The 68,869-nt window shown below is 47.1% G+C and overlaps 4 protein-coding genes across 13 annotated transcripts in view; all 4 read left to right on the top strand.

Annotated features, from left to right (window-relative positions):
* KCNIP2 (potassium voltage-gated channel interacting protein 2) overlaps positions 1-7,311 on the top strand; it is an 18,817-nt gene extending 11,506 nt beyond the window's left edge. For 3 of the 9 annotated variants that reach the window (XM_027960674.2, XM_004020130.5, XM_004020133.4), the window contains exons 2-8: positions 4,126-4,250; positions 4,618-4,687; positions 4,833-4,903; positions 5,024-5,131; positions 5,322-5,426; positions 5,561-5,623; positions 5,919-7,311. In XM_027960674.2, coding sequence (XP_027816475.1) covers positions 4,126-4,250; positions 4,618-4,687; positions 4,833-4,903; positions 5,024-5,131; positions 5,322-5,426; positions 5,561-5,623; positions 5,919-5,966 — 590 coding nt within the window. In that variant the 3' untranslated portion in view covers positions 5,967-7,311. Of the gene's footprint in view, positions 1-2,439; positions 2,536-3,346; positions 3,446-4,125; positions 4,251-4,617; positions 4,688-4,832; positions 4,904-5,023; positions 5,132-5,321; positions 5,427-5,560 lie in introns of all 9 variants that reach the window. The other 6 variants (XM_027960673.2, XM_012102825.3, XM_042239105.1 and 3 more) reach the window with 4 other exon arrangements.
* A 4,302-nt stretch (positions 7,312-11,613) lies between these two features.
* Positions 11,614-37,326, top strand: OGA (O-GlcNAcase). Of its 2 annotated transcripts, XM_027960401.2 has the most exons (16): positions 11,614-12,249; positions 15,600-15,651; positions 16,083-16,180; positions 17,741-17,871; positions 20,533-20,704; positions 21,866-21,964; positions 22,830-23,114; positions 24,427-24,585; positions 25,010-25,623; positions 26,014-26,188; positions 29,546-29,631; positions 30,602-30,706; positions 31,533-31,618; positions 31,904-32,096; positions 33,708-33,867; positions 35,251-37,326. In XM_027960401.2, the coding sequence occupies exons 1-16, from the start codon at positions 12,051-12,053 to the stop codon at positions 35,385-35,387; spliced, it is 2,751 nt and encodes a 916-aa protein (XP_027816202.1). In that variant the 5' UTR covers positions 11,614-12,050; the 3' UTR covers positions 35,388-37,326. The 2 variants fall into 2 exon arrangements, with proteins under 2 accessions (XP_027816202.1, XP_042095036.1); XM_042239102.1 differs by lacking the exons at positions 26,014-26,188; positions 29,546-29,631.
* Positions 37,327-38,477: 1,151 nt separating this feature from the next.
* Positions 38,478-40,682, top strand: NPM3 (nucleophosmin/nucleoplasmin 3). The gene is made up of 6 exons (XM_004020126.5): positions 38,478-38,611; positions 38,920-39,005; positions 39,243-39,362; positions 39,480-39,573; positions 40,140-40,261; positions 40,340-40,682. Exons 1-5 carry the CDS (start codon positions 38,494-38,496, stop codon positions 40,250-40,252), a joined length of 531 nt encoding a protein of 176 aa, XP_004020175.1. The 5' UTR covers positions 38,478-38,493; the 3' UTR covers positions 40,253-40,261; positions 40,340-40,682.
* A 5,413-nt stretch (positions 40,683-46,095) lies between these two features.
* FGF8 (fibroblast growth factor 8) lies at positions 46,096-52,202 on the top strand. Its single transcript, XM_060404591.1, has 3 exons — positions 46,096-47,184; positions 50,387-50,493; positions 51,319-52,202. The coding sequence occupies exons 1-3, from the start codon at positions 46,815-46,817 to the stop codon at positions 51,607-51,609; spliced, it is 768 nt and encodes a 255-aa protein (XP_060260574.1). The 5' UTR covers positions 46,096-46,814; the 3' UTR covers positions 51,610-52,202.
* The last annotated feature ends 16,667 nt before the right edge of the window (positions 52,203-68,869 follow it).

The following is a 68,869-nucleotide window of genomic DNA, read 5'->3' as shown; positions in this document are numbered from 1 at the left end:
GTCTGAGCGACAGTGTGTGTAGCTTTATGACATGGCAAAGATACCTGAGGGGCACAGAGTGTGTGGTTGAGCCTCTCGGGGTATCTGATTGTGTGTGTGGCTGTTCCCAGAGTTCCTGAGGATATGCCAGCTCTATACCCAAGGCAAAGGACAGGATGGGTTCTAGAGGAACAGGAGTTGGGGATACTGTGACTGAAACATTCATAGATCAACTCTGGTAGGAGGGTGAGGGTGGATCAGATCAGGGACCCTGCTTCTCAAGACCCCCTGCCTCTCCTAGGTCCTCTCAGAATCTGAGGGCAGAATGGGCTGCAGAGCCTAGACATTGTTGGTGGGAAGTCAGTTCTCCATCTGACCCCAAAGTCAAGTGGGAAGAGTGATACTGAAGGTAGAGAGGGGAACATGTTCTGCTTTCTCCAGGGATTTTTAGCCTCTCATTTTTCATACCAAGAACTGTGCAGCTTCATAGCATGGCTGTTCCCCAGTTCTATTATGGACAGGAAAACAGGCAAGAACCATGATAAGAGGACTGCAGGGTAGACACGTGGGAGAACTGAAAAGATGTAAAGGGAGTTGAGGTCAAGAAGAAGGCTCATGAAGTGCCTGCTTTAGGGTTCAGTAAGAGCAGAAAAGTCTTAGTCTACCCTCCATCCACTGCTGCATTTATTGGAGTAGGGTGAGGTGCAGGGACTGGTGTTGGATGCATTGGGATTCATTCAGTCCTGAAAAGATGAAGTCACTCGGAATCTAACTTGCTGTCCCCTTTAGACTGTTAGTGCAAGAAAGGGGTGGACATCCAAGGAAACGCAGACATTCTGTTTGCTGAAGGCACCCCCATTCTCTCCCCAATTCAGAAGAGCCTAGAGGAGACTGAGTCCTTGAAGCAGGCAAGGGACCAGATGGGGGCATGTGTGAAGAGGGGGAGGCTGGGAGAGGCACGGGAGCCATCCCCCAGTCCAGAGGCTACTATACCACCGGAGGCCCCCAGCACAATAGGCTTTGGGAAACCAAAGTCTGGGCTAATGGAGCCCTGGGCCAGGGGCCAAACCGCCATCGATCACCCACCCAGCTCACTGCCTCCCTCCCTCCACTCCATAGCTCTGGGGGAGAGAGGACAAATGGGAGAGAGAGGAGGTGCCAACTTCAAGCAATTCCCTCCTGGGAGCAGAGCATCTTCCTGAAGGCGGAGCCTGGCTTGGGATGTGGGGCCTGTAAGGGAGCTGGGGTGTCAACCTACCACTAAAGGAAGTTGGGCCCCTCCAGCAATGGACTGAAGCCAACATCAGTCAGTGTGCCAGGTCCAGTGAGCTCTGGCCCTGGAGTCTGGAGGTGGGTGCAGCCAGGAGACAGACAACAGGGACTTGCAGGGTCTCCCTGGGATAAAATTAGAGCCCCAGGATATGTATGGAAGTAAGGGGAAGTGAGGAGAACTGTGATTTGTGGATTCCAGATAGCCCTACATGACAATAAAATACTCATCTCCAAGGTCTGTCATTGTCTCAAAGTTTGCTATCATTTCACCTTCAAAGAGTAAGTCATACTGGACAGGACTGGGAGGGGACACAATTTTAGGGTGGATGAATTAGCTGAGAACTCTATTCTGCTGGCATGAAGATTCTAGGTGCCTTGAAATGAGGGACTATAGGAAAGAAAGGTGGGTGTGCCCAGGGCAAATGTAGGTTCTGAGGGTAAGGTGCTTAGATATCTGGTGCCATGGGCACCTAGGTCACAATATGATATGAGCATGATGACCATACTGTGACATGATGCCCCAAGGTCATTGTGTGTTCTTTGTGTGGTTTGATCGATCATGCTCTGTATAAGATGGCCTATATGGCCTACATGTCTGTCTGGCTTTTCCTGGGTCAGTCACATTTATGTATGTTTGTATTAAAGAGTAAGTACTAGGTCAAAGTAGGTGTGTCTGCGTCTGTGTGTGTGTGTGTGTGTGTGTGTGTGTGCATGTGTTGGGAGGCCACTGGGTTTGAGTGAGGTACTGGGTATCAAGCTGTCCCTGTGTGGCATCCATCACTCTGTAATTTATTGTTCTATGTATACACACCTGTCACTGTATATGTGTGTGTGAGAGAGAGGTGTCCTTGGGTTGGACGTCATCCTCAGAGGTCCAGCTATGTAGCCCTGGAGCCAAGGACACTGGGTCAACAAAGACTGAGGCCAATATGCCACTTCTTTCCGCCCCCGCCATCTTGCTGTCCCCAGCTGTGTCCCTTTATACAAGGTCCCTGAGCCATCTTGGTGGACCTTCCGTGCTTGTGAAACCCACTGGACTCCCCTAACCGGCCCCAGCTACTCTCTCCAACCCCCATCTTCCCCCAACACCCGCCCCCAGCCGGGGTTGATTTGTGATGATGGGGAGGGTACAGGGAATGGAGGGACAGCGGGGTTAATGTTCCCTCCTGGGGTCTTCTCTCTTCCCAGGCCACCCTCCAGGGCCCACTAAAAAAGCGCTGAAGCAGCGGTTCCTCAAGCTGCTGCCATGCTGCGGGCCCCAAGCCCTGCCCTCAGTCAGTGAAAGCAAGTGCCTCTCCTGTGCTTCCGGGGGTGGGGCCCGTGTGTGTCTGGGAGTAAGGAGTGAGAGAGCGCGTGTGGGCGTGACCAACTTGGCAGAGGTGGGCTGGGCGCTGGCTGACCAAAGTGTGAGGGGGCGTGATTACCCAGGGAGTGTGTGGGCGTGGTCAGCGTGGAGGCGGGGCCTGAGTGGGCCGGCTGGGTCTGCGAAATGGGCGGGATCTGGATTTGGGGGCGTGGTCAGTGTGACTGGCTGAGGTGTCTCTGATTCTGCGTGAGTGTGGCCACGGTGGCAAAGGTGGGACCAGGTGGCTGTGAGGGCCTGTGCATGGGGTTGTTGTCTGGCCGCCCTCCCTGTCCTTGGGCATGTTTTGGACTTTGAGAGGTAGGTCACCAGTGCCTTGACTAGACGGATACAAGTGTAAGGGCCGAGTCCACCTTCCTTCAGATACCAAGATACAGGAGTTTTCTAGGACCAGCCTGGTCCCCAGTTGAGTGACCTCGCTTTGTCTGTAGGCCTCAGTTTCCTCGTTTGGGCCTTGTCCACCTCACAGGATTATACATACTGCATTATGCAAGCTATAAAGACCCGGTTTGTAGTCATTACTTGAGAATGTCATTGTGTTTGATTCTGCTGGGTCTCACATGGGGGTAGATTCCGAAAAAGGATAGGTGTGATATGCGTAAGGTCCAATTTGTGTGTGTCTCTGATCATTCGTTATGCATGCCTTTGCGTGCGCGAGGAGATATGGAGTGTGCATTGTAACAAGCAGGTCTGTGAGATTTGCTGTGAGTGTGAGGGACGAGGTGTGTGCAGTTGGCCGGGTCTTCCGCTTTCTCGGTGACAGTTCGCTCCCTTCAGCATTAGCCGCCCCAGCCTCCCTCCGCCCCCACAGACCCCGCCTGCTGGACCCAGGTGACTTATTCTCCTGGTGGGGGCGGGTGCGGGGAACTTTGGGAGCCTGGGTTGGGGGCATCTGCCTGGGGACTGGATGTTGGGAACTGGGGAGGGGCTGAGATGGGGCTGGGGTGGTGGCCTTCTCTAAGGCGCATAGGGGTGTGGCAGGAGTTGGGCTATGGATGGGGCTTGGCTGGAGCTGGGCGGGGCATGGCTCAGGCATGGCTGGGATAGGCGGGGCTTGGCTGGAGGGCTGGGTCTGGGCGGGACAGGGTAAGACTGGGCGGATCTGAGTTTGGTAAGGGAAGGCCCAGAGTTCCCACCCTCAGAAGCCGCTTCTCCAACCCAGTTTTCCTGTTCCTGTCCTGGGATGAAGATGGGACTGGAGGCCTTCCCCTCCAACCAGGGATCAAGGGTCCAGGGGCCAGCGCTGACTCAGACCGCTGGCTCTGGGGCTAGGCCTGGCCTTGGACTAAGCCCGCTGATTAACTTCGAAGCTGACTTGGTGTCTTCTTTCCTTGCCTTGAAGTCCTTGGCTCGGGATCAGGGGAACTGGCAGGCTGGTCTCCTGCGTCGGAGATGAGGGGGTTGGATAGTTAAGTGATTTTGAAGAGGGGTCATGGGGGACAGGCCTGAGGCGCGGCTGTCCCCCCACCCCCCCCCCACCCCACCCCCGCCCAACCGCCCCCACCCCGCAGACAGCGTGGAGGATGAGTTTGAATTGTCCACCGTGTGTCACCGGCCCGAGGGTCTGGAGCAGTTGCAGGAGCAAACCAAATTCACGCGCAAGGAGCTGCAGGTCCTGTACCGGGGTTTCAAAAACGTGAGTGCAAAGCTCAGCCTAACTGGGGAAGGGCGGGGTCTGTGCAGGACTTTTCTTGCTTCCGGGAGTGAGAGCGATGGGCAGGGGAAGGGACAGCTCCTAAATAGGGGTGCCTGCCAGTTTAAGAAGGGAGCCTGTAGACTGGCCTGTCTGCTCTGTGCTTTTTATCTGTGCGCTTGGGAGAAGTCTTCCCTCCAGTAGAAGTGCTACATGGTGAGCCCCTAGAGACGCAAAGACATCTCCCCTCTCTGGGAGTCTCTGACCACCGAGAGGGTGGGGTGGGAATGTGAGTGAGCAGACGGGTGGTGAGTAGAAGAGGGTTTCCTTTCTTCCTTAAGTCTGCTTTCCCTCCCCATCCTACCCACAGGAATGTCCCAGTGGAATTGTCAATGAGGAAAACTTCAAGCAGATTTACTCCCAATTCTTTCCTCAAGGAGGTAAGGAGACAAGTCCTTGGGGAGAGGTTCTGGAGGGGTTGGAAATGCCAAGTGAATGGGGTTGGCAGAGCCCCATAGAGGTAGGGTGGTAGGAAGTCTGCTCCTGTCTGGAAGCCAAGCTTGCTCACCCACACTTATCCTACAGACTCGAGCACATACGCCACTTTTCTCTTCAATGCCTTTGACACCAACCATGATGGCTCAGTCAGTTTTGAGGTGAGCTGGAGGAGGTGGGCCAGGGAAGCATGTTTCCTGGGACTTCAGGGCCAGGCCAAACCCAGAGAGAGAGTTGAGTGAAGGTACCTGAAGACTCATTTTCCCCTGCCTCCTTCCTAGGACTTTGTGGCTGGTTTGTCGGTGATTCTTCGGGGAACCACAGATGATAGGCTGAACTGGGCCTTCAACCTGTATGACCTCAACAAGGATGGCTGTATTACCAAGGAGGTGGGGGGGCAACTGAAGAGCTGGGAGTGGGGGTTATTTGTTTATGGGGACGGACACAGGGCCCCTAGTGGGGGAATGTGACCCACATATGCATCATCAGCAAGGGCTGAGGTCTGCCCCAGGCCCCAGGCCTTCTAGTTAGGAGGCTGGAGGCTCTGAGGAGGGATCCTCTTCTCTCTTGGTCTAACAGGAAATGCTTGATATCATGAAGTCCATCTATGACATGATGGGCAAGTACACGTATCCTGCACTCCGGGAGGAGGCCCCAAGGGAGCACGTGGAGAGCTTTTTCCAGGTGCCTGGGACTGGGCAGGCTGGGTTTTGGAGTGAAAGGAAGGAGGCAAGTTCCCAGCAAGGAACTTACCTGAGTTCCGCCTGCCTCTCTCCTGTCATCCCTCCTGTTTTCTCTACCTGACTACCTTTTTGCAGAAGATGGACAGGAACAAGGATGGCGTGGTGACTATTGAGGAATTCATTGAGTCTTGTCAAAAGGTACAGGCCCCTGCCCTCTACATTTCCCTGATCTGGACTGAGGGCCTGATACAATGATGTAGGAGAAAGCTCCTTTGGGCAAAGTACCATCTCCCTAACTACCACCAATTCTGAATCCTTTTCCTTCATAACTTGGGGAGGCCTGTCTCTTCCCCACCTCTCTGATTGTCTCCTTCTTCACTGCCTGTCTCTGTCTCTGAACGTCCCTATTTCTGAATCAGTGTTCTTCTCCCTTTCTCTGATAAGCTCTTTTTCTTTCTTTCTCTCCAATCTGCCTCTCCCACCATGGCTACAGGACGAGAACATCATGAGGTCCATGCAACTCTTTGACAATGTCATCTAGCTCCCCAGGAGCAGGGGTCAGTTGCCCTGGGGAGGATCATACTCTAGCCCTAGTCCAGGTGGACCTCACCCTCCTCTTCCCAGGTCTGTCCTCATCCTAGCTCTACCCTGGGGGCTGTAGGAACCCAAGAGCCTGGGGATTTGGTGGTCCATACTGCTGGAGCTGAGAGGGGTAGGGAGTGGGCAGAGTGTATCTGTGGGGGTGTTCTCAACTCCCAACAGCTCCCCCTTCCTGCCTGAAACTCAGTGCTGAGGTTGCCCTGTTATGGGAATTGAGTGGTCCTTCCCCTCCCACCCCACAACTGAGAAACCACAACACTAGGCAAAATGTCTCCTGCTATGGTGCTTCCCCTATCTCTGATCTCATAAACATTTCCCCTAAGATTCCCTTATAAAATAGCTGTTCTGTCCTTGCCACTGACTGGCCTTTTAGGCCAGGGCCTTTGACAGTGCTGTAGGAGGGGGTCAAGAATGTGGAGGGAGTAACCTTGGGCCTAAGCCAGTGGGTAGGCCCTAGGAGGCAATTGCAGTAGAGAGCAGAAAGGCCTGGGGATTGTCAGTGACAGCATACCAGGCTATCGCTTTGAGCTCTACAGTTCTGCCACCCCAAGCCATCAGAATATGTGTTTCCAGGCTCTTCAGAAAACCTTGGAAATATCCCCAGGAAATGTCCATATACTCCTCAGTATCCCAGGAGAACTTGGGATCCAGGTTTTGGCAGATCCCTGGAATTTCTTCCTCTCCTTCCTTCCTGTTTGGGTAGTGGCGGTGGCAGCAGGGGTAAGATGGGTGGGAGCTGTCCTGACTGATACCTGCCAAAGTTTCAGCCTTACCTTCTCTGATGACTACAACTTAAGTTTTCATTTGCCATTTCCTCTAGACCTGGAGGCATGGAGTAAGTCAGGGACCACCCTGTGGATGCCTTAGGACAAAAAGGAAGGAAGGAGGCAGACACAGCATTTGAACCCAGTGTGGGGGCATTTTTGAGAATTTTTGATATACCCAGGCTCTATTCCTGCCTCCCCACATAGCCTCCTCATAGCCTACTCAGTTTCCTCTTGCTCTAGTCAATCTACCCAGAGATGCCCCTGAGCACACCTTGAAGGCAGGGACCATAGGATCCAGGTCCCACCTCACTGTCAGCAGCCCTGCCACACTGCTACCATTTAATATATCTGCTTGTCCCATTTAGCTCACTTTCCCAGTCGGCTGTGAATTGAGGCGGAGGGCCCCCAAGGAGCCCCCTTCCCCATAAGAACACTGTTGACTACTTTGCATTTTTCGTTCCTCTGTAATTTTTGTAAAATAATAAATCACCAGATCCAATAAAACACAATGGCTATGCACAGGTTGCTGTCTCTGCCTTTTTGTCCCTCCTACCCCACACATACACTCACAACCCCTAACTCAGCCTTTTAGATCCCAAAGACAATGCCTCCTTTCCTAGAGTATGGCCAACCCTTGGCGGGAGATCAAGTCACATGTTCTGGAAGAGTTGGAAACCTCCTGGACCTTAGAGAGGCTCCTGAATCTCCCTCATCCTTGGAGGAGACAAGGAAGAAAAAGATGATTGATGTCCCAAAGACTATGCCAAGCCAGCTGTCTTTTGGCTAAACATTCTTTCAAGTCAAATCAAGAATTTCTAATTTACATATTAATACATCTTAGTCAATTTCAAAATGCTTTTAAGAGGGGAATTCCCTTTAGGTTCTAATGAAGTTCCTTTGTGTAAACATTCCAGCTAGTATAGATGTACATTTGTGTCTGTCCTCTAGCCAAGAATGATGGGGGAGCAGATGAAGTGGACCAAGGACAGGTCACAATGGAGCAGTTGACACAAAGGGTAATAGAAGCTTCTTGTGTTGGGTAGGAACCTTTATTTGTTCTGCTCCTGGAGAGGGGCTGCCAATGCTAAGTTCCTCCCATCCTTTCTCTAGGGCAGTGTAATGTGGTAACTAAGCTTTACAGTCCATATAAGGGGGATCAGGCCTTCTCTTCCAACATTGTACATGCACACATTGACAAGATCAAGGGAGGGGTATGGTGTCTAAGAAACAAAACCTTACTTCCAGAGTCCTTCATTTTGTCATCTGTTTTTGCTGCTCACATCATCACATAGCTGTCTGCTGCTTAGGTCCTTGGGTTTCTTTGGGTCACAACCCCTCTGTAGGATCTAATTAAATTTGTGGACCTACTTTCTAGAGGAAAAAAATAGCACAGTTTTCCATATATTTTTGTGTCCCTGAAGCCCATCCATGGGCCCTAATTAAGAACCTGTGATCTAGTCCACCTCTCAGTCTTCCATTGTATAGAAGAGGAAACAGGCCCAAAGAGCAGAGAGGACTTGCTCAACATCAACTGATGAGTTTATAAGAGGGTTGATACTAGACTCAGTCCCCCAAATCTCTGTCCAGGGTGGCCTTGGAGCACAGTAAAAATTTGTGTGTGAAAAGATGGATGCTATGCATGTCATGTATAATCCAGACAATGTAACACTGTGACAGGCTGTCATGTTGCCCTATACTTTTCCCTCCAGGCACTTATCAGTTTGTAACTGTATATTCAAGTGTATTTATTTGAGTGATTATTTGTCTTTTTTTGTTACATTGTAAGCTCCTAAGGACTCCTTGAGTGCCTGGACTAGGTTTTTTCCCCCTTACCATCCTATCCTGCGGCCTGGCAAGTAATAGGTATTTCATAATTTTATGAATAACTGTATGGTTTGGATAAATGGGCATGGTAAGTATATGTATATAATTGGCTTAAATATGGAGATGGTCTCTATATTTTAGGGTGCATTCAAGCTTAAGGGAAGTTGACGTCTGAAGCTGAGAATTTCTAGGAACTGAGAAGTACCCCAGAGCTAGGGCAGACAAATGGGAACCAGGGGAAAAAAAAAAAAGACAAGACAGGAGGTTGGGATCTGATCATTATTTTCTGGCCACTGATTAGATTCTGAATGTTGTTAGCTGCTCCATCTCAAAACATTCTTCTTGTTTTTCTTTTGCCTTTCTGGCCATCCCTTCTCAGTCCTCCCTTGATAACTCATCCTTCTCATTTGGAATATTAAACATTGGTCCCCACAGCTCAGACCGGAGCCTCTTTTCCATAACACATCCAATCCCATGGCTTTAAACATTATCTATTAGGAAGAATCCTAAGTTTTTATCCCCAGAATTCTCCTCTGAGCTCCAAGACCCACATATTCAATTGCCTATTTGACATATTCATGTGGATCTATAATGGTCATACTTAACATGTTCAAAATGGAATTTTGACTCACACCTTCCTAGTCTTCCCCATCTCAATAAACGACATCATCTACCTAGTTGCTCAGGTCAAAATTTAGGAGTCTTCTTTTCTTCTTCCACACTCTCCTGCTGCTGCTGCTGCTGCTAAGTCACTTCAGTCGTGTCCGATTCTGTGTGACCCCATAGACAGCAGCCCACCAGGCTCCCCCGCCCCTGGGATTCTCCAGGCAAGAACACTGGAGTGGGTTGCCATTTCCTTCTCCAATGCAGGAAAGTGAAAAGTCAAAGTGAAGTCGCTCAGTCATGTCCAACTCTTCACGACCCCATGGACTGCAGCCCACCAGGCTCCTCCGTCCATGGGATTTGCCAGGCAAGAGTCCTGGAGTGGGGTGCCGTCGCCTTCTCCAACTCTCCTTCTACTCTCCCTTAATTCATCAACAATCCTGGGAATTCCCTGGCGGTCTAGTGGTTAGGACCAGGCTCAATCCCTGAATCTCTAGGGGACTAAGATCTCCACAAGCCATGCAGCACAGCCAAAAAAAAAAAAAAATCACCAATTCCACCATCAAAGGTTCACCGTCTCTCTCCACTGCTATTCCTTAGTCTAAATCATTATCATTGCTTAACTGTATTACTTTTCTTCCATCTGAAGTAGACCTTCATTACTGTGATTACTTTTCATCATATCACTAGATTTCCTACCTTCATAGAACTTATCACAAACTGAGTTCCTGTGTGTATAACTGAATCTCTTTCTCCAACCAGAATGTAAGCCCTCTGAGAGCAGGACCCTAACTTGTTCATTCCTCAGCTGTTTATCACAGGCCTGCTAGGCTATGATTCCTACTGTAGGCGCTGGGGGGTAGAGGTGTGTTATGGAGAGAAAGAGTGTGGCAAGAATTTCCCTTTAAGCTTGAGAAGTACAGATAGGAAGGTGGGTCTTGCCTGGGTCATGGAGTCAAGAAGTGTTGACTATGGAGAGTAGATGAAAGTATGGCTGATGACTTGCTACCAGTTGCCACAGTGTAAAGTGTGAAGCAGAGGAAAGTGTCATGAGACTGGGGGCTGGGGTGACCTGGAATGCCAGCTCCAAAATCCCCAAAGGACCACAATATCCAGTGAAGCTGCTATGGCCCCCCACTGTCATCACAGGAAGTCCCCTAAGAAAATACTTGCTCCTAATCCCCATCTTAACACTCCAGGACTAAAAAGAGGGACTATAAAAGTCTGTGAAGCTACAAGTTGGTCTACCGTCGGAGGAGTCTAATATGAGACTGAAGTATAAGATGGACAATGTTGTGTTAATAATCAGAATGAGAAGGAGATGTTTATTTCACATTTAAATCACCTATTAACCACAGATTTCTCAACCACCAAGTGCATTATGACAGGACCAAAGGGAGCCCTGAGAACAAATAGCAAGGAGATCCAAATAGCAAGGAGATGAAGTCCATCTAGGGCTCAGGGAAGGCTTCGCACAAGGAAATGATGTTTGTGCTGAGGCTCAAAGAGACTCACTTATGATACACACTTCACACTCCCCATTCCCAAACAGGCCAGGCCTTTTCACCCCTTCCTACATTTGTACTCCCTTCCACTTGCCTAGAGGGTTCTCTTCTCTCTCTCCAACTCAATTTGGCTGATTCCTATTTATCCTTTATGACCCAGCTCGAAAGTGAAGCCATGGCCGCCGCCTCTACCCAAAGGAAGATGAAGTCAGTCCTTCCTCTGAGCTCCCACAACACTTGGGTACACAGTGTGGGGATTGTGTGTGTATTCGTTAGTCTGAACCTCCTTGCTGTGAGCTCATAGTGGCCCAAGAGGTAAGCAGGAGGCAAGCTCAATGGGTGTCTGCTGAAAGAAGGAATGACTTAGGTTTTTAAAGAGGGCTAGCACCAAGCTGGAGGTAGGGGGAAATGTTTCAGGGCAGAGGAGTGAGCTGAGCTTCTTGGAGTGTTGTCTTCACAGAACCGAGCCTGGGTCAGGCTGATGTAATGAACCAACCCATCAGAAGAATCTCAATAGAAAGTAGGTCAGTTTCTTCCCAGCTCTTTAAGAACCAGAGGCTTGGTTTCCGCGCCTGCGCATTAAGAGAGTAAACACCTCTTTTTTTTCACCCACTCGCGCCTGCCGGTCCTATCCACATGCCTATTGCCCCAACCCGCTCCAGCCTCCTCCCATTCTCCCCTTCTCGGGGTTGGTTAATGGTCTGTTCTTGGGAGTCTGGCTCGTTCCGGAGGGTGGAGAGCATAAATGGTACATTCCACTGCCTTCGTTACCTTCCGCTTTTCGCGTCTTTTCTGTTCTGCTCCCCCCTACCGAATGAACCTCAATAGACTGGCTCAAAAGAAGGAGGGGGAGCCGGGCTGAAGGGACCGGTCTGAGCCGGTCTCCGGCGCAGGCGCAGTGCGGATAAACAGGAAGCGGGCGGTAGAGGCAGCAGCAGAGGAGACCCAGGGGCTTCGGGAGGAGGCAGCGGGAGAACTAGGATTATCGGAAGGTCAACAGAAGCTAACTGAGAAGGAGAAAAAGAGCCGTGGCCATCTGCCTCCAGAGAACGATACGTCGCGGACTCGATCTCAGCTTATGCTTCCGGCATCCCCCAGCTTAGGCTGAGGCAGCGGCTGACAAAGGGCTCGCGCCGGTGCCGCCGCCCTTCTCATCCGGGCATTCGGGTCCCTGCGGAGCGGGAGGGGGAAGGGCAGAGGGGGAAGGGAAGGAGCAGGAAGGGCGCGCGCTAGGAGCCGAGGCCCTCTCCAGGGCTCCGGGCCGGCGGCCCAACGGACGGAGGCCGAGGAGGACCTGCAGAGGTGGCGGCGGCCGGGGGCAGGAGGATGGTGCAGAAGGAGAACCAGGCGGTGCTGGAGGAGCGGGAGAGCGAGCTCAACTCCAACCCTGCCGCCTCCGCGGGCGCGTCGTTGGAGCCGCAGGCATCTCCAGCCCCGGGAGAAGACAACCCAACCGGGGCCGGGGGAGCAGCGGTCGCCGGGGCGGCAGGAGGGGCTCGGAGGTTCCTGTGTGGCGTGGTGGAAGGTGAGAGCTGTGGCGCGGGCTGGGCAGGAGTGTCCTCCCCCCGCCCCACCCCAGTAGTAATCTGTTCTTTCCTGGTTAGGCGGATGGCGGCGGAGTCTGGGCGGCGGCGGTGGCGAGCAGGGGGGAAGGGGGGGGAAGCTCTAAAAAGGGATTATTCCTGTGGGTCTGAAATTTGACCCTGCTGGAACGAGGGAAGAGGCGAGAGGGTGGGCAAGTCTTCTCTCGCGTTCTGGAACGGCGTCGAATTCCCCTCTGGCTATTAACGTGCCTGACCCCACCCGCCTTGGGCTTGGAGCCAGGCGTGCTCCAGTGGAGGCGTTGTAGGGAGTCTGGTCTTGGGCTCTGAGTTTTACATCTTTGTACTTTGGGATCTTGTTTCCTAGGGTGGTTTGGGTTCACAAACGGAAAGGCGTGTATAGTGCTGCTGCCCCTACCCTTTGGGAAAAAGACTACCCATCAGATGTGGTAGTTGTATTCCTGGAATGAAGAGAAGCACTGTGGGCCTATAGTTTTACAAATTCCTTTTTGCTTAGAGGTGGGGTGTTTTTTTTTGGGGGGGGGGTTGTTTCTTGTTTTGTTTATTCAGTCCCCAACCTCCCACCCTTTGAATTCAGTTTTTTTTTGCAGCCTGGAAAATTGCCCTTTGCTAACTGCTATGCCTTGCTTTGAGGGATGAAGCTTTGATTTTAATAGTATCTGAGATATGGAGTTTCTAGTATAGTTATTGCAGAAGAGGTTTAAAAACTCCTTTTCACCATCTCCTTTCCCATTACCATTTAGGAATGATGGACTTTCTTTGGTGGTTGGAGAAAATGAGTAGAAGATTGTATCACAGTTTATGAATGTAATGGACAAATGTTCCACAGATGTGCATTCTATGAAAGTATAAATCAATTTCATTATTGCTCTTACCTGAAGTACAGCATGTATTCGAACTTTCTAAAGTATTTTGGCTGACCCAGGGTTTCCTAGCTTGTATACTTCATTAGTTTTCTTTTATACGTAATGGTGTGTGTAGGAGTAACAGTTAAATACTGATCTTTATAAAAAACCGGAAAGACATGGAAAAGGAAAGAAGGATTGTCCTCTTGGTTGAGAACTTCCGAACATACGGAGTATTCATTTGAAAGATGGGTGGTGATTATGGTATTTTAGATAAAGTTTAATTGTAGGGGAAAACAAGACTAGTTGGCAGCTAGGGTTAGAAATGAAACGGTTCAGTGAAGTTAACTGTTGCACAATTTAGGGGAAAACAGAATGGAAAAACTACCTATGTGTTAGTCTGGAGTCGATGTTTATGAAAACATGATTGATTTGCTTGACTTATCCATCTATGTATTTATAGGACTAGAATCTGCAGGGAGATACTAAGAAAATAATCTGTTTTGTGACCTAAGATCTTGGGATGGAGGGTGGGAGAGAAGTGCTGGACGATTAGAAATTTTAGAGCTAGACTACAGTGAGTCTAAGGAAGCTTGCCTGTGGATTACACTGTCAATAATTATAGAAAAAGTTAGTTGTGGTTAAGATCAATTGATTTGTTTTTCAGAATAGTATTAAAAGGGAACTAGTCTACTTAGAATTGTGTTACCTATTGTCTTTTCTCCTTCCCATTCCCTAGAATATTTCCCTGGTGACTAAGCACCTGATTTTTTTTTTTTTTTTTTTGGGTGTTTTGTCTTTCTTTCCCTCACAAACCTTTGTTGATTTTATTTATTTACATACTTATGAGGTTAATTTGTGCTTTTATTTACAAGTATTTAACTATAGAGGCCCACAAAATTTATTGATTTTAAAAGTACATTTTACATCACAAACCAACATACACATATGTATACATATATAAAAGTGAAACAAAAGTTTTGCCAAAAAGGTCTACCCTGAGTGTTAGTTTTGTTTTGGGGTTTTTTAATTTATTTATTTATTTATTTATTTATTTAAAGCAAGGATGAACTGCACTGGCCATCACCAAAGTTCCCAGTTCTTCTTAAGGTTCACTTTAATGATGTGAATCATGTTGCAAGTTCTGTGGAGGAATCTGTGTTGATTTTAACTGGTGTAACAGCCCTGCCTCCTCTTTGTGGTGCCAGTTAACTAAAACCATGAACCTTACTCTCAAAGAGCAAAGTTAGGGTTTCTGAAGATTAAGATGTTAGACCCTTGGAAAAAATTTTTTTTAATGTTGAGACAGCTCTAAAGGAAAATGTAATGCCTACTCCTTTAAGAGGTAATGATAATGCAAACTGTTGAAGGAAAGCTATAAAGACTTGTAAAATTCACTTAACACTTTAAATCACTTGTAAGAGAGTAACCATGGAATTGTCCAAATTCCAAGTGCTACAGTTTCATGCATTAGTACCTAATGAATTTTTCATTTTTATTTTTTGATCTGTCTCATTGTCTTTGTGCAGAGTAACTATTCTGTTTAGAGTGGAGGTTATTACAGTTCAGAAATTTTGGTTTTGAATTTGGTTTTGAGTTTGTTAAATTGCGTGTGTAAGGAGCATTTTGTGTTCAAAACAGAATTTGAGCCATCTTCATAATACTCTTGAGAGGTTGTCCTTATCTCTGGCAGATGATTAGATTGAGACTGGTGGAAAGTAAAGGTTAGGCAAGCTGTAATACCAGTTTGGTACTTATATCACTAACATCATCCATCTGCAGGTTTGTTTCTTGCATTACTAGTGCTGTGGCCCCACATGGGATACTGGAGTGAGGCGCATTCTTGAATTTTCAGTTGTTCAGACATTTGCTCTGGAATTGAGATTGCTTGAGTTTCCTGTTTGGGCCAGCTCTGATGTTGAATTTGCTGTGAATGTAGTTTAAGGCACTTTCTGGGTCTCTTTTACAATGTAATTTTGGGAAACAAACAAAATCATCAAATTGGGTCAGTCAGATTCTTTACTAATTCTGTTCCTGATTTTTTCCCTACCTTTTCTACCTCTAAAAGTGGTTTAACTCCCCTCCTAGATAGTACTTGTTATTAATAGCAGCTTGGGGTTACTAGGCTTCCCCTCTCCTCACTGTAAGATTGAGATAATCTTTTTAAAAAGTTAGGTTTAAATATATTTGGTCTTTTATGACAGTGAAAAGAGATGACATTTACCTCTTTTTAGATAAGTTTATCACATAAGTAATTAGTGTTCTTGGTAGAAAAACCAAAAGATTTGCCTAAGCAAAAAGGGAATTAAAGTCACTTTATAATATCACTCCAAAACATGTTAATGTTTTACTAAACATCCTTCAGATTTTTGTATTGTTTACAAACTGACGTCATTTGTATTGTAACCTGCTTTTCTCAGTACACAGTTTATCACATTCTTACAATTTTATTCTTACTTTGAATCTAGGATTTTATGGAAGACCATGGGTTATGGAACAGAGAAAAGAACTCTTTAGAAGGTAACTTTTTATTATGTAAAGGAGAGTCTTCATTAATATTTCCTTTTGTTTGAGGAAACACTAGCACTGAATAGGCTGAGTATAGTTTGATGATTTCTCAGTTGCAGAAGTTAGTTTAACTTTGGTCTTCTTCCTCTTCACCTAGGCCAGTCTCAGTGGTTCTCAGACTTTCCCGGGAAAGCTGAATAGGTTTTGGGCTTCACTTGCTTCACTCAGAGCTATTGTATTTTTATTTAAGACTGTTGGATATGTTAACATTCCTTATTTAATTTCTTTCACAACTCCACTGGACTTGAAAAGGGTTAAAAGCTACTGCCCCAGAATAGTAACTTTTTAAGAGATGGAGCTGCTCCAAGAAAAGGGAAAAATTTGAGGTGTATTGGTTATGCATATTGCCTGTTTATATACATGTAATTTTCTTTTCTCTTAAGGCTCCAGAAATGGGAATTAAATACATATCTGTATGCTCCAAAAGATGACTACAAACATAGGATGTTTTGGCGAGAGATGTATTCAGTGGAGGAAGCCGGTAATCTTTTTCTTTTTAATCTGTAGAGTATGTGAAGAAAACAGGTATATTTTAAATGTAGTTGTACAAGAATTAAGTATTCCACTTTCACTTTGTAGGTAGTTTTCTTTTATATAGTAACTCTGTTATGCAGATTGAAAGAAAAGCAGTAAATTGTGTAGCCATAGTGTGATTCATGGGTTTGCCCATCTGACTCCACCTGTTTTGTGGTCATAATTGTACTTTTTAACTTCTGCCAGTAAACAGTAGGCCATTGGACAAAGAGGTGCTGAAGCAGGGCTAGGTCTTGGGCAAGGCAAGTGAGGTGCCTGCCTTGAGTACAAGTTTTAAAGTACTTCAAAAAATCAGTAATAAAGATAAAAAGTATTATCTATTTTTAAACCAGAACTAATGCAAAAAAATCCATGAACAAAATACCAAAATGTAAAATAAAGACAAGGCTATTATTACTGATTGTTTTGCTTCAGGTTCAATCAAGTATGGCTTGGTCTTAACCACTTGATTACTAGTACTGGTCCTGTCTGTCTTTAAAGTCAAGAACGACCTTACCCTGGTTCAGGCCTATACTGAAGTGAAAGCCATCTCAAACTGTCCTTTCTGCATGTATTCTTATGTCGAGTTAGCTACATAAAATTCATAAATATAAGTAACTAAGACAAATGGTGAAGTGCTTTTCTTTGTGTACTTGAGTGAGTGGGGGAACATTTTCATACCTGGAATTAAATGATAACTAACAAGTAATTTACTTGTTACAAGTAAGTTAGTTACAAATACACTAACAAGTAATTTACTTGATACTTGGTTACAGAGCCCAGCCAAGACAGTGAAGGCAGGTTTTCTTAAATTATGAAAAAAGCAATTAAAACTCCATCTAGTTTGTTGTTTACTACTCTATATAACTTAAGTGTTTCTTCAACTTGATTATTTTCTGGTGATGCTGGTAATGAAATTTAATGTGATCAAAATATAGTTAATGACTATCTTAAGATATTACTGAAGGTTATTTAAAGATATATCCTGTGGTATGGAGTAGTATTTCAATTTACTTAGGAAAATTGTCTGTCGCATTTTAGAAACTTAAAGCTGTGATAGATTTTTTTGTTGTAGTTACAGAGATGTCAAGATTATTAAGGCCATCACTTAACCCTGGTTCTTAAGAACACATTTTTCTTTTATTCTAAATTATAAAGTAGTTGTATGTAGAGTTATTTATTTAGGAATTCCAGTTGTACAGAGACAGCAAAAACAAAAACATAACTCTCAAACACTTGAGAAATAAAATTGGTTTGCATTCAATAAGAGGATTGATGCCTTAATTGAGTATTTTTGAGAAATGGCAGTGGAAGGAAGAGAATGCTTTTATTGAGTTCAGGGTGATATTAAATTGTATCAAGTTTGTGCCATTATGTAAGGCCTGTTGTCACATTGGACATGACAGTTTTGTAAAATTGAAGGGACTTTCTTTCTTCACTTATTGAAAATTGGAGATAAATAACCTGAAGGTGAAGGCTCTTTTAGTTTTCTGTGCTGCTTTCTAAAGTCATGGACTCTGTTCTTTAGAGCAACTTATGACTCTCATCTCTGCTGCACGGGAATATGAGATAGAGTTCATCTATGCTATCTCACCTGGATTGGATATTACTTTTTCTAACCCCAAGGAAGTGTCCACATTGAAACGCAAACTGGACCAGGTAATTTCCTTCCTTTTTCATTATTTTTCCCTGAGTCAGCACATGAAACTGAAGAGTTTCTGAGTTGCTTTTATGATACAAAAAGAAAACCAGATTCATAGTACTTCTTTGTTCCTGCACAGATTTTTACTTTCTGTGCAAACTTTTTACTTTTGATAGGAATATTTTCTAAAGGGAGTGAAAAGAGCTTTACTGGAGGTACCAATGCTTCGCAAACTTCACTTTGCATAAGAACTGTCTTAAAAGAATGCTTAGAAGTAATGCTTAAAAGAATGCTCATTAGCTCCATTCCCATAGATTTTTAATGAAGACTTGAGGTGGAGACTTACTCACATTCCAGCTGATTCTGAGTCTTCCAGAGTCACATTTCCAGAAACTGTATGCTGTTGGGTGCTTGCTTGACTGAACTGGGTGAGGTTATAGAAGTAAGATGAAGTCGGTTATATGGTTAAAAGACATAATTCAGTCTGGAAATGACTGGCTAGTTTCCCAAAATGAGAAGAAAAACTAGGTAAACATGTAAGCTGTTGTTGAACCTGATTGGAATCTACATTCTACTTAACATAAAAGCTGCACATCTGTTTTGGTAAAGTGTAATATGTTTATTAAAACAAAAGTTTATATTGGACTTCCCTAGCAGTCCAGTGGCTAAGACTTCATGCTTCCACTGCCAGGGGTGTGGGTTCTATTCCTGGTCAAGGAACTAAGATCCCTCTTGCCTTGTGGTGCACCTTTTAAAAAGAAAAAAAAAAAAAAACCTGTATATTATTGGTGGTATTGGAATGGCTGGTAAAGAATTTAAAGTTATTAGGTTGTTGCAGAAGTAATTGTGGTTTTGCAGTGTTGACATTTGCCATTTGATGTTGGAATACATTCTTAAATGTGGATATACATCATTTTAATGTTCATTTCTCACTTTGTTTTTTTGCTAATGACTTACTACTTGCTGTATATTTTATATGTATTTGAAACTATGAAAATGATGTTAGACAAAAAAGCAAATTCAAGCAGTTTTCTTACTTGAGTTAAAAAATGGGTCATAAGACAGTGGAGACACAACATCAACAATGCATTTGGCCCAGGAAGTCCTCATGAATGCACAGTGCAATGGGGGTTCAAGAAGTTTCGCAAGGGGGATGAGAGCCTTGAATATGAGCACAGTGGCTGGCCATCAGAAGTTGCCAACGACCAACTGAGAGCCATTATTGAAGCTGCTCCTCTTATAACTAGACAAGAAGTTTAAGAGGACCCATTCATCGTCAGCCATTCTGTGGTTGTTCAGCATTTGAAACAAATTGGAAAAGTGAAAAGGCTCGATAAAAGGGTGCCTCATGAGCTGACTGAAAACCAAAAAAATCATTGTTTTGATGCAACAGTGAACTATTTCTCAATTGGATGGTGTCATGCAACAAAAAGTGGATTTCATACTACAACCAGTGATGCCCAGCTCAGTGGTTGGACCAAGCAGAAGCTCTAAAACATTTTATTAAAGCCACACTTGCACCAGAAAAGGTCCTGGTCACTTTGGTCTACTGCCAGTCTGATCCACTGGAGCTTCCTGAATTCCAGCAAAACCATAACTGTGGCTCACATATGCCACAGAAGTGTGCTCCTGATGAGATGGCCCTGGAAGCTGCAACACCTGCAGACAGCATTGGTCAAGTCCCAATCTCCATGACAACGCCTGACCGCACCTGCACAACCGATGCTTCAAAAGTTGAATAAATTGGGCTACAGAGTTTTGTCTTATCCTCCATATTCACCTGACCTCTAGCCAATCGATTACCACTTTTTTAAGCATTTCAACAGCAGGGAAAACGCTTCCAAAACCAGCAGGATGCAGGAAATGTTTTCCAAGAGTTTGTTAAATCCCGAAGCATAGATTTTTATGTTACAGAGATAAACTTAACTCTTGCTGGCAAAAACGTGTTGACTGTAATGGTTCCTATTTTAATTAATAAAAGATGTGTTTGAACCTAATTATAATGATTTAAAATCAGCAGTCTGAAATTGCAGTTAACATTTGTTGTACCAACCTCAAAGTTTGGGATTTCCCTGGCTCCTCAAGGGTTAGGACTTGGTGCCTTCACTGCCAGGATTGGGTTTGCTCCCTGGTTGGGAAACTAAGATCCCACAATCTGTGTGCTGTGGCCAGGAAAAAAAAAAAAACAAGTAGTTAAATTTCTGTGAATAAGCTCCTAAGAGGTTATTTCCCCGCTTGATCATATTCTGCTATTTTGGTCTTTCTGATTGATGACTTAGGTTTATGTGCAAAGAAATTTATTAGCATCAGTGCGTCTTGACTAGAGCAGATAACTTGGATTTTTAGTGTCTTGGAGTTTTATCTTTCATTTTTTTTCCGCTGTTAGGTATCTTTTGTACTGAAAGATGTAGAAGGATAAGCCACGTTATAGAAGCTTTGTTAGGCAATTTGCTTAGTGCATTCAAACCCAAATGAAAATATGGGTTCAGAAACTGTGTAGCTTTTTAACATAGAAAATAGAAAGGGAGTGGTTTGGCCTTGAACATTCTACTAAGGAAAATATTTGACTTTTAAGTATAACTATTAACTGTATACTTGAATATTTTAAAGCCTGTATTTTTTACTCTTTAAGATGAGCTGGTAAAGCATCTTTTTTTTTTTTCTTTTCCCTTTCCTAGGTTTCTCAGTTTGGATGCAGGTCATTTGCCTTGCTTTTTGATGATATTGACCATAATATGTGTGCAGCTGACAAAGAGGTATTCAGTTCTTTTGCTCATGCCCAGGTCTCCATCACAAATGAGATTTATCAATACCTAGGAGAGCCAGAAACTTTCCTCTTCTGTCCCACAGGTATTGTATATAATAGCTTTCTATTTAACTAGTCTTGAAATACATAACTTTCAAAAGATCGTGTATGAATTTTATTGTTTTTCCGTGTCCCTTTGGTATGTAAAGGTAGGAGTTCTTTTTCTAGAAGATGTTTCTCCAGATCTTAAGTTGGAGAAATTTTAGGGATTAATAAATGGCAACTGAATAGGTGAAAAATTTTATGTTTTTTTTGGTACTAAAAGTATGTGAACATTACGTTTTCTGGATTAGAGGAAGGGAATAGTATTATCAACGTGAAAACTAGAAAAAAGCAAATTTACATTGCATTTAACTAAGTCACTTCTCATTTCCCTCCTACTTGTTCCTTTTTTCTGCCCTTGCCTATCTGTATCCCTTTTCATTCCTCCCACTCCCATCTGGGCTCTTACTTCCAGTAGTCAGAATAGAAAGCTTAATAATTTTTCCCCCTTTTCCTTTTTTTCCCCTTTTCTCCCTGGTTCCTTCCACTGAAAATATTTTTTTCTTTTTTTTTTTCCTCTCAAAATTCAGCCTATAAGAAAACTTCTCCAGGCTTGACTTCTCGTTCAGAAAGAGTTTAAAGAAGTTCTAAGAAATTTTAGACTGTATTGATTTAACCATGTGTTTGTCTGTCTTGTTAAGAGTATTGTGAACTGTGAACCTTATGGCTTCTGATGCTACATGAATATTCAAGTAATGTTTAATAAGATCATACTTGGTAGTTACTTAATTCATTGTAAATTATAATCCGTTATAATTGAGTTCTAAGCCAGGGGCATGATTTTGCTTTATTTTTATTATATCAATCCAGTCTGCTTGGTCTCTGATTGAAACTGAAAAATGTAGGCAATTCAGAGTTTGTAGAAAATGCTAAAAATTCCAATTATTTATCTTCAGTAAACTTAAATTTCTAGTGACCATAGGATCATAAGGGTTGATCTGTCCTACTTTTGGAGGAGGAATATCGGCTTTTATGAATTGATTTTTTTTTTTTTTTTAATATATAAATGAGCTAGTTTGTTGACTTCTTTTGGAACATAAAATAGAGGCCTTTTATCATTTGGATGAAAATAGTTTAAAATTGATAGACATTTTTATCCCCATTGAAATACTCATGACTATTTCATTCCTATTTTACTGATTAATTTTTCCCCCTACATTCAGAATATTGTGGCACTTTCTGTTATCCAAATGTGTCTCAGTCTCCTTATTTAAGGACTGTGGGTGAAAAGCTTCTACCTGGAATTGAGGTGCTTTGGACAGGTAAGTCTTAAAGATTTCTACAGTAAAAGTTTTAATTAACTAGGATCTAGAGAAATTGGTTGTTTGTATACTTTTAAAAAGCTGAGCCTTAATGAGATTCTCTTCCTTTTACAAAGTATACATTCTGCGCTTAGTATTAAGAATACTTTTTAGGATTTTGCAGTGAGTCTGAATATCAAAATAACTTATTTTTATTTTTGTTGTAGTTGGCACTGCATCTTTGTTGGTGCCCACAGGCTTTCTCTAGTTGCACCTGCGGTACACAGGCTTCTCCTTACAGTGGCTTCTCTTGTTGCAGAGCCCAGGCTCTAGGGAACATGGGCTTAGCTGCCCTGCAGCCTGTGGAATCTTTCCAGACTAGGGATGTCTCCTGCATTGGCAGGTGGATTCTTATCTACTATATCACCAGGAAAGTCAAGAATGTTGTATTTTATGAAATGAAATCCTTAATGCTAGATTGACAGCTAGTAATTAGTAAACTAATGAGTTGTATTAGTTTTCATTCTAAGAATTAAGGGAAGAAACCCTCCCAGGATTTAGGTTAATGAGTTTGTCTAATTGAGGATATATTATATTGGAAAAAAAATTGTTTACATGGAAAATTTGTTTCTTACTAATGTATCATTTTGAGGAAACTTGCCCAAACCTTTAATATTTGTGCCTTCTAACCACTAGTTCTAGGAATCTACTCTGAGGAAATATTGAGCGAGGGGAATAAAGCTGAGTAGAAGCACATGTTGCTGTGTTGTTTTAAAAAGAAAAATTGTTTAAAAATATAACAAAATAAAAAGTTACATGCAGTATATTGCTGTTTTGCAAAACCATGTATGAGAGCCTTTTAATAAATGATGGCCTTTATTTTTAGGTCCTAAAGTTGTTTCTAAAGAAATTCCAGTAGAGTCCATTGAAGAGGTTTCAAAGATAATTAAGAGAGCTCCAGTAATCTGGGATAACATTCATGCTAACGATTACGATCAGAAGAGACTATTTCTGGGCCCATACAAAGGAAGATCCACAGAACTCATCCCACGATTAAAAGGAGTCTTGACTAATCCAAATTGTGAATTTGAAGCCAACTATGTTGCTATCCACACCCTTGCCACCTGGTACAAATCAAACATGAATGGAGTAAGGAAAGATGTAGTGATGAGTAAGTAAATGACTTAATTCTTGACCTTGGGAAGAGATTGGGGTTAACTAGAACCATTGGTGAGTATATGTTTTTTTGTCATCAAGAATTTTTTTTAAAGGTATTGTTTAGTCCTGTGAATGAGATGTAAATGATAGGAAAAGGGCTCCCTGGAGTGGCTTTGGGCAAGTTACTTAATAACTTTTTGGCCTCAGTTCTTTGTTTTTAAGATGTGACTTGGCTTTTGAAACCTGAGGAACTAGACAAAGTAGTCTTAATGTTCCTGTTACCCCTTGAGTAATTCTGATTGAATTTATGTTTTCAGGTGATTATATTTAAATGGTTATTTTAGATAGCTAGATATTCTTATCTGAGTTGCTTACTGTGTAATTTCAGTTTAGCTTACATTTATGAAACATTTCTTATTTTAGATATTGGCTTACTGATTTTTATTTATGAAAAAATCTTAATTGAATTCCAGGTAAGAGAATGTTGACTAGTTGTTTATTCATTAACATTTAGATTCCTATTTATCAGACACTAAGGGTTCAAAGAATAAAATAGTCCCTACTTTGAAAGAATTAGTCTGGTGTTGATAAAGCAGGCAAGGAACTGTGCTATAGAATGAGGAGTACTGAGAATAATTATCTACAGAGTCCTAGGGAGAAGGCAATGGCACCCCACTCCAGTACTCTTGCCTGGAAACTCCGACGGACAGAAGACCCTGGTAGGCTGCAGTCCACGGGGTCACTCAGAGTGAGACATGACTGAGCAACTTCACTTTCACTTTTCACATTCATGCATTGGAGAAGGAAATGGCAACCCACTCCAGTGTTCTTGCCTGGAGAATCCCAGGGATGGGGGAGCCTGGTGGGCTGCCGTCTGTGGGGTCACACAGAGTCGGACACGACTGAAGTGACTTAGCAGCAGCAGGGGGAACACAGAGGAGGGAGTGATTGATTACCTCCCTTAAACAGAAGTGGGTAAATGACTTCATGGAGAAAGAGATACTTAACACTGGGTGAATATATAAGTAAAGCCTATTGGGCATTAAATGATTGGGCTAGAAATGAAAACGCTATCAGTGGACATTTATCAATGATTTGTCCAGTGATTCTGAAATTAGTGTTTATTATTTCATTTGGGATTTTCCATTTGGCAATGCATTTAGATGACTATTCTAGGTGAAGTGGTTCAGTGAAGGGTCTTGGTTGTGTTTGCATTCTTATGCTTAAGGTTTGTTCTTACTCCAGTTCTTCGCCTCTCCAGTTTCACTGTAAGAATTAGTATTTTGTAATCAAAACTGTTTTTGTGCTGTTTCTCTGTTTTGCAGCTGATAGTGAAGACAGTACTGTATCAATCCAGATAAAGTTAGAAAATGAAGGCAGTGATGAAGATATTGAAACTGATGTACTTTATAGTCCACAGATGGCTCTGAAGTTAGCTTTAACGGAATGGTTGCAGGAGTTTGGCGTACCTCATCAATACAGCAGTGAGTTTGGCTTTTCTTTGTAAGAGGGTTGGATTACATTGTTTGAGACATAAGAACATTTGTGATGTTTTATTACAGGCCCACCAAGCAAAGTGAAATTTAGGAATCTAGAGAGGTTTTTTAAATTTTACTTTTGGCCTTAAATAGGTTTTATCTTCTTGGAATGCTAATTTGTTTAAAAAAATTTTTTTTAATAGTTCTTCAAAAATACAGATCTTCAAAAGAGAAGAAAATAATAGGTGTTGCCATATTTATGATCTGTGTTTTCCCCCTTCTTCCCTTCCTCACCTCCCCGGTGGTTTAGAGAAGTGGCACTTTTTTCTATTTGGAATCTCAAATTGAGGCTTATAGTTAAGACATTTCTCTGGATCTTACTTGTTCCGTTTCTCATTCTGATTGTCTTTCTGGCAATTTGTTTTTATAGGTAGGCAGGTCGCACACAGTGGAGCTAAAGCAAGTGTAGTTGATGGGGCTCCTCTAGTTGCAGCACCCTCTTTAAATGCCACAACTGTAGTTACAACTGTTTACCAGGAGCCCATTATGAGCCAGGGAGCAGCCTTGAGTGGTGAGCCTACAGCCCTGACCAAGGAAGAAGAAAAGAAACAGCCAGATGAGGAACCCATGGACATGGTAGTGGAAAAACAGGAAGAAACAGACCACAAGAATGACAGTCAAATACTAACTGAAATTGTTGAAGCTAAAATGGCAGAAGAATTGAAACCAATGGACACTGATAAAGAAAGCATAGCTGAATCGAAATCCCCAGAGATGTCTATGCAGGAAGATTGCATCAGTGATATTGCCCCTATGCAGACTGATGAACAGACAAACAAGGAGCAGTTTGTGCCTGGTCCAAATGAAAAGCCTTTGTACACTGCAGAACCAGTGACTCTGGAGGATTTGCAGTTACTTGCTGACCTATTCTACCTTCCTTATGAGCATGGACCCAAAGGAGCGCAGATGTTACGGGAGTTCCAGTGGCTTCGAGCAAATAGTAGTGTTGTCAGTGTCAATTGCAAAGGAAAAGACTCGGAAAAAGTGAGTACACTTAATATGCTTGCTTCTCTGGCCTGGATGGATCCCCATGCTGATGATATGGAGGAGGTCTTAAATGAGAATTGGCCACATCTTAGAATGTGTTCTGTAAAGTAGGTACAGACTCTGCTGAATCATGTGTTTCCATAGTTTGACCTTACAGTACTTAGGAATGAAGGAAGGTCAAAGTTGATTAATATTTTAGGAATATTTGTCCGTTTGGGGAGACACAGACTTTTATTGCTTATCTTTAAATGTTTAAGCCCTGTGATTCTTTAATGTTGAGGATAAATTTGCAGGTACTTGATAACATAAACAGCTTAGTTTATAACTGTGCTTTAGATTATGTTTTTAACTTCCAATTTTTTGAGTGTCGTTATTGATCCTCAATAGATTGAAGAATGGCGATCACGAGCAGCCAAGTTTGAAGAGATGTGCGGACTAGTAATGGGAATGTTCACTCGGCTCTCCAATTGTGCGAACAGGACAATCCTTTATGACATGTACTCCTATGTTTGGGATATCAAGAGTATAATGTCTATGGTGAAGTCTTTTGTACAGTGGTTAGGTAGGTGCACCAGGAATAATATCTTCTCAGATATATTGTCCCTTAAAAGAAAAAAAAAATTATCCCACAGGGAGAAAAACATTTATGGAATTAGTGAATTTCCAACTGTGTTTAAATTCCTTGCCTAGATTTCAAAGGTGTAGCTGTTGTTACAGACTTGAGGTGCAAGCCTCAGTAAACATACCGAGCACGTTGATTTTTCTCCCTTGGGCTAATTCAGCATAAATATCTTGAAAATGTGTTAGAAAGTACTGACTTTAACTTGCTCTGACTGAATGCTTCCTGGATGGAACCATGTATACCACTTTTATCTGATTTGGAGACAAGACTCTATGAATTGCGACTATGTGAGCTCTCTGCTGCTTGCTGTGTCATGATAACATTAATGCTGTGTTTAACAGAACAATTGCTGAAATGACCTAAGGGGCTTGGAAAGAGGAAGCCATCCTCCCAGCCCTGTGCGCATGCGAGCTTTAGTGGTAGGCTATTCTGGTGCTACCTGGTATTATTTCATAGGACTTTTTCTTTATCCCTCTACCAAGTAATTGGTTTAGCAGGGGATAAAAATTGCAAACCCCTGAAAATGCTTCATTAAATGGAAGTTCTCCAACAGTGAAAAATTTTTGTTTTTTTAAGTTCTCAAGCTTGGTAAAAAGCACCAGCATGGCCAGGTTTCTCCAGGGAATCTCATTTCATTTCCAGGTTTTCAATCCAGGTATAAGGAATATGTAATGGACTTATGCATAGTACACAGCAGGCAGCAAGGCTAACCAACATGTCAATTTTCATAGTAGTCACAAACACTATGATGGGTTACATAGTCTTGATTGTGAAATAGAAATACGAAACACTGTGAGCTTACAGTTACTCAGGAGTGGGAGCAAAGACATTTCTCACTTTCTGTGTATATACTTTCAGAGTCTTAAATATATAACAAAAATTTTCCTTTGATACAACTAATTAGCAGTTTAAAATAGAGGCTGATTGTTAATTTGAAAGTAGAGGCAATTCCCTGGCTGTCCAGTGGTTAGCACTCCACACTTCCATTGCAAGAGGTATGGGTTCAATCCCTGGTTAGGGCACTTCCCGCAGGGCATGGGCAAAGATAAAAAATAAAAAAATAAATTGGGAGAAAGAGAATATAGAGAACTTTGGGTTCCTGTATATATCGCACAACAGGTAGAAGAGAGAATTGTGACCTGTTTCTGTTAAAAGGATCCAGAATACCTCTTCTGTGTGATACTTGTCTGCTTTTAGGCTTAGGAAAAACCTCTCTTATTGTTTGTTGGATGGTGGCATTTGCCTCCCAGGGGATATATTAACCTTTATAGGGATTGAAGTCTTAAATTTTCAACCTATAATTCAGTTTATTGGGTTTGAGAAAGTGTGGCTTAAAACATTGGCTACTTAGCTTTCAATTAAAAAATTATTAAAATCCCTTGATTATATACAGTATTGCTGCTTTTTCCTCTCAGGCTTTTACCTCTGAATTGTGCAGTTCCGGGGGCAGCTTTCCCTAATTGTATATAGCTGTCGTACAGTCTCAAGGTCAGAGTATTTTAGAAGTTTTAAGTAATCATCTTGGCATCCACATAGCTTCCACAACAGCTCACGACAGAATATTTTCTTGGTTCTGTAGTAATTTCAGGGAGTTACTGATTAGAACCCTTTGTTTTCCTCCAGTCTCCAGTCCAGCTGGCATTCAGTCCTTTAAAGAATGTGGCTATGCAGTACTTTTGATTACTAACGACTTCTATTATCTTCTTCCCCATTGTGTACAGATGGGAGAATCCTCAGCACAAGTTCTACTACTATTGGATGGACAGCGGCAGATGTTCACAGCGCGTCATGATTAATTAGTTTAAATTAAAAGGTTCTGTGAGGTAGTTCAGGTAGATTTAAGGGCAGTAGGCATGAACTGAAGTCACGTTTGCGCAGCGACTGAGGCATTAACCATGTTTTCATTTATACAGCTCTTCGTACATGCAACTTTTTATTGTAATAGTTGGAAGTGCTAGTTATGTTGTAGTCTCAAAGTGGGGGGTAGGGGAATTGGCCGTTCATTAAAGTTTGAGAGGTATAGTTTTTTTCCTGCAGTGTAAATTTACACTGAGCTATGGAATGGGGCAGGTTCTCTTCATAACCAAAATTTTTACCCTATTTCATATTTATTTAACAAATACTACATTTTATATTTATTTATTTATTTATTTAAGTACCCCTACCCCTGAGAAATGACAACCCTGGATATAATCTCTTAATGGGTCCGAATTGTCAGCAAAAAAAATTGGTTTGCTTTGGGACTGTCTGACTAGCACACTATATTGTACTGATGAGATTGTTAACTTGAACAGGAGGTAGAATGCTGTCTTCAGTTGGAAAAGAACTATATTGCGCTGCTTTATCTTGTCAGAAGACTAGGCAGGTGATTGTGATTTGGCCTCCAAAGTATCTTTTAATTTTCTCTTAGTACTAGCTTCCTTAATTGTCTATGGAAGGCAATTATAATTTGCTTTTAATTCTCTCTCATTATTAGCTTCCTTAATTGCCTGTGGAGTTGGTTAAGTGCTGACCTTAAATGCAGATTTTTGGACCTCAAAGCCTGCCACTCCATGTATGAGCTAAGTGCACCACAAAGATTATAATGGTTGCTCAGAGGAGCCAGATACTGTCGTACTTTAAAGAAAAGTATGTTAGTTCTGGACAAATTAGGAGCATCAGTTTGGCTCTCTTTAGTTCTCAGAATCTGTGAGACTGGTATTGTTACCAATTGAGCCAAGTCTGAATTTGGATTGTCCTTGTCAGGAAAAGTACTCACTGTGTTTCATTGTCAACTTACTGAATAATTTCTTTTATTCTGCTGACCTTAGTTTTCTGACAAGATTAACCCCTTTTCTCCCATTTTTCCCTTCCCTGTACCCTTCCTCAAAATGTAAAATGTGACTTCAGACAAGTTTAATTCCTTGGGCTGTGATAATAAAATGTGTCATCAATTTCACTTTATTTCACTTTAAAGTTACTGTACTTTTGGTAGAGAGGAAGCAGCTGCCTTGATTTTTATAGCTGTACCTAGGGAATGTGACTTAGACAAACTTGACACTTTCCTTCCAATAATTTAATAAAGGGTAGAACTCTTCCTTTAGAACAGTGATTATTCATTAATCAGAGGAAGGAACGTCAGTATTAAAATTCCATTACAAGTTAAAAAAAAAAATTATTATCACAGCCTTGTCCTGAAACCCTGGATTATTATTGTTAGAGAGCTGTTTCCACAGTGTTTGTTAGTTTGTTGGACGTTTGAGACCCCAGGAAATCCCCTTTCTCGTAACGTTCTCCGCTTGGATCTGATCTCAACAGGGTGTCGTAGTCATTCTTCAGCACAGTTCTTAATTGGAGACCAAGAACCCTGGGCCTTTAGAGGTGGTCTAGCAGGAGAGTTCCAGGTATCAATATGAATTCACAACTGAATTGACGTTTTCTTTGTTTTATGAGAAACCTTATATTGCGCATCAGATGGCTGGAAGGATTGGTCTGCCGAAGGCTTTCTAGTCCCAAATTCAATTTAGTTACATAGCTGGATTTTAAATCAAATTTTCCTCCTCTTTCGCAGTAATTTCTGAAGGAGATGCTGCCAATTCCCCCCCGCGCCTGCGAAGCGCAGCGGCTCTAGGTATACACTTCACATTGTTTCTTTGCAGGTCGCACAGCATTTTAATCTGCGCCCGCAATGCACAATGCGCGCATGCTTGTCTGCCAGTGGAAACTCCATGAGCAAAAAGAATAAATAATCATGCAAGTGAATGGTGAAGGGGCTTTGGGATATTTTCTCAGTTATTTTATAGGTAAATTTTGTACTTGAAAGAACAGTCCAGGAATGAAAATTTAAACAAAATGCAACTTTTTTTGGTGTTGGAATTTTGTTCATGGACTTTTCAGGTGCTCTACTTTTCTCCCCCCAACAGGTGCTCTGCTGCGCGCAGCAAACTGAAGCGCATTGCTTTGGGGATAAAGCGTCTCCTGGACAGATAACCCTCTTCAGACCAAACCTCTCCTCCTGACATTCTGTTCTGCCATCTTTTAGTAGAGAGATGGTCTATATAAGATTGGTTTAAAAAAATAGATTTGTCATAATTGGAATAGATTTTTTTTTTTTTTTTTTTTTTACTGTAAATTTAAATCCCCAGTAGTATGCCACTAAAGCTATGTAACTCAGTTTGGGTAATTTCGATTCAGAAGCATTCCCCTCCCTCAGCAAAGAGGTGTTTATGTTAGTAAAGCGTAGTGCACCCCTCTTCTTTAGGTCTGCCTGCAGTAGCCAGTTAATGTTAAGTTGGTAATCTGCAGTGCACACTCATTAAAAGAAGTAAATGTCTTCCCAGCACTAATCTGTTTTCCTTTTTTTTCTTCCTACAGCGTTTGCTGCCAATTGATGGGGCAAATGACCTCTTTTTTCAACCACCCCCACTGACTCCTACCTCCAAAGTTTATACTATCAGACCATATTTTCCTAAAGATGAGGTAATTTTCTACCTGCCAACTTGGAGTGTGGTTATGGTGAACACTTAATACTTTCTTTTGAACTCCCTGATTTAAAAAAATCATTTTTGTGTCTTTAGATGGAGAAAGTTAACTGAAACATTAAACACAGGTAGTTTAAGGAAGAGCCTAAGGAGTTTAGACCCAACATCTTGGGCTTAGTTTTTTCATTATTTATTTGTTTGGCTACTCTGGGTCTTAGTTGTGGTATGTGGTATCTTTAGTTGTAGCATGTGGGATCTAGTTCCCTGGCCAGGAATCGAACCCGGGCCCCCTGCATTGGGAGGGTGAAGTGTTAGCCACTGGACCGCCAGGGAAGTCCTGTGCTTAGTTTTTATCAGATGAAATGTATTCAGAATTGGAATCCTGAACAATATCTGTGTGATACGTTGTTCTAGCCTGATGTTCTCCATACATTTTCTGCAGTTTGTAAAGTGCTTCCAGGCTGTTGATAATTAGCTACAGAAAAAGGCAAGCTTGCTTAAAGAAAATCACTTTTTAAATATTTTGGATGTATAGAAAGCTGAGAGAGAGCCTCATAGTTTGATGAATTTTGAATCCACTACTTAGTGCCTAAAACTATCCCCTGCAAGGCAGTTCTCACTGTTTACTACAACTGTGCTGTTTTCTACTGATTTTACAAATATGACTCAATAAATAAATATTTAACAAAGCAGAGGTGATGTTTATGACAAGTCAAACATTTTGTTATTCCCTCTTCTAGAAGTCCTTTATGACTTATGAGTCATATTGTCAGATTCTGTTGCCATTTTTCTTGATGTGTTGCTTAATTAGATTGTATTTTCAGGCTTCCGTGTACAAGATTTGCAGAGAAATGTATGACGATGGAGTTGGTTTACCTTTTCAAAGTCAGCCTGACCTTATTGGAGACAAGTATGTGATGCAGTGTTTGTTGGATTTGGGAGTAGACATTTCAAAGGCAGGATTACCTGGTTGTGGGGAGATGAAGACTAGAAATACAGATACAGTTTTTTAGAAGTCCTACTTTAGTTGTAATAAAATCTGAGTTATTAATATGTATAAATTTCCAATTTTTATTTATGTCAAATGTAGTTTCCACACATTGTCAATTGAGTGTATTGGGCTTTATTATATCACTGATTTCTGAAGTTTTATGTTAGTAACTTAACTCATTCTGGTTTTCTTTCTTCTGAGCAGGTTAGTAGGAGGGCTGCTTTCCCTTAGCCTGGATTACTGTTTTGTCCTAGAAGATGAAGATGGCATATGTGGTTATGCCCTGGGCACTGTAGATGTGACCCCCTTCATTAAAAAATGTAAAATTTCCTGGATTCCCTTCATGCAGGAGAAGTATACCAAACCAAATGGTGATAAAGAACTCTCTGAGGCTGAGGTAATACACAGATTTAGAATTAAACAGTGGTAATTTTTTAAGAAAGTAAAGTGCTTATTAAAATAAAAAAGCAAGCAGATATAAAAATCCCAGTGCTTTCTAAATTTCTTACAGAGAAGAATTCTTAGGGCTTATTCTTACTAGCATGGCATTTTCCACTGTTCCCAACATCTTTTGATTTGGAGCTGTTGTATTACTTAAGTGAAAGCACAGTGTTGACTTTGAAAGAACCTTCTTTTTTCCCTTTCTGTTTTGCAACACCAAACTTGTATGTTATAGTTTCTTCTTTGGGTACTCAGGGCAAGTTTAGTAATTAAAAATCTCATTTGCGTGCTGATGAAGCTAACTTGCTGTCTCAGTAATGCATTTCACATGGTAATGTGAGTGAAAGTCGCTCACTCGACTCTTTGCGACCCCATGGACTATACAGTCCATGGAATTCTCTAGGCCAGAATACTGGAGTGGGTAGCCTTTCCCTTCTCCAGGGGATCTTTCCAACCCAGGGATGGAACCCAGGTCTCCTGCATTGCAGGCAGATTCTTTACCAGCTGAGCCACCAGGGAAGCCCAAGAATACTGGCGTGAGTAGCCTATCCCTTCTCCAGCGGGTCTTCCTGACCCAGGAATCAAAGTGAGGTCTCCTGCATTGCAGGCAGATTCTTTACAACTAAGCTATCAGGGAAGCCCTCACATGGTAATAGGAATGACAATAAAAAGTTTCTTCTGGAGGATAATCTTTACTTACACTCAATAAATACTATCAGAGAATATACTTGGACTTCTATTTATGACATTGTCTTTTTTCTTCTGTATCGCTTCTCCCCCTTTTCTGAAATTCTCTACCCCTCTTCCCCACACCAGTGCACTCAAACTCTATTACTGTTTTTTACCTTTTGGTTCTAGCTAGATGGCAGTGTAATAAGAGGCTGGTTTGGAGTAGGCTTCTTTACTTAGAATACATCGGCATGACTGCAGCATGCTGGTGATTGAGCTGTTGATGTGTTGCTTTTCCATATCCGACAGTTCTCAGCTTAGGAACATATGGAGAATAACCAGTGTGTCTATTTTAAACTTTTTTTGTAAAAATTGTAAAGTATACATAAAATTTACTATTTTAACCATATTCTAGGGTATAGTTCAGTCATGTTAAGCACATTCACATTTTTGTGCAAGCAGTACAAACTTTAAAAACATTGTTTTATTTTGAATTATTTAGTTTTTATTTTGAATAATTTTAGATGTACAGAAGCTACAAAGATAATAGAGTTTAGATATACCCTTCACCCACTTTCTACATTTGTCCTTGTCTAAGAAACCAACTTCGGTGCATTATTGTAAACTCTTCACCTTACTTAGTTTTTCCATTAATGTCCTTAATCTGTTCAGGATCCAATCCAGTATACTACATGACATTTAGACAAACTTAAAAAATGAAAACATGTCAGCCAGAATTATAAGCTAATTGATTTTGCATGTGGTAATTTTCCCATTACCACAAGAGTTACTATTGAATATTGCTTTCCTTTTCCTGTTTCTGAGTTCTGTAATTGGAATATGTAGATTCATAATGAGTAGCTACTGAAAGTCAAGAGATTCATCCTCATTTTTACAGAAAATAATGTTGAGTTTCCATGAAGAGCAGGAAGTACTGCCAGAAACTTTCCTTGCCAATTTCCCTTCTCTGATAAAGATGGATATTCACAAAAAAGTAACTGATCCAAGTGTAGCCAAAAGCATGATGGCTTGCCTTCTCTCTTCACTGAAAGCCAATGGTGAGTAGATATTGTGGAGTTGCTGGTATTTGGGCTAGGTGAGGGCAGGACTCTTATTTTAGGATACAAAAAGAAGTAAATTTACATTCCCTTCACCACCACTTAATGGTTTTGCTTCTGAATTAGTGCTGCAAGAACTGCATGTGTATTAACCATTGAAAAATGCTGCTCTTTTTGCTCTTTTATACTATGAATGCCTGTATTAAGCCCCAATTAAATGAGAAGTGAACACATGAATTTATGTTTATTTTGCCAGGAGATTTATAAATGATAGTTGAAAATTAAATAAACCTTGGGAAGACTTCATATAGGAATGCAGAATCGCTAATACTTTCTCTTCTTTGAGTTTGTTAACTTAAATCTTCAAAAATACTTTGCCATATATTCAGTTCAGTCCAGAAACTTAGTCCAACTCTTTGCAACCCCATGGACTGCAGCATACCAGGCTTCCCTGTCCATTACCAACTCTTGGGGCTTGGTCAAATTCATGTCCATCTAATCCAACAGCCTTTAAAAACTTCTTAGCCTTTGGGCAAGACAAAAATGAACATAGAGAAGCTGAGCACTCATTAGAGAATTGTTGATGAATGAGAATGCGCTTTGTTGCATCTTTGTATCATTTGATTCAGTGGTGTCCCCTTTGTGGGATAATTGAAACAACTCTGAGGAAAGTATAATTCTCAGAAGTGGTGTGCTTGGAACTGAATCGTGCAGGTGTGAGCTATGTCTTAATATAAAAAACACATTATGGTTGTGTTGACTTGTGGCATGGGTTGGAATAGGCTCTGCTCTGTGTGTCCTTCAAAGGTACTGTGTATGTGTGTGTATGTATAATATTCACATATTCATGTATACATATTATAAGTATACGTTCAGCAGGGCTCTTGTTTGCCTTGAGGTTTGTCCCATCCAAGCTGGTGCCAGGCCCAACCCTACTTAGCTTCCGAGATAAGACAGAATTGGGCAAGTTCAGGGTGGTATGGCTGTAGACACTTTGAGGGTTTTGGACAACTTCTTTGCTAAAAGATACTCTTTCTGGGGAAGAGTTTTATTTGCTGTTCAAAAAAAATTTTTTTTTACGTAATTTGACAAGGATTGTCTGTATTTAAAGTGTACAGTTTGATGCCTTGAAATACATTGTGAAATAAGCACCATATTCAAGCCAGTTAACATACCCATTACTTTAAGATAGTTGTTGCAATATTGATGAATATTAATATCCATTGACTTTATATAAATTTTAAAAATTATGTAAGACTTAGGGACTGGTATAGATAATCTCCCACTGTGATCTATTTGAAATATATAAAGATTAATCACAAGTTCATAATTCTACTAATTCAGTAACATTTATATTGTGAATGTTTTGTTTTTTTCCCCTAGGGTCCCGAGGAGCTTTCTGTGAAGTGAGACCTGATGATAAAAGAATTTTGGAATTTTACAGCAAGTTGGGCTGTTTTGAAATTGCAAAAATGGAAGGATTTCCAAAGGATGTGGTTATACTTGGTCGGAGCCTGTGATATTTGTTGGCACTATGAACTGTCGGAAAGTCTTAACTTCACCTGGTGGGTAGTGGTTGGGGTCTTCATACAGCTCAGTCTCTGGAGCCGCAATGAATCAGCCAATTCTGATTGGAAACAAAGAGGACTGTGTAAAACTCACTCGTCAAACTTAGAGACTACTTACTCACTGGTTGGAAGAAGATAATACTGCTGCGAATCCTGTAGGAAAGAGATTTGGGCCTCCTTGTTGGGTTCTGTGTTAGGTGCCAGGACCTCTTACGTGGGCTTATAGGGAGGGGGTCTTCAATAAATGTAGTCAGCACTGTTTTCTGCATCCAGTGTGGTTGCATTTCTCACCTAAGAGTAATCAATCATTTGTCATCCTCCTTGGCTTATTGACTGAAATGTATCTCATGCTTTAGAGACAAAGATGAGAAAGATTTGGGTTCAGAGGCTTCAGGGTGGAGAGTCCAAGTGGGATGGTTATGGCATAGTTTAAGCTGAGGAAAGGATTTCAGTTTGGGCGGTTTTTCTGCTTTTTGTAAAGCCTTGGCCGATTGTCTCCTAGTGACCATTGGTTCAGGCAAGTTGTGATTTGTAGGGACAGATGTGCAGTTGTTTGTGGCAAAAGCCTAAAAGTGATACACTTGTAAAAAAAATTTTGTATATAAACTAGCTGTAACCTGACTATCCTTTGTTTTTGTAATTTTCCTTTTGAAAATGAAAGGGTGCGGTTCAGGATGGCACTTTGAATAATTAATGTAAATCAGTGGATTTTCTTTACTTTTGTCTTTGGTTTTGTTTTTAAAAGACGTTTTATTCTTTTCAAAGTGCCTCCCACCTAGGGCTAGGCCATGACCACTTTGGGTACGAGAGCCTGACTTCATAGGATTCACAGTCTGTTGCAAAGTGCAGTCATTTCTGGAAATTAACCTCAATGCAGGTCAGCATGTGAAATGTTAGTTTTGACATCTGGCAGCTAGGGTTTGGGGACTGATCCCATTTGCCCACAGGTCAGTTGTCCTTTAATTTTACTACTGGTTTTATTAAATCAGTCTTTAGTTCTTGCATGTTTGTATCTAATTTTTAAAAGAATGAGTACACTTTAACCAATGACTTAAGGTTACCCTTTTCTTTTTCCTTTAACCGCAGGTTCTGAAAGCTTCAAGTATTTTAATTTAGATTTGGTGTTTTTAAGGGTTCTGAGCAAATGCTCTTTCATTGAATTTTGCTCTGCAGTATTCATTTTCTTTTTTATCATGGCTTGCTGGCTTCTCTGTAACAATGTTTTGTTACCTTGCTTCCCAGCAGATTTGTATCAGCAGTTTAAGTTTGAGCTAAGAGGGAAGAAGGTCAAGAAGAAAATTTAAAACATTTTCTTTCATAGGTTTCCATCAATGTGGGCTTTGAAAAAAGTCTTTTAAGGGATTGTACCTAGTGACTTTCAACCAAAGCCTGTGAGTGTGCACTGAATGGGTGAGATGAATGAAGGAGGGTTACATCCAGGGTTAGAAACCTGCAATAATGTACAGCTGGAACCAAGTTTGCATTTTCAAAGGCTGAGATGAAGGGAGGGTCTCTACTGGCTTAATGTCACTTGGTTTTTTTTCTCTTTTAAGTACATTTTGTACACTAGTGGACAGTTCTAGCATTTTATCTGGTAGATTCCATGGTCATCCTCCAGTGGAATCAGGATTTTCAGCAAGTTTGCAGCTTTATCTTTGCTTTTAATAATCAATTTGGCTGGTATTCTGGTCACAGAGCTAACTATGAAACAGATGTCCAGGCCTCTAGGATCGTAAAATGCTGTTCTGTCTGTCTTCTAATGGTTATGGCTATTTATTATGGTTGGGATGATATTTCATTGATTGTTTAGATCACAGCTCAGTTCCTGTAGAAAATGAACTGTAAAACTATCTGAAGACCATACAAGAGGCAAAATAAAACTTGAAGTGAATGTGTGTGGTCGTGTACTGTGTAAACCTCCTTGTTTCTGCCTCCTGCCTTTTTTCTCCCACTCTGGCATTCCCAAGCAAGTATTCCTCCTCTCCAAAGCTGTTTCAGCCTAGGGACTGAGTCATAAAGGCAGTTTTCTCCCACTTCTATCTCTAGTAAAAGATTGCCTTCCATATTTTCCTCAAGGCAAGGCAAGATAAAAATAGACTCGTTTTGGCCTGGCCACCTTCTTGACACAGTTATAACCTGGGGGTAAATGAAGGCAGCTAGTTCAGGTGAGTTCATGCCACCTAATAGAATAAGGAAAATTGCCTGATTCTTTGGTCAAAAGGTGAAAGTTGAAGGCAGATCCCAAATTATGAGACAGGACTCTAAGGCGTCAGTGTTAGGCTAGACTAGCCTGCCTCTTAACAGGAGCAGCAAATTAGCCCCACGATTTAGCTATCTCCTCTGCTAGCAAGCGCCAGCATCTGAAGTTCAGTGTAGGTATACAACCATGTGGATAGTGAGCCGCAGGGTCCTTAGAGCAGGAAGCATATCCGGAAGTGGACAGTGGTTTGGGTACTAAGTAACAGGAGCTCAAAGTCTTCCTTCATGCTCCGTTCCTTTGGAGGGACGGTATATCTGAGTGTATTTGCTTTTTTAAGAAAAACGATGCACTATATCTTGCCTTTGCTGGGAGAATTGGGAAGGTTGCATTTTCATGTATTTAATGAAAGCTTAGCTTGGGGTGGGTGAGGTGATCACTTGGAGTGCAGGACTAGAGGAAATGGAGGCAGGGGACACTCTAAGAAAGTCTTGGTCGTTGAAGTGAGCAAGGACGTTAACATTAATGCCAAGATGATGCTTTGCACTCTGCAAAGATGTGCAAAGCAGACGCGACATAATGCGAGACTTCTTTAGAAGGTGGTTGGATGGCATCACCGACGCGATGGACAGCAGTCTGAGTAGGCTCCGGGAGTTGGTGATGGACAGGGAAACCTGGCTTGTTAGAGTCCATGGCGTCGCGAAGAGTCGGACACGACTGAACTGAAGGAGGGAGATAGGGCGATGAAGCCCTGGACCCAGGGTGCCTCGCCAGCGTCTCCTTTAAGAGGCGGGGCTGGAGCCGCGGCGAGTCCCAGGCTTTGTACGTGTCGGAGGCGGAGCCGCAGAAGGCCCTAGCAGCATGGCAGCTGACGGAGCGGCCGCCTTGACGTTTTTGGATCAGGAGAGCCGAGTCCGAGCTGGGGGGGTCGGTAGTCTGCAAGTCCCGGCCCCGGTCACTATGGACAGTTTCTTCTTCGGTATTGAAGAAAGGAGAGGCTGAGGGTGGTGCTGGGGCAGAAGCAGGGCTGAGGAACGGGAATGCAGGCGCGTGCACGACGTGGGTGGGGGCGGAGGGGGCCTCGCACGCGGCAGCCGGAGTTGGAGGGGAGAGCCAGGCCCCTGCCCTAGTTGTACCGGGTGGGCCCGGGCCGAGCGCTCCAGTTGTTCCTGACACGTGGGCGTGTGAATGGCCGGTTAGTCATGGCTGCAGGTGAACGGGATTTGGTGAAATGCCCTCCCCCACCACTCCGCACACTGACGCATACTCACAGTTAACCTCTTACAGGCTGTGAGCTCTCAGGCCACACCCGCTCTTTCACCTTCAAGGTAGAGGAAGAGGATGACGCGGAGCATGTGCTGGCTTTGACCATGGTAAGGGGCGGGGTAGGGGGAGTGGAGGTTAAATTGGCTGACCTAAAGAGGCTCTACTCGCTTGTCTATCCTTCCCCGTTCTACTGGGAGTCATCTACTCTGCTTAATCCCCACATGGGGCTCCCCTGGCCAGGCGGTCCAGGGACCTCGGAGGCTGGGCAGGTTGTAGGGTAGATGATTCCACTTGTGGTGTCCACCCTTACTGGGGAGACTCTGAGGCCCTGTGTACCTTCCCAGCTCTGCCTCACCGAGGGGGCCAAAGATGAGTGTAATGTGGTGGAAGTCGTGGCTCGGAACCATGACCACCAGGAGATCGCAGTCCCTGTGGCCAACCTCAAGTTGTCCTGCCAACCCATGGTGAGTTCCCTGGCCGTACCTTGGGAGGCTGGGAGGTAGGAATTGAGGACTTAGGACTTCTCACAAGGTGGGGTGGGCTAGGAGTGGGCCAGGCCTTCATCCTTGTCTTCCTCCCAGCTCAGTTTGGATGACTTCCAGCTCCAACCACCTGTAACCTTCCGCTTGAAGTCAGGTTCTGGCCCTGTGCGCATCACTGGGCGGCACCAGATTGGTGAGAATTTTCTCCTTTGCTTCCAGTAGACTTTCCATCTGGACTCCTACCCCACCCCAGCCATATCTCCCAGTGCAATTCCCATACAGACCCTGGATGCAGTGCCCTCCACTTTACTACTCTAGCTGTTCTTCACGGAACCTACCCCAGCTTATCCAGCTCCACTAATGTGGACTCCTGTGAAAGTGAAAGTCACTCAGTCCTGTCCGAGTCTTTGTGGCCCCATGGACTGTAGCCCACCAGGCTCTTCTGTCCATGGAATTCTTCAGGCAGGAATACTGAAGTGGGTTGCCATTTCCTTCTCCAGGGGATCTTCCCGACCCAGGGATCAAACCCAGGTCTCCTGCATTGCAGGCAGACTCTTTACTGGCTGAGCCACCAGGGAAGCCCTTTGACTCTTTGTTATCTAGTTTAGTATCTGAGGTTTTTCCCACCTAGGCAATAAGCTTTGGGAGGTCAGAGTCCCTGCAAGCCTAGAGCCACAGAGCATTAATAAACGACGTGTATGAAGTATGAAGGGGGTGTGGCTTTAACTTCTCTTCCTCCCTTGACTGCTTGTGTGCCAGTTACTATAAGCAATGATCTTTCTGGGGAAGAGAGTGAAGAAGACGGGAGTGAGGAGGAGGAAGCTGAGTTGTGTCCTATCCTTCCTGCCAAGAAGCTGGGGCGCAGGCTCTAACCCTCCCTGGTGAGTTGGAGGGGCCTGGGAGGGCACAGGAGGAACATGTTTGGACCTCGATGCTGACCCCTTGTTTGCTCTCTTCAGGTCAGCTAGCTGCCTGCCACATACACCAGGTTCCTGGACAAGTTTCAACAACTTTGTATCTCTCCATTGAAGAGGGTTGGGGTGGGGGTGGGGGTCTTGGTCTGGTGCAAGGAGAACGGGGGTCCCATTCTCCAAAGGACCCTGGTCTAATCCTGTACCTCACCCTAAGCTTCCCTTTTCTCCAGGAGTGGGAGGAACTCTGAACTTCTATCCTGACCTTCTCTCCCCACTTGCCTGTGAGGTTGGAGGTCAGCATCTGAAGCTCAGTACTACACATTTTTAATGTTTTTTACATTTTTGGATAAAGGTTGAAATAAAATGTGGATGAGGGTTTTTTTTGTAACTCATTTGTGTGGCTTCTTTCCCTCCTGGGGTGGCATTCCCCTAGGGACCACCAGGTGGCACTGTGGCAGCACAGAGGGTGGCCCCTGGACCTGGGGAAGGGTGAGGAAATGTGGGATCCTGCTACTCCCAGAGCGCTGGGACTAGCCCAGCTCTGGGCCCCAGCTGCCTTCCTAGATGAGGACCTCCCAACACCAAGCCCCTTCCCAGTCCCTTGGTGGGGGAGGGCCATCCCAGGAGGTTATCAACATCTAAACAAGGGGTCTGGGCCTCTGTCACCACTCAGGCTGATGGGCAGGGGGGCAGATAAGGGGGCTTAAGCGGCCTGAGGAATGTGCATCCCTGGCCCCATGAAGGGGGCTCAGGCCCCAAGAGGACCTGTGAGGGGTAAGGTAGAGGCCAGTCTTTGCTCCTCCTACCAGTCATGCAGGCCATCTCTGAGCCAGCCTGGACCCTTAGAAACCTGATTCCAGGGGCCAGATGGAGGGGGCTGGCCAGATTGGGTGACAGGGAAACCAGAATCCGGGTGGCCTGGCATATGGGGGCAGAGAGGAGCCCCTGGGATTCAGCCTTCTGGGCTAAAGGGTTCCAGCCCCCTAGCCCTCCACCTGGTCTGGGGGGTGGGGGGCGCGGGTGGTTCTCTGGTGCCTGCAATCAGGTGGTTCTAGGTATTGGCTGCTGCTGTACCAGCAAGAGAAAGGGATGTACCTGGTGTGAGCATGAGTGTGTATATGACCAAGTCTGAGGTCAGTAGTTCAGCAGCTGTATTGATGGGGCAGGGGGTCTCAGTGCCCTACAAACAAACAAACAAACAAAAGGTTACCTCCTGAGACAGCTTGGGGCCAGACATGCTGAGGAGGGACACAGAAGAGTGCCTGGTGGGGCCAGGCCCACTCCCTCCCACACTGGCTTCTGGGCAAATGAGTGAACAAGTGGGAGGGGTGCCTGGATAACCAGAAGAGGTTGGCATTGGAGCAGGTGTTTGGAAAGAGTGTTTCCACAACACAGAAAAGCACTCCCTTTTCAGCACATCTCCAAAGGAGGTCCCCTTCTCCCTGTGGTGAGGAGCAAACAGGTCCAGTGTTTAACCTCCCTTTTTCCTAGTTGAGGATAAAGGAAGATGATCCCTCTCTGCGTCGCAGTGATCAGGGTCGCAGGCCTCTCTTTTTGCTGCAGGCCTTTCCTAAAGTGCTTCCACCAGGGACACTGGGATGGAGAGGGCAGCCAGAATGGGACCATTCACCAACCACAGGCAAGGGGTCTGGAGATAAAGAAGGTGGAGTTAGCGCCCTCTGGTGGGCGAGGTTGAAACCGCTTGTGACAGTGCAGCTTCCCGCGCCGCCTCTATAGCGGCTCTAGGCGGGCGCCGCGGTGCAAGGGCCTACATGCCCCACCAGTGGCCTGAGCGACTAAGGCAGACTTCATTCGTTTGTTCGTTCATTCATTCACCGGGAGGGTTCCTGTTAGAACCCTTCCCTTCCTCCTCTCGTCTATCGCCTCCAAAGTCCTCGGCACGTGTTCGGTTGAAGGCACGGTAGCCTGGCTGAGTGTAGGAAAAAGTCGGGGAATCCTTCCCAGCCGACACTTCTACCCCCTGCAAGTGGCCCCGCCCCAATATTTACCCCCCTCGACGCCGCTGATCGCTCATTGTGAGCCTTTCTAGTGTCTTGTCGGGTCTGCCCGCGGCCTTGGCCGGCGCCAAGCGTGCTCCAACCCGCGGTGGGGGCCCAATCCACATCCGCCTCGTCCCGGAGTTTCTCGACCCGACAGGGCGCCCGCGGACTGAGCCGGGAATTGTTTTTTCTCCCTCCCCTCCCTCGCCTCTCCTCGATCCCCCTTTCTGCCCTCTTAGTGCACAGTAGGAGCGTTGCCCATTCATTTAGGTCTCTGAGCGCTGAGGGCTTACGCCGGGGTTTGCAGACTGCTGGAGGAGGGGCAAGACTGTATTTGGGGGGCGAAGAGGGATGACCAGACGGGGCCTAAAGTGCTTAACCCAGTCTCTGAGATTTACATTTGAACAGTCGGCGGAGGGTCTGCGGCGCTTTGAACGCCTGGCGCAGGCTGCGCGTGTTGGAGCGTAGGCGGCCCCCGCCGGTTGGTGTGGATTTGAGGGGCCCAGGGTGGGCCAGGGGAGGTGGGTGGGGGGCGACCGATGCGTTTGGAAAGAGGCTGAACGTGTGTGTTTGGGCCCTTGGAACGGTGTATTTGCAGAGAGGGGCTATTTGTGTTGGCGAGAGGTGTGTGTTTGTGTTTGCAGGAGGCGAGTGCTCTGTGTGTGTGTATTTGTGTTTGAGGAGTGTGGGGACGGCCAGGAAAGGTGGCCGGCCTGTCACTCAGCGATCAGGTTGACAGGCGCTCCCTCATCAGGGCCAGGGAGCTCTGATTGCAGATTTGAGGAAACAAAATAGCAATTGTAATTACGGGGCTTTGATAAGATAAAGGAAGGAGCAAGCCGGCCGGGAGGCGAGTGAGAGCAAGGGAGGAGAGAACGGCCTGCTGGGGCCCCGATGGAGTATTTACATCTGTCATTCACGGGGGTGTGTCCTCGCCGTACCCGGCGCCTGATGCGGGGGTGTCCCTATTGACACCCCCTCCCCCATCTTTTGGGGACAGGGACTTTTGGGGATATGAGAAGAATCTCCTCAAGTGGACGAAGACCCAGCTGGGGGAAGTTCTCAAAATGTAGAGGAATTCTGGTCTGTATAGGCCCCCGGGGTAGAGGTTAGGGTGTGGGACTCAAACCCTGATTGATGGTCCACATGTTTAGGCCTGGGGTGGCCCATCTCTGGGGGAGAGTGAGGAGGGTGGATTAAGATCATTGAGGTTCAGCCCAACATCTTCAGAACCTTCTGGGGGCTCCAAACCAGGGTTGAACTCTGGTCTGAGCCAGGTGCTATAGTCTCCACCCCCCACTCTGGGGAAAGGCAGGTGCCCAGAGTGACTCAGGTTGTGACTCCAGGACTACACACACTAAGGATGGGCTGGATGATGCCCTGACCCCTGCTTGGGTCCTGCTCCTTGCTGTTCCCATCAGACTGTTTTCAGAGGGCTGGTCCCTGGTGAGAAGACCCTTTTCATCCTCTGCCTCTCATCTCTCCACTTATTTATTAATGCATACAAATAATAAACATATTCAAGGGCCTCCTATGTGCAGGGCATGAGGTTGAGATGGTAAATATTTTGCCTGCTTGAATTAGTGTACCTGGGAATGTAGACACCCAACAACTTCTTGATAGAGGAGCTCAAATGAAGGAGAAATGCTGGTCTAGGCTGTGGGTACTGGAGCCCACTTCACTTGTCTTCCCCCAGTGCCCAACTCCCAGTGGGGTTGAGAGGAGATGGTGCAGACAGCCTTTAGCAAATATAAGTGCTCAATAAATGGTGGTGTTTATGATTCTTATCTGTTGGGAGGGTGGTGAAGGCAAGTAAGTCTCCCTGGGGAGGCCCCACCTGCACTGAGGTCTAAATGTTCAGTCAGTTTCCCCATTATTCATTCATTAAATACAGAATTGCAGAACCCTGCCCTGCTCTCCTGAGCTAGTAAGATACGGTCCTTGCCTGGAGGTCTGGGTGGGAAAGAGCCACTTGAGGGAACAGACTCAAGTGAGTAACAGGTGAGCTCAGGGAGTCTGCTTCTCTGGGGAGGGATGAGATTGGGACAAGTCTTCTGATTCTGTTTCCCCACCTAGACCTTGCTCAGTATTAGCACTATGGCTGGGAGTGGGAAAGGCAGGCCACAGAGAAAGGGGAAGAACTTGGCTGTGCTGCCTCTGGTCTCATGGTTTCCTGAGGCCACCCCAGCCCCTCCAGCCCAATCCCCAAGGACATGGGGGCTGGCAGTAGGGCAGGGGAGGTCTTGGGCAAGGGCAGCAGCTGGGCAAAGCATCAGTGGCTCCACCTGCTCCCTAGAATTTTCCGTCTCAGGGCATCTCTGCCCATCCAAGCTGCTCTCAAAGAAGCACCACACCTCGGGAGTTCCTGAAGCCCCTGGAGGAAGCAATGGGTGGCTGGGAAAGGCTTAGACAACTCACTACCTTCTTTGATACTTCCCCCTCCCCCAGGGTTGACAAAGCACCAGTCCAGGTTTAGCACACAGTAGGTGTGTAAATACCTGTTCAGTGCACAAATAATGGGAGTCTGAGCGAAAAAGACTAGGCAACCTGGATCTAAGCCTCTTTCCTGGAAAAGCAGCTGAGGTTATTTTTGCGCCCACTGCCTGCCGCTTTGGGGAGGGCATGGTGGTGGCAAGTGACTGGGGTTTTCCCTATGGGTGGGCTCTCTCCTTTTTGGGTGGTGTAGTCAGGCTTCAGTCTAGCGTGTTGGGGGCGGGAGGGACAGGAGCAGGGGTGATGGTGATAATGAGGGCAGGAAGCAGGAAAGGAGATGTTTCTCGATCTCAGGGCCTTCTTGGTGACTGAGCGATGCAGGAGAGACCGGCAAGGCAGGGTACTCAGCAGAAAGATGGGGGTGGTTGTCGGCTCCCGGTCTCACAGGCGCGCACTGCCAGAGGAAAGCGCACAAGCGTTCACCCCAGTGTTGGAGGCTACTTGCAGGCGGCAGCCCCAGACAGACAAAGCACACAGTAGGTGGCTCAGAGAACCGCTGTCTAGCTTGAGGCTTAAGCGGACCGGGTCCCACGGTGGAGACCGGGCGCCTTCCCACTCGGGCGCCCGGGGGGTCCAGGAAGCCCCAGCAGAGGGTCTCGGGACTCCACAGGGTGGGCGGCCCGATGCGCCCCCATCCCCGCACGCCTGGACCCCAAGAACGCGCAAGGGGACAAGTCCGGGATGCGGAGAGGGGCCCAGACAGGCAGCCCTCGCCCCTTGCAGCGGGTCCCCAGACCCCTCCCCTCACCCAGACCCCCAATCCCCGACCCTCCGACCGCCCCGCCCCGGTCCGCCCCGCCCCCGCCCCGGGCTGCGTCCGGGCCCCCGCTCCCAGCCGGGGGCTGCGGGCTCCGGCCGCCCGCCCCGCGCTCCCCCCTCGCGCCCGGTGCGGCGCCCCCCGCCCCCACCCCTCCCCCTCCCTTCCCACTTACCCACCCCCCCTGCCGGCCCGTTACCCTCCCTCCCGCTCCGGCTCCTCAGCAGCCAGCGGCCAACGGCTCCGGCTGCGGCGCAGAGGCACTCGGCGCGGCGCGGCGAGCTCGACATTCCCTGGGACCCGCGGAGCTGCGTCCCGATCGCCCCGGCTCCCGGCCTCGAGCCACCCTCGAGCCCCCCTCCGCCGCCGCCGCCCTCGGCTCGTCGGTCCGCTGCCTCCCGCGAGCCGGCGAGATCCCGCCGGGGCTGTGGGTGCTCCCCGGCCGCGCGCCATGGGCAGCCCCCGCTCGGCGCTGAGCTGCCTGTGAGTACCGCCGTCCCGCGCCCCCGGCCGCGCGCCCGCCGGCCCGCCCGCCACTCACCCCGCGCCCCTCTCTCCCCGCCCGCTTTTGTCTCCCACAGGCTGTTGCACTTGCTGGTTCTCTGCCTCCAAGCCCAGGTAAGGCGCACTGCGCCGGGGCCGGCGGGGCACGCCGGGGGGCGAGGTCGGGCAGGCGGGGGCAAGAGGACCGACCCCGCGGCCGCGCGGCGGGCTGGAAGTGCTGGGAAGCATCTTAGAACAGCAACCCCTAACTATCCCGAGGAGGGGTTAAGGACCAGAGAGGTAGCGCCGGCCTCAGGTCACACAGCCTGTGAGCCGCGCGAGGCTAGAACCCGAGGTTTCGGAGTCCGGCGCTGTCTCCCACGCCTCCCAGCCCGGTGGGGGTGGTTGGGGAACTCGGCGGCAGCCAGTCCCGGCCGCGCCGAGGAAGGGGGCATTCGGGGCAGGGGGCGTTCGATGTCAGAGGTCCGGTGACGGCCTCAGGGACCCTCTCCGCGGCTCTCTGGAGAGACTTGCGGCGGGTCTGGCCGAAAGACCAGGTGCCCAGGGCTTCTGCGGTCTCCACATTTGCTCCGTGAATTTGTCTTTATAAATGTCAGGGGTCGGGCCGCGCTGCCTCCCGACTTAAAAGCGCCCTGCTCTTCTAGGAAGGCCCGGGCGGGGGGCCTGCGTTGGGCAGGGAGCTCGCTTCCCTGTTCCGAGCTGGCCGGGAGTCCCAGGGTGTTTCCCAACAGGTGGGTCCAGATCCTTCCCCATCCCGGGCGCATCCATGCTAGACTGGGTCTGTCCGACTTTCCTGGGTAGGGTGGGGGTGGTCCGAACTGGCATGTTGGGGGGACCCCAGCCCCTGCCGGCTGCCTGGGGCAGTGGAGGGAGGTGCCGGGTGATGGGGGCCACTCGGGCCCCTGGGCAGGGTAGCATTATAATGGCGTGTTGTGTATTTTTCAATTTCCTAAAGGTAACTGTTCAGTCCTCACCTAATTTTACACAGCATGTGAGGGAGCAGAGCCTGGTGACAGATCAGCTCAGCCGCCGTCTCATCCGGACCTACCAACTCTACAGCCGCACCAGCGGGAAGCACGTGCAGGTCCTGGCCAACAAGCGCATCAACGCCATGGCAGAAGACGGGGACCCCTTCGGTAAGGAGCTGCACTGCGCTGGGGTTAAGGTAGCCTGCGGAGCACGCCCCTCCTCCCCAGGCTGGCCTGCTGTGACGGGACCCAGCAGTCGCATCTGCGCGCTGAGCTGAGGCCTGTAGGCTCCCCAGCTCAGAAGGGAAGGAGTTAAGCCGACAAACATCTTGGGGGTCAGCTGGAGAAGAGAGGGCTGGGGAAGGGACCCTGGGGAGTACTTGGCCCATAGGTGCCCTTTCCCTGCCCAGCAGATGAATGAATCCAGGAATCTCCCTTTCCACCTCCCCCTCTCATACCCCTCCCCACTGCAGGTGGAGGCAGAGGGTTCAGGGGGAGGGGGCCCAGGTTTAAGGGAAGCTCTTGAAAGAGGATATGTCACCAGGGCCCACAAAAGGAGAGTGGGAAAGAGAAGGGAGAGAAATCCCCTCAACTCTCCCAGGTTGGGGGGGGGGGCGGTGTACTGTGAACCTTAAATACTTTGATCAGGAGGGTCAATTACACATGGGGACTAGGCTAGGAAAGGGGCCTTCCCCACTTCACTTGTCCAGGAACCCAGGCGGTCGGTCAGAGCGGGGCTCCTGGCTCCCGGTGGGGTGGTGAGTACAGGGAGCTACTGTGGGGTGGAGAGGCTGAGGACTGATTGATTTCTAAAACATTCAATATTCCTGCCTTGAAACAAGGCCAATTTCCAGAGTCCTGGATGTACCAAGAGAAAAGCAAGTCCTCTGGGCGGCTGGTGTTGTTTTTAGAGAGCGATTATTGTGAGTTTAAAAACCTTTAAATAATGACCAAGTTAAACAAGCATGAAAGGAGAGGGGAAGACTCTATTAAAATGTAATAAAAAGGTGAAGCATTTTAAGAGCTAAGAAGAAAAATGAAGAATGATATAAAACAGAAAAAGAACGAGCCTTTTTTTCAGATGTGGAGTTTGAAAGGAGTTGCAAGTCTGTAAATGTTAAAAAAGAGGTTCAAGATTGTTCTCTATGAATCTCTGGAGAGACCCCCGCGTCTGGCAGAGCGATTAAAACTCTTCTTACTTTCACCTTTTTTAACATTTCCTGAATACTTTCTCCTCTTCTCGAGCCAGTTTGGGGGATCGAGTATGTCTCGCTGCATTTTTTCTGCATCGACGTAGCTGACTTCCCTTCAAAGCTGGAGAAGGAGACATAATTTTCCTGGGATAAATCTGTCACTGGGGTGGAAGAATAGGTTTGAAAATGTTAAGCTTTCCAAAAGCCCGGTCGGGAAAGCCGCTGTAAACTGCTGCCCCAGCTCCCCAGCTCCATCCAGGAAGGAGAGTGGGGGCTTTCTGCAGTGGGGGTGGGGGTGGGGGTGGCCTGCCCGGTGGCCGAGCTCCCCTGCTGGGCTGGTAGGGCCAGCCTGCCGCCCCTTTGTCCCTTCAAACTGGCTGCTCGTTGCCCTTCTCAGCTTCCAAGGAAAGGGAATGAATGCCTGGCCCCTCCTGGGTTTGCTCCATTGGAGCAAATGGTCCAGCATCCTCGGGGTTTGGGGAGCGAAGAAGAAGAAGCTAAGCTGGTCATGGGGGGATTCATCTTCAGACATCAGAGGTCTGATGCCCACTTCTCTTCTTACAGTTATAGGAGGCTTCCCAGGTTCCCTGGTCCCTGCCTGGTGGGCAGGAGCAGGAGCTGGAGGGCCCAAGAGCAGAGGCTTAGGGTGTATAGCCAGGACAGGTAGAATCTGGGGGAGAATGGCAGAGAAGTCCCAGGGGCTTCCTTATGGGTCCCAGGAAGGGACAGAGGGCTCCATTCATGTCTGCCTTGTTTGGCAGACCCCCCTCTTCTCCAGTTGATGTCCTTCTTGGCCCTTAAAAAATAGCTGCTCCTTGCCCTGAAAAGCAGAACAGGAAAGGGATGGGCAGACTGGCTGGATCCAAGAGGAACTGGGTGGGAGAGGAGGTGGCAGCTGCATTTCCCTGGCTGACTTGGAGCCAGACTGGGGGCTTGGCTACTGGGTCCCAGCTCTATGCTTCTGCAAAGGGAGGCAGGCAGTCACAGGCTGGGCTGTGAGGACTGCCTTGCTGACCTGTGCCCATCACCTCCCATTAGTTTCAGGGTCAGAGAAGGTGCCACCTTGTCAGAATAAGCTGGGAGGTAGCCCTGGGAGTCCCCAGACTTCTTTCTCAAGGAGGGAGAAGGCTAAAGGAGGGAGGGCAGGAGACCCAGCCCCTTTGGTACCATCCCAAGCAGCTAAGTTGGTCCCCACTCTCAAAGGGAGGAGGTGTACAGAGTGGGCAGGGGCCAGGGCTTCTGTGGGCTGTCTAAGGGAAGGGGTAAGAAGGCACAGGATTCAGCGCCCAGTCTCCTGGCTCTTGAGTGAGAATCAAGCACACATGATTTTCTCTTCTCCTCTGCTACAGAAAATGTTTGGTCACTGGGGTAAGAAGCCCAGTGCTGCTAGAGGGGGTGCAAGAGAAAAGACTATTGAATTACTGATTTCTGAACACTGGGGCTGGGGTCTGGAGTGACTGGGAAGTATGGCAAAGAGAGAGTATCCTCCTAGCTGGTGTCTGAGTTTCTAGGAAAGCAGCCGGCCATGGGCAGTGTGTGGAGGGGGAGCTGTCCTCATCCCTGTCACCGTCTCAGCAGAGCTGGGGTGGAGGGCGGGAGATATGGGGTGGGGTGGAGTGGGTTGAGGTGGAGGGTGTCGCCGGGGGTGGCCAAGGCTGTGGGTTGGAACCCGAGGTATCAAGAAGCAAGAGAGAGTGCTTTTATGTTTGACCTCAGGAGTGGAGGTCACCACTGCACCTGGATGTTTGTAATAACCTGTGAGGCGCGTGCATAGAATATTTTGAGTTGGAAGAATCCTCATAGATCTTTTGATTGGTAGTGGAATTCTAGTCAAATTAAATTTTACTTGAAGCCTCGACACAAAAGTCATTACTGTCTGGTTATAAAAGAGGGTCTTCAGTTTGATGGCTCTAAGACCCCTCTGCATAAACCAGTTCAGACACCATGATCTCATCCATTCTCCCCCTGTAAAACCAGGCGAGGGGCCTGAAGCCCAGAAAGGGGACTTGACCTTTCCAGGGTTGCACAGCATATTAGTGTCTGGAGCCCACAGCTTGGGCATCTGGCCCTTGGATCATCTGCTTCTGGGATGGGCCAGCTGGGGTAGGGACATGGAGCATTGGAGGTCAGGAGGCTGCCAATAACCACTCCCACCCCACCCCAACCTTTCCTGACAGCAAAGCTTATCGTGGAGACAGACACCTTCGGGAGCAGGGTTCGAGTTCGAGGAGCTGAGACGGGCCTCTACATTTGCATGAACAAGAAGGGGAAATTGATTGCCAAGGTGAGGTCCTAGAAAGAAGGGAAAGACTGGCTGGGGCCTGGGGAGCAGGCTGGGCTGGCTGAACTCCTCCAGGATCCCAGCAAGGTGGGCAGAGAGGCAGAGGGCCACCTTGGGGTTACCTAATGATTAGGGGGGGGCATGGAGGAGGTGAGGGAGGAGGTAACTGAGAGATGAAAAGCTATAAAGGCAAAGAAGGAAGAAGGAAGGCTAGGGAAGGGGCTGGGGAGGGGGTGTCGGTAAATTCCATATATGTTTTTAACAAATCGCCAAATTGCTTTGCTATTATGTCCAATTACATGGTACCAGCATTTGGAATGTTCAGTAAGCTGAGGGCCCAGCCCCTCAGCCGAGCTCTGAAATGGCCCCATTAGTCACGGCTCCTCTCCAGCCTCGAGCTCCCCGCTTCCCTGGCTTCTGGGGCCTGGGGCTCTGCATCTCCTCACCAGCCTTCCCTCCGGCATAGGGTGGTGGCCCTGGGGCTGCAGGTTAGCATCCTGAGATGGCTGAGGGGGCCAGCTGGGGAAACGGGTGCTAGCAGTTTGGGCCAGACTGGTGGGCAGGAGGCCAGGGTGGGCAGGGGCTGGGCCCCCTCTCTGCCCCTGTGTTGGGGCCCAGCCCCTCTGTAGACAGCCATGTGTCACTGCTACCCAGGAGGACAGGAAGTTGCCGGGTGGGCTGTGAGTTGTGAGGGATTAGAGAGCGGGTGCCCACCCTGCCATCTGCTAGGGTGCCCACCTGCTGTCTGGGGCCGCCTGCCCTCTGCCTAGGATGGGAGGGGGCTCCGGACAGAGCCGGGTGACACCGTGTCCGCCCCCCACCCTGCAGAGCAACGGCAAAGGCAAGGATTGCGTGTTCACGGAGATCGTGCTGGAGAACAATTACACGGCCCTGCAGAACGCCAAGTATGAGGGCTGGTACATGGCCTTCACGCGCAAGGGCCGACCCCGCAAGGGCTCCAAGACCCGGCAGCACCAGCGCGAAGTCCACTTCATGAAGCGGCTGCCCCGCGGCCACCACACCACCGAGCAGAGCCTGCGCTTCGAGTTCCTCAACTACCCGCCCTTCACGCGCAGCCTGCGCGGCAGCCAGAGGACTTGGGCCCCCGAGCCCCGATAGGCCCTGCCGGCCCCTCCCCGCTGCTCCCCGCCCAGGTTTCCTCTTTGCAGGACGAGGTCTGCGCTACTGAAGGCTGGGGAGGAGCCGGGAGAGCCCCGGGCTCTAGTTGTGGATAATTGTTTGCTGTTGGGTTTTTTTTTTTCTGTTGTTGTTGTTGTTGTTTTTTAAAACAAAAGAGAGGCTCTATTTTTGTATTCCACTCAGCTGTGGTGTCTGACTTCTTCACTCTCACCTCGGCTGGGAGTGGCCTAGACTGGGATTCGTTGGGGGGTTTCCTGAGCGTGGGGGGCCTTTTCTCATCCCGCAGAGGCACTCCTGGGACCCCAGCAGCTGCAGGGCAAGACTGCTAGACCGTCGGGCTCCGCTGCACTGGGGGCAGAGAGGGAAGGGACTGGAACTTGAGGTCGGGTCTTTTAAGGGCAGGTGTCAGTGGAGGATGGTTGTATACTAGCTGCTATTAAATGACTGAAATATTTATTTAATTGAATTCAAAACGTGTATTGGAGAGTGGGTCCTGCCAGGGTCAGCCCCCTCCCCCTGCGCTGCCCCAGGTGGCCAGTGGCTGAGACCTGCAGCGAATCAGGCAGCAGCTCTGACTGGATCTTCGCTTCCACCTAAGGATCCACACCTGTTACTGGAGGGGTTTTCCTGGGAGAACAGAAACAGGGAAAAGGGCAAGAAGAGGCTCTTAACTGGTCTTAGGGCCTCTTGGTCATGGACTCTTAATCGGAGTTGATGGTAACACTTCCCTAGGCCATCTCTGGGTCAGAAATGATGACTCTGCTAGGACTGCAGCTAATCATGGATTCAGTGAGTCCTTTAAAAAGCACCTTTCTGTGTGCCTTGGTGTGTGGGGAAGACAGGTCAGAGATGCCTGCTCTAGTTCTGAGTATCAGACTCCAGAGATGCAAGAAAAGAGCAACTGCCAGGGTCCAAGGTGTGGGTATGTGGTGTGGGATGGGTGGGGTGGGACACCATGAAGCTGGTGTTGTCATTTGCAGCCTGAAACAAAGTGTTCACTCTGGGATATTTAGTTAGAAAGCTGTGAAGGTGCTGAGCAGAAGGTGCTGAGTTCAGATGTTGCAAAAGAGCCCAGGAGACCGAGGTCCAGGGAGAGGCTGCCAACCTTGGAGAGACCAGGCCTAAAGGGAGATGAACTGATTGTGGGGGAAGGGACGCTACAAACCTAGAGCAGAACTCTAGTTGGAGCAGAACTTGAACTCTGGGCAGGAGGAGAAGCAGCAGGTGGTATGTCAGGACTAGCCTGTGAGGAAGGAAGAGCAGGTCATTCACGGCATGGGTAAAAGAACTGGCCTGTGCGGGTGGGGGGGGTGGGTTCTCAGAGGTGCACCAGTGAGATTGGCATCCCACCACCCTGAGCAGAGCCCAAGCCCAGAGGCAGCAGATCTCCTGAGGTCAGATCTGGCCCAGCCATCATAACTGAGGCCTCTCATTCTGGCTACTTATGCTGCCCTCTTTATTGGACCAGTCCAGAAACCTCTTTCCTCTGGGTCTCGGTTCTTTGGTGCCTTTGGTTGGAGGGCAACCCAAGGCTTCCTGACCATGTGGGTCTCTCAGAGTTGCAGCTGCAAGTTCCAGCTCAGACCATCCAGGTGGATCAGGAATCCCAGGGCTCATTGGGAAGCCTTGGAATAGGCTGGGGTACCATGGGGCCTCTTCAGACCTGCTGTGGGGGTGCAGGGTTCTGGATAGAGTATGTTTCTCTCAATGCACAGGTACCAGGGGTGTGGGACCTCTCTTCCAGCTCCCCCAGCTCTTAGTGCCTCCCCTTCTGCTCCATCCCCTCCCCTCCCCCTTTAATTAATTCTGGGTGAGCAGCCTGGCTTTATTGTGCAAGGAGCTGGGGTCTCACTGTGGGAAAAGTCACACCTTCTGAGCAGCTTCTGATGCCATGCAAATGAAGAGACCGTCCAGGAAATGCTTTCATCTGTACGGCCGCCTGTCCAGCCCCCAGCCCAGTAATTGCCCACATCTCATTTGTTTGAGAGCAATTCCTGGGGGAAACCACAGGGTGGGAGGGAGTCCAGGGGGTGGATGGAATGCCAGGCTCTCCCTGCCTGTGATCCTGGGACCAGGCTGGCCCAAGGTGGTCACCAGCTAGGCCAAAGCTACCCTGAAGCCCCCTGGCTAGGGATGCCTGAGTGCTCCGGGGCTGCGGGGTGGAACTGTGCCATGGCTGTGACGAGGGAGAAGTGGGCTGTCCAGAGAGCTGGGCCTGACTCCTGGAGAAGGGAGAGATGACTGGTGGAGGAGTAGACTTGGACAGCAAGGTGGTGACCTGATCCTCGAGGTGGCCTGGGGCTTTGGGAAGGGGTTGACTCCCAGCAGGACCCCTGACAAGGGACCTTGGGGAGCTGATGCCAGAGCAATGGGGCAGAGATGGGCCAGAGCACCCACCACCTTGTTTATCTTTGCATTGCTGCCTCCACAGAACCCTCACTAATAGGGTTTTACAGCCCACTCAAGCTGCAACTGGCCAAGAATCAATCATTACCGGCACTTAGTGGTTTGATAGTTAACAGCCTGAACTGAAGCCAAACTGGTTGTTAACTGTGATAACAACTGATTTCAAGGGGTTATTGCCGGCCCAATATGCTCAGCCCATTTATTTCGGGGAAAACAAGCAGGGAGCTGTTGCAAGGCCCAGAAAAGGGAGGAGGAATGGGTTTTTCCACAGCCAAAAGGCCTGATGCTCTGTCTTGGAGTGGGTGCTGGCTGTGAGAGCCCTGGGGCCTGGCTGAGGCATGCTTGGAGGCCTGCCCACCAGAATTCACTGAGGGCCTATGCGTGGGTCTGGGTGATCCCCTCAGGTCTTCCTTCTTCCCGGCTTTCACCTCACCCTGACTCCCCAGGTCCCCTTTCCTCTTCTTCTTACAGCAGTGATTCTCATAAGGCCCTCACATGGACAGCTCTCCATAAGGAGGAGCGCAGGCCTGGTGGCCAGGCCTCTGCTTGTCCCCGCTCAGCAGGCAGGACTGGACCTCTTTACCCATTCCTTCCTACCTGCGGCTTCCAGAGCCTAGCCTAGTCCAAGCTAGAAGTTTGCCTTTCATTTCAAATCCAGTGTTGACTCCACCCAAGCCTTGACTAGAAAGGATATATGAGAGGCCTCTCCTCTCACTCTGCCAGGTCCTATCCATCCCCACCTGCTACACTCAGCTGAATGGCCACTGGTGAGGCTATGGCCAAGCATCCTTCTAGAAAGCTGCTGCAGCAAAGGACCCCAGGAGTTCTCCACCTTCTACATATAGACAACCTGAGGCCCAGAAGTCACAGAGCCAGTGTGAAAACTAGTATGAAAAAGTCAGGTTTTAACTCCCAGACCCAGGCTGCCTCTTGAGGACTGCAGGTCTTTCTGTAATTCATTTATTCCAGTCACTATTCATTGAGTGCCTATTACGTGCCAGGCTCTGTTCTAGGTAGAAGGGACAAAGCTGGAAATAAGAGACAAACCTCTGTTATTATGGAGCTCATAGTCTAGTAGGAGGGTAAAGAGTGGAGTGAGAACAAACAGTATATAGTTTATCAGACCCTGACAACCACTACAGAGAAAAACAGAGGGGATGCGTGTGGAAGGCTGGGCAGGGTCATGGCAATGTTAAGTAGGGTGGTCAGAGAAGACCTAGCTCAAAACCTAGCGCTTAGGCAGACACCTGATGGCGCTCAGACCTGCACCTATCTGGGGGCGGAACCATCCAGGTGGAGGGACCCGCAAGCACAAGCTTCAAGCATTAGGGGGAGAGGAAGGAGGCCAGTGCGGCTGGAGCAGAGTGAAGGCAGGATCCAGGTACATCGTGTGCAGTGTGAGTGTAGCGGGGCAGGGGGATGATGGAAGCTGCGCTGAGACGTACAAGAGGCGGTGGTGAAGTCAGGTCACGTAGGGCCCTTGAAAAGACTTTAGCCCACATGAGACAGCAAACCACTGGTGGGGTTTTGAGCACCAGCAGGACATGATCTGAATTTTTAAGAACACTTTTTATTCAGGTATAGTTTCTTTGCCATGTTGTGTTAATTTCTCCTGTACAGCAAAAGGAATCAGCTATGTGTGTGTGTTAGCTGGTCAATCTTGTCCGACTCTGCGCCACCTCCACAGACTATAGCCCGCCAGGCTCCTCTACCCATGAAATTCTCCAGGCAAGAATACTGGGGTGGATAGCCATTTCCTTCTCCAGGGCATCTTCCCAACTCAGGGATTGAACCTGGGTCCCCTGCATTGCAGGTAGAATCTTGACCATCTGAACTACCAGGGAAGCCCCTATGTATCTATACATATATACCCTCTTTTTCATATTTCCTTCCCATTTAAGTCACAGAGAATTGAGTAGAGTTCCCTGTGCTTACACAATAGGTTCTCATTAGTTATCTATCTTATACATAGAATTAATAGGGTATGTGTGTTGACCCCAAGCTCCCAATTCATCCCACCCCACCCCATTCTCCCTTGGTATCCATATGCTTGTTCTCACCGTCTGTGTCTCTGTTTCTGCCTTGTAAATAAGAGACATGATCTGAATTAAGTTTTATTAGTAACAAGATTACTTTGGCTGCTGTGTTGAGTATAGGTGGTAGGGGGGTAAGGGATATTAGTTATGAAGTTTTTGCAGTAATCTTGGCGAGAGATGATAGGGGATTGGAGGTGTTGAGAAGAGGCTGGAATTTGGGACTTTTTTTTTTGCAAGTAGAGAAATGCTGATGAATGTGGTTTGTGAGAGAAAAAGAGGAGTCTAGGGGTTTCCAAAGTTTCTAACCTGAGTGACTGAAAGGATGGAGAGGTCCTTTATTAGATGGAGGCGATTCTAGAAGGGGATGATTTTGAGAGAAGAGGAGTTTAGTTTTGGATATGTTAAGTCTGAGCTGACTAGATAAATATTCAAGTGGAGGTGTTGAGTAGGCAGTTGTATGTGAGTCTGGAATTCAAGGGAGAGGTCTCATGTGAAGATATAAAGTTGGGAGTATTCAACACACAAATTTTGAAGCCAGGGGATGGAATGGATTTCCCAGGGAGTGAGCATAGCTAGAGAAGAGGAGAAAGCCAAGTCTGAGCTGCGGTATCCTCCAAACATTTAGAGGTCAGTGTGAAGGGGAGAATCAGCAAATATTGTGGCCTGTGAGGTAGGTTGAAGGAAAACCAAAAGGGTGTGTGTCCTGATGATATAGGAAAAGCGCAACAGTTTCTAAGCCCAAAGCTTTAAGTGGGGTTTGGATAGAGTTTTGTTGTCATCCACTCTCTCAGTTTCTTCCTATCCCTGACAAGTCACAGGGCCAGGAGAAAGTGGCCAACTAACAAGAGGGTGTTGGTTTCACCTGGGGGTCTCCTTGACTCTTCTTTTGGACTCCCACTGCCTCTCATCCCACTGCCGTTACCTCCAAAACACATCTTAGATCTAGCCCATCTACTCTTCTGCTTATCCACTGCCACTTCCCTGCTCTAAGTCATCATCAGCTCTTGTCTGGCTTACGGCAACAGCCCCCTAAATGCTCTCCTTGGTTCCTCTCATCTCCCCTCACAATCTTTTCTGTACTCAGTAACCAGACTTTCCAAACCCAAATCTGATCATGTTGCTTCTTCCATATCAAGAATTGAATTCAGACTCCTTTCCATGGCCTTCATGGTCTCCACGCTCTGGCCCCGGTCTATCTATCTAGTTGAATGATTTAACCTTTCTCCCTCTCACCCACTGCATCTGGGTCACACCTCCCCCTAGATTCTCAAACCAGCCAGGCTCCCATCTGCTTCAGAGCCTTTGACTGCTGTTCTCTCTGCTTGGAATACTTTTCCTCTAGGTTACTGGAGGGTTTACTGCTCATTATATAGGTCTCTGCTGTCCTTCTCCGCTTTCTCTCCTTTATTACACTTATTACTATCTGACATTCTCTGTGTTTTATTTATTTACTCTCTTTTGGTCAGCCTATTCCTCCCAAGAAACCAGGGACTTTGACTCAGTTCATGATGAATATCTACTGCCTAGAACAATGCCTGGCACATTGTAGGTATTCACTTAACATTGGTTGAGGCAATCAACTAATAAAGTAAGAGTAGATGTGGAGGCTGTTGAATGGAGAAGGTGGGTTGGGGGTTCTCTGCATCTGGGACTTGGGTCAGGATTTAGGAAATGCCTGAAGGTCAGGGAGACTTGAGGATGGTCCTGGGATAGGTGACCCTCTGATCCCATCTGGACATCATAGTCTTACTAAAGAGGGTCCAAGGCTTCCAGTACAAGCTCACCCCCACTTTCTCAAGCTGAAATGAGTATCTCCAGAACCTGACAAACGAGCATCTAAGCGGGTCTGTTGGGATGGATGTCTCAGAACCTCCTCAGATTCTGCTTCCTTTCCTGCTGTTGGGTTTCTATAGCAACCAGAGGATTTAAAAGGAGAGAGTGAAGGGGAATTAAGAGCCAGAGAGAGCAGAGGAGAGAGGAGGAGTAAGTGGTAGCAAGACAGATGGGGAGCTGGCAAGAACTCTGAAGGATCCCCAAGTCCCATGTTACTGTGGGAGATTGTGCCGATAAGGTCCCTTTGGTTGCCCTCCTTCCCCATCTGGATCTCTTGCTGACCCTCAAGAACTAACTGTCCATCTGGGAAGGCCCTACAGCTGACCCTCATGCATGCCCCTCTTCTCCTGGTTGGCAGATGCTAGAGGAAACCATGCAGATGACAGATGTTAGTAAAGCAAGTTTGGGTCACTGGTTGGATTTTTGGATCTGCGTTCCTTTTCCCTCCTTTAGGTATGCTCGGGGGAGGACATGGGGGGAGGAGAGTCAGGGCATGATCCTATGCCAAGTGAGGTCCCAAGCTTTGGCACTTGGGGATTAAGGCCAGGTCTCCCATCATGAAGAATCAGATGGGCTCTAGCTTGGGCCTGGCAGAGGATGCTCAAACAAGAGGTCAGCCTGGAAGAAGCCTGTACAGAACTCAGCACTGTCTGAGGCTCCTCCTACCTTGAGTACAGAGGACCAGAAAACACCTGGGCCTGAGCCTGGGTGTGGTGGAATGGTGAGCCCTCGAGGAGCTGGGGCACTGGGCCCTGAGACCCAAGCCAACTACCTGGAGACCCCGCCAGTGACTTTCAAGGGCAGGACTAGCCAGGGCCAACACCAAATTCCAGCTGCCCCTTTGTCTGCCCGCAGACACACAGCTGCCAAACAGCCAGGCTCAAAACTCTACCTTCTTGGACTCTTCCCTGTTTCCAGCCACCGACATTTAATCATTTCAATTGGACAGACATGAACATGACCAACTTTCGCTAGATCCTTCTTCACAGAGAAATCCCCATCCCAGCATAACCTGCACTGGCCCATTTCACCCCCTCCCACCTTCTCTCCCTGCCTAGCTGCTCCCTGGGTTTTCTGTATCATTCCCTTCTTCTGCCTTCCTCCTGCAGCCTTCAGCAATGAAGAGTAAGCTCATAAAACATTCACCGTGGGTAATACACCATGTAGGATCTGCCTGATCAAAGTTCTGATAGGATAGCCGGGTCAGTAGGATGCTGGGCTTCCGAGAGTTGGGGCAGACTTCTCTGCCTTGGGCTCAAGTTCCAGTCACTTCCATTAATCCAGGCTCAATCCTCCCTGGTGGGGTGAGGGATCCTGGGCCCAGTAGAAGAGGGGTTTCCTAAGAGGGAGTAACTTGTAGGGGTACTCCTGAGCTAGGCATGACTGGTAGGTGGAGCTCTGGATAAAAGCTGAAGACAAGGTGAGCCATGACCAAAAGGCTAAAAGTTTGTGCTTAGGGAGGAGGGTCAGGGCCTAAGCAGTCAGTGTCTGGATGGTTATTATTGCCCCCCGGGAGACTGGGAAGATGGGAATGTGCACAGGTGTGTGAGGGTGGCGGGGGTCTGGTGTGGTGGTGGGCCCTTTCCAGGAGCCCACCCAGGAAGCAGACCTCCAGGTGGGGGCAGTTTCATCAAAAGCAAACAGAGAGAAAGGGAAGGGAGCCTTCTCTTACTCCCCCCAATACTCCTGGAGTTTGCACTGACCACTAACACTAATAAGGCACCTGCAGCCCCACCCCGCAAGCCTCAGCAAAGTCGGAGAAGGAATTTGGAGAAATGGCACTGGGACCAGCCAGAAATCAGCTGTGGTTTTGGAGTCAGATGGAGATAAGTTAAATCCTGGCCTTGTTGCTCCCTGACTGAATGAACCTCTCTAGGCCTCAGTTTCCCCACTTGTAAAATGGGAAACAGGCTCCACCCTCTAGAGTTGTCACTTGGAGTGTGTAAGAGGTCCTGAAGAGTGTCCTGATACATAGTGGCTGCTGTGGGGACAGGCTCTGGAGGAGGGCCCATTGGGCTAAGGTCCTAGGAGCCCAGATGTGCACCACGATGTCATCCAAGCAGCACCCTGAGGAGCTAGGGGGAGGAGGCAGAATCTACAAGGGTAGCCATGAAGGTGGGTGAGATGAAGGGTGCGGCCTTCAAGCACGTACATCTGGCTTCGCTCTCCCTTCCACTCACCCAGCAGGTGCGCCAGGCAAAAGCCCGGGCTGGGAGACCGGGACAAGTGAGGGCGTAGAGACGCTGGTGTCCTGCAAGGTGGGGTGTGCTTCCCGCCCTGCTTCTCTGCCCGACTTGGCCTCCCTCTCCTAAGCCCCAAGGCAGCAAGCTGGAGAGAGAGTCAAGTCTGAGTTGTCCGGAGTTAGGAAGAATTCAAAGAGAAGTGCACGGAAAACCCAGAGCGCCAACAATCAAGGCTCCTTATCTTGGCTCCGGCCTCTTTCCCTCCCCAGGGCCTCACATGGATACATGGCCAGTCCACTGGGCACTTCCTCTGTGCCAGGTGTTACAGCGAGAGTTGGGAGGCACCGGTGAGTAAGTGAGGTGGACCCCTGACTCCCGAAGTTTCCCTTCCAGAGCCAACAGCTGCTATTGGACAGGCAGCCCCAGTGAGGTGTGGGAAAGGCTGAGACAGAGAACAGCGGGGATTGGGCGAGGAAAGGGGTTCTGGGAGGAGGGCTGATGGTTCGGGGCTGAGGCCATGCTAGCTCGAGATTCTGATGGAGCTCAGCTTGACTCCTCTCAGCCCCAACTCTGTCCCATGCAGACCGACTGTTGAGTCACTGGAGCTCAGAGAAGGACAGGGCACGCCCCCCACCCCCGCCTCAGGCAGCCCCCGGTGTTGGGGTCCACAGACAAGTAAGCCTGGGGTTGCCATATCGTGGGCTGCAGAGGGTCAGCACTGAGTCGTGAAAGGCCCACAGAGAAGATGGGAGCTGAGAATGAGTGTCTGTGGGATCCTCACGGAAACCCCTCTTTCCTGAACCTTAATTTCTTCATCTAGAAGGTAAAGATTTGACCTAGATTATTTGTTTTCAAAAATTCTTTAGTGGCAGAACCTTATTTCCTGAGGAAAACCTGTATAGAGGCATATTCATAAAATGGGTGTAAACGATACCTGCTTTGGTCAGCTCAGGGGCTGGGACCCCCTCAGGTTCCCCCTCCATGCCTGACATCCCCAGTGGGGTAGGTGGTGAGGGAAACGGGGGCCCTGAGCCCAGCAGGGTCCTCTGTGGCCTTCAGGGGAAGATGGTGGCAAGGACCCTCCAGAGAGAAAGGGCTGGGTGGGCTCAGGCCACCCCCTCAGCCCTGCTCCCTCCTCAGAGCACCTGGACAAGCGGGCCTGTTCCCACAGCCTCTCAGAGAGGCTCCTGTCTCTTCCTGCACTGACCACTCACACCCAGGGATTATCCCAACCAGAAACTTCCATTTGGAACAAAGCTCCCAGGAATGAAACCCGAGCTGCCACAGAGAGGCTCCCAGGCTAACCGGGAAGCGGCCGGGAAAGGGAGGGAAAACTTGCAAAGCACGGGGAGCCTCAGGGAGGCCGTGAAACCTGAAGACGAACGGCCAGCCAGCGGACTGGTGCTGGGGAGCTGCCACCACCGGCTGCAGAACCAGAGGTCAGCGGAGCCGAGTGGGAAAACGAGGGGGAAGGGCACCCCCAGGCTTTCCAGGGGAGAGTAATTGGTGCACCTGTGGCCAGGGCCAATATCCCCTGTGAGGCCCTCAGGGCTGGCCTGCAGTTCCTCAAGCGGCCCCCTTCCCTCCCCACCTCCCTGCCCCCTCCCAGCTGCTTCCACTTACTCTAGAGGGCCGCTGGGCCGGTCAGTGGCGGGCTTGCCAGCAAACCCAAGGGGCTGGAGGGAGGAGTAATAACCACAGTGACCATTTACTGAGCATCCATCAGGTGCCAGGGTGCTGCAGGTGTTACTTCTCAACCTCACGATAGCCCTGTAAGATCAGTACAACCATTGCCATTTTACCATCAGGGAAACCAAGGCTGAGACGAATTAAGCAATTGGCCTCAAGTGAAAGAGCTAGTTAGTGGTTAACCTAGGATCTGCCCGGGACTTTTGGACTTTGAGGTGCTTAAGTGCTTTCTGCCACACCAGGTTCTGAAGTCTTAAAATCTCTTGTTCAAGCTCAAGAACCCTAGTGAATTTCAAAATAAACTCATTCTTCCCCCTGAAGCCACTGTGTATGATAGCACAAATGCAATGAGAGGTCGTATCTTCAGTTTGGATCCTGGTGACCTTGTGAAAGTGATTTCGCTGCTCTGGGCTCAGTCTCCTCATTTGTAAGACAGGATTCATAGCAGTGCTTACTTACAGGTGGAGGGCCAAAAGGGTTACCCAGATAAGGCGCTTGGAGCAGCGCTGGCACAGAGGAGACATTCAGTGAAAGGCTGCTCTTGTTGTTAGGAGGGTTCCTCCCCGACTCTGTCTGGAAGCCCAGAGTCCTGAGGAAGAAGCCCTCAGTGGGCTGAGGAAGAAGGCTTCATATGTAGGTTAGAAGGCACCTCGGGGGGCCAGGGACTTGGCATGTTCTGGAAGCCAATAGGAGGTCTTTTCTCCCACCTCCAGAGCAGCTCCAGGCTGTCCAGTGACTGTGCCACCAAGTCCCTTGCAAAGGCAAGGCTCTCGGCTGAACTACCAGACTGCCCTGGTGTGGCTCTGACGGCTGACAGTGAATCCCAACCCAGCAGGATGTTTTGTTCCGGAGGAGCCTTGAAGTCCATTCGGCCTATGAAAGAGGCAAAGGTAAGGTGGTGGGGCAGGGTTCTGGGGACTGGGCTGTTGTCGGGTACTGCCAAGTGGCAGGTAGCTTTGCGCTCTGAGCAGGAGTCATTTTGCTGTGCTGAAGGCCAGAAGCTTGGTCAGAGGCTGTGGGCTTGCCATTCGCCTGCAGCCCCCCTAACTCAGACTTCCAAGATGACTGTCCTCTAGGGTCGACACCAAGGACTGGTTCTGCCCTGAGGTTAGAGAGACCCTGATGATCCCTGCTTGTTTCCCCAACATCTGGGCATCTGAGGATCTGGCTTCTGGCTGTCATTAGTGATTGGGGCTTGGGCTAAGATACTGTGTTCAGGGACAAACTTGAAGTCAACTTTTGTGATGCCTGTGTTTGAGCCTGTGTAGTCAGCAAAGGAGGCAACTGAGAGTGGGTGGTGGACTGGGCTGGAGGGCACCTCCCAACCTGGGGACTGGCTTCAGGTGGGAAGTGGGCCTTAGAAAGGATTATTCCCACTCCCTGGGACCAAGACCTGGGCTCCACTTTACCGCTCATCCACAGGGAAAGCAATGATTTTGTTCCTGTTCCTGAGGAGTTCATGGTCTGGTAGGAGAAACTACATACACACAATAGTCAGATATCAAACAGGCAATTATAAATGGGTGTGTTTTTCAATTTTATTCCAACTGTTCAGTGCAGATGAGTCAAGATAGCATCATTACCTTTTAAAGAGAAGAAAATCAAGGTATATGTATCATATCCATATTGTTACTGAGCCCACATTCATAAATGTTTTAAGATAATATATTCATAATGTTTAAGACCACAGTACGTTTGTGGGTGTATGTGTGTGTAGTATGTTCACGTAAATATTCTTTCAGTTCAGTTCAGTTGCTCAGTCATGTCCGACTCTTTGTGACCCCATGAATCAGAGCACACCAGGCCTCCCTGTCCATCACCAACTCTTGGAGTTCACTCAAACTCACGTCCATCAAGTCCATGCAGGCATCTCATCTTCTGTCGTCCCCTTCTCCTCCTGCCCCCAATCCCCTCCACCATCAGAGTCTTTTCCAATGAGTCAACTCCTCGCATGAGGTGGCCAAAGTACTGGAGTTTCACCTTTAGCATCAGTCCTTCCAAGGAACACCCAGGACTGATCTCCTTTAGGATGGACTGGTTGGATCTCCTTGCAGTCCAAGGGACTCTCAAGAGTCTTCTCCAACACCACAGTTCAAAAGCATCACTTCTTCGGCACTCAGTTTTCTTCACAGTCCAACTCTCACATCCATACATGACCACTGGAAAAACCATAGCCTTGACTAGATGGACCTTTGTTGGCAAAGTAATGTCTCTGCTTTTGAATATGCTGTCTAGGTTGGTCATAACTTTTCTTCCAAGGAGTAAGCGTCTTTCAATTGCATGGCTGCAGTCACCATCTGCAGTGATTTTGGAACCCCCCAAAAATAAAGTCTGACACTGTTTCCACTGTTTCCCCATCTATTTGCCATGAAGTGATGGGACCAGATGCCATGATCTTAGTTTTCTGAATGATGAGCTCTAAGCCAACTTTTTCACTCTCCTCTTTCACTTTCATCAAGAGGCTTTTGAGTTCCTCTTCACTTTCTGCCATAAGGGTGGTGTTATCTGCATATCTGAGGTTATTGATATTTCTCCCGGCAATCTTGATTCCAGCTTGCGTTTCTTCCAGTCCAGCGTTTCTCATGATGTACTCTGCACATAAGTTAAATAAGCAGGGTGACGATATACAGCCTTGACGTACTCCTTTTCCTATTCGGAACCAGTCTATTTTTCCATGTCCAGTTCTAACTGTTGCTTCCTGACCTACATATAGGTTTCTCAAGAGGCAGGTCAGGTGGTCTGGTATTCCCATTTCTTTCAGAATTTTCCACAGTTTATTGTGATCCACACAGTCAAAGGCTTTGGCATAGTCAATAAAGCAGAAATAGATGTTTTTCTGGAACTCTCTTGCTTTTTCGATGATCCAGCAGATGTTGGCAATTTGATCTCTGGTTCCTCTGCCTTTTCTAAAACCAGCTTGAACATCTGGAAGTTCACAGTTCACGTATTGCTGAAGCCTGGCTTGGAGAATTTTGAGCATTACTTTACTAGTGTGTGAGATGAGTGCAATTGTGCGGTAGTTTGAGCATTCTTTGGCATTGCCTTTCTTTGGGATTGGAATGAAAACTGACCTTTTCCAGTCCTGTGACCACTGCTGAGTTTTCCAAGTTTGCTGGCATATTGAGTGCAGCACTTTCACAGCATCATCTTCCAGGATTTGAAATAGCTCAACTGGAATTCCATCACCTCCACTAGCTTTGTTCATAGTGATGCTTTCTAAGGCCCACTTGACTTCACATTCCAGGATGTCTGGCTCTAGGTGAGTGATCACACCATCATGATTATCTGGGTCGTGAAGCTCTTTTTTGAACAGTTCTTCTGCGTCTTCCTGCCACCTCTTCTTACTATCTTCGCTTCTGTTTTAGTGAGAGCTTAACATTTCAGGCACTGTGTTTAGATACTTTATTTGAATTATTCGTTCTATTGATCTTCTAATGACTTGCTGTGTTAGGTATCGATATTCCGAATTTACAGAGAAGGAAATTAGAGTTGAGCAAGGTTAAATAATGTCCCCAAGCCACACAGCTTCTCAGTGGCTGACCCAGGATTTGTAGCCAGATCTGTTGTCTCTAGTCTTTCCAATCTGCAAAGCACACCAATGACTAACAATGCAGAGCAGAATGTAATGGAAAAAGTGACCTAAGACAGGTTCCAACATGGTTGTTAGGGAATTTCTGGGGTGGAAGAATTGAAGGTTGAAGGCAAAAGGCACTAAAGAATTGAGTCTTGCTGCCTAAGGTCATACAGCTGATTAACCGGGAGTCTGAGGTAAAACTCAGAAGTCTTAATTCTAAGATCAATACCAGTTTTGAATACTACTGACAATAAGAACTTTGAGAGGCATTCACCTCAACCCTATTTTGTTAACGATAGAATTCGAAAGTCTTTGAAAGTCCGTCACAACCTGTGTGATATTTACATGAACCAAAAGTATACGCAAAAAGTGGGGAAGAAACCCACTCCTCCTTCTCTTGGAAGCCAGAGCAGCAGCAGGCCAGAACCCTCTACCCTGTCCCCTCATTCTGCAATCTTCCTACTACAAGGCAGCCAAAGCAAAAATTTCTAAACAAAGCCAAAAATTGTCTCAAGTCACCTGCATGCTCAAAAATCTCCTGTTTCCACTTGCCCACAGTATAAAATTCAAGTCTGACTACAACTTTCCAAACTTCTCTCTTTCCACTTTTGTGGGAGAGTCTAGCGATACATATTTTTTGACCATTTCCCAAGTACTCCATGCTTGCCATGCATTCGTCTTCTTGCATGCTGTTTTCTCTGCCTAAATGAACTGCTGTGTGCCTTTCAAAGCCTGAAATTGCCTCCTCCCTGTAGTATCTCCCAGGCAATTCTTTGTGGACTCGCACATTATTCTGTTGATAACACTGAGCTATAACTACCTATTGATAACTATAATTCCTTAATTAGTCTTGGAATATAGTAGGCACTTCATAAATTTTGGTAAATACATGAATGAAGTCCAACCTGGGTGCCTTAGTGTTTGACCTTGCCATTATGGGTCAGATAATAGGTCTATAAACATGAGGAGACTTGACCAACAATCTCGAGTTTTGAACTCTAAAGATTTAGAAGTAATTTTAGAAAAGAAAATAGTAATGATAACTAAGTGCTTACTATCTACCATGGACTGTTTAAATAAGCCCTTTACATACCTCACCTCAGGGCTTCCCTGATGGCTCAGCGGTAAAGAATCCACCTGCAATGGGGGAGATGCAGGGGACACAGGTTCGATCCCTGGGTCAGGAAGATCCCCTGGAGTAGGAAATGGCAACCCACTCCAGTCTTCTTGCCTGTAAAACCCCATGGATGGAGGAGCCTGGTGTGCTACAGCCCATAGGGTCACAAAGAGTAGGACATGACATAGCGGCTGAGCACGCTCACATGCCTCACCTCATTTCATCCTCACGACACTACTCTGCAGTAAGGGTTATCCCCAGGAAGATTTTATTCCCTAAATAAGTTACCTCCATTCTCCAACTGGAGAAACTGAGATTCAGAGAAGGAAGGAACACCTTCCTTCACTTTAAGCCCAGACTTGTTTGGCTTTAAAACCCAAGTGCTTAACTTCCCAGGTTTTCTGCCTCCACCTCCTCCGAGTGTGAACCTTTCTTCTGTGGTAGGTGGGAACAAATCCCATTGCTCCTTCTGCCTAGTTAGACGCACCATTGGCTTGTGGGTTCTGAGCAGTATGGCACAGGGCCTAGGGTTACACATGCAGGCTATGAGTGATCAGAAGTTCCAGCTTGGTGTTTGTGCTGAGACCTTGACATGCACCCTGGTAGGGGGGTTGCTAATCACTTACTGAGGACCACCCTGACACCCCTGGATTGGCCTAGGTTGAAAGCTAAAGCAAAAACATAGAAAAACAAAACAAAAAACTGACTTAGGATTGACTGGGGTTTCCCTCTCCTGGTTAAAGGCAATTTGTTAGGAAAATAAAACCCCTCGCTGGAAGCTCAGAAGGACTTCACTTTCAGGACTCAACCTGGGTTCTAGCCTGGCTTTTGTTATTAAGCAGCTGTGTGACCTTGGTCAAGAGGCTTAACCTTATAAGCCTTTGTGAGTGGGCAGAAAAGTGGGCAAGAACACAATGCACTTAGGAAGGAAAGATCCAGATGACATCCCAAGAATGGGAGTCTGAGTTGGAGTTTGGAGTTTGGGTCAACCCCAGGAAAGAGGCTCCAGAGCTGTGAATGGTAGTGACCCAGTGTGCTGCTGGGGGCCAAGGCCCACCCTGGGGTAGGAACCACGGAGATGGGGGGATGTGGGAAAGGAAACCTAAGGCAGAAAAGGCTGCTTTCCTCATGTGGGGTGCCACATTCAGGCCCATCCCCAGTGCCTCTGGGGAGTCGAGTGGTGGGCATCTAGACACCCCCCCTTCGGGAAGAGTTAACCCTCCCCTTCTTTGGGCCTCCTTGTACCCAATACATTCTTCTATCTCATAAGTGGTTCTACTTCCTTTCACTTTAATGTCAGCCTTCTCAGGAGAAAGTGAACTCTTGGAAGCAGGGAAACTTGAATTTTTCATCTCTGTTCCTGGGCCACTTTACTGACTGCCTGACTCAGGAGGTACCATCTAACTGTCTGATGAATGAATGGATGAGAGGATAAATCTTGGGTGAGATATCACAGTAGAGAAAACCTTTAAAGCTTATTATGAACGAGGAGGGTCACTCAAGAAGAAACAGAATCTCAGATGGCCTGGGGAATTTAGGAGCAGAAATGCTGAGAATGAAAACACCAATTCACATGGTCCATGGGTGCTTGGTGGCCAGAGAATCCTGGTCTGGGTAGACTCTAGGCCACTTTTAAATCCCTCAGGGAAGACGTAAAGGCAAGTGGCATCCAGGGATCAGGTTGATTATCTCTAGATGGACTGATAATATATCCTGGCTTATGCAATATATCCTAGAGTAGTTATTAATATCTCACAATGTCTTGACAGTGGTTTGGATGACAAACTTTCTTTTTTAGGTGGAGATATAATTTCTCTTCCTTTCCCCCATCTTTTCTCTTTAGTTGAGATATAATTCACATACCACAAAATCTATCCCTTTAAAGCATACAATTCAGTTTTTTTGTGTGTTATTGACAAAATTGTGCAATTATAACCGCTATCTTTTTCCATGGTTTTTAGTATATTGACAAAGTTGTGCAATTATTACTATCTAATTCCAGAGCTTTTTCATCATTCTAGGAAGAAATCTCATACACATCAGCTGTTCATTCACTTCCTCCTCCCAACCCCTGGAAAGTGCTAACTTACTTTCTGTTCCTAGAGGTTTACCTATTCTTAACATTTCATATATTTGGACTCGTGCAATATGTGGCCTTTTGTGTCAGCCTTTTTTCACTTAGCATAATGTTTTCAAGGTTCATCTATGTTGGGACAAGAATTAGTACTTTGGAAAGCAAATTATTTGGTCACTGCACTCATAGATGTTAATACTGTAGCTATTGCATTGTGGGTATTGCCCTGGAGCCAAAGAGGAATTGAGATGGAGGAACCAGACTCAGATTTTCTTACTGGAAACGCCATTCTGTGCGCTCCAGGCACAGAAAACACTGATGGGGGAT

This window comes from Ovis aries, chromosome 22 (genome assembly GCF_016772045.2).
Source record: "Ovis aries strain OAR_USU_Benz2616 breed Rambouillet chromosome 22, ARS-UI_Ramb_v3.0, whole genome shotgun sequence".
NCBI lineage: Eukaryota > Metazoa > Chordata > Mammalia > Artiodactyla > Bovidae > Ovis > Ovis aries.
This window is presented reverse-complemented; position numbering and strand designations above follow the sequence as displayed.

What these genes read in the sequence shown, in the direction of transcription:
- OGA (XM_027960401.2), top strand. Translation starts at nt 12,051, where the DNA reads ATGGTGCAGAAGGAGAACCAGGCGGTGCTGGAGGAGCGGGAGAGCGAG. An exon ending in GTCTTTTGTACAGTGGTTAG is followed by an intron (nt 26,189 to 29,545) that starts GTAGGTGCACCA and finishes TGATCTCAACAG; the next exon opens with GGTGTCGTAGTCATTCTTCA. An exon ending in CATATTTTCCTAAAGATGAG is followed by an intron (nt 30,707 to 31,532) that starts GTAATTTTCTAC and finishes TTGTATTTTCAG; the next exon opens with GCTTCCGTGTACAAGATTTG.
- NPM3 (XM_004020126.5), top strand. Translation starts at nt 38,494, where the DNA reads ATGGCAGCTGACGGAGCGGCCGCCTTGACGTTTTTGGATCAGGAGAGC. An exon ending in ATGTGCTGGCTTTGACCATG is followed by an intron (nt 39,006 to 39,242) that starts GTAAGGGGCGGG and finishes GTACCTTCCCAG; the next exon opens with CTCTGCCTCACCGAGGGGGC. An exon ending in CACTGGGCGGCACCAGATTG is followed by an intron (nt 39,574 to 40,139) that starts GTGAGAATTTTC and finishes CTTGTGTGCCAG; the next exon opens with TTACTATAAGCAATGATCTT.
- FGF8 (XM_060404591.1), top strand. Translation starts at nt 46,815, where the DNA reads ATGCTAGACTGGGTCTGTCCGACTTTCCTGGGTAGGGTGGGGGTGGTC. An exon ending in AGAAGACGGGGACCCCTTCG is followed by an intron (nt 47,185 to 50,386) that starts GTAAGGAGCTGC and finishes CTTTCCTGACAG; the next exon opens with CAAAGCTTATCGTGGAGACA. An exon ending in AGGGGAAATTGATTGCCAAG is followed by an intron (nt 50,494 to 51,318) that starts GTGAGGTCCTAG and finishes CCCACCCTGCAG; the next exon opens with AGCAACGGCAAAGGCAAGGA.